General features: G+C 36.9%; 2 protein-coding genes and 2 long non-coding RNA genes across 4 annotated transcripts; 2 read left to right on the forward strand and 2 right to left on the reverse strand.

The window, feature by feature from the left end:
* Positions 1-27,567: 27,567 nt before the first annotated feature.
* Positions 27,568-27,817, forward strand: LOC145813458 (uncharacterized). Its single transcript, XR_014356548.1, has 2 exons — positions 27,568-27,680; positions 27,745-27,817. It is a non-coding gene; the product is annotated as an uncharacterized LOC145813458 (long non-coding RNA).
* Positions 27,818-29,950: 2,133 nt separating this feature from the next.
* Positions 29,951-38,717, reverse strand: GRXC1 (Thioredoxin superfamily protein). Its single transcript, XM_028212359.2, has 4 exons — positions 38,428-38,717; positions 35,953-36,041; positions 30,355-30,453; positions 29,951-30,225 (listed from the first exon to the last, which is right to left on the reverse strand). Exons 1-4 carry the CDS (start codon positions 38,529-38,531, stop codon positions 30,155-30,157), a joined length of 363 nt encoding a protein of 120 aa, XP_028068160.2. The 5' UTR covers positions 38,532-38,717; the 3' UTR covers positions 29,951-30,154.
* Positions 38,718-47,573: 8,856 nt separating this feature from the next.
* On the forward strand, positions 47,574-48,425 carry LOC145813108 (uncharacterized). Its single transcript, XM_082908377.1, has one exon. It carries the CDS (start codon positions 47,574-47,576, stop codon positions 48,423-48,425), a length of 852 nt encoding a protein of 283 aa, XP_082764503.1.
* Positions 48,426-55,689: 7,264 nt separating this feature from the next.
* On the reverse strand, positions 55,690-56,485 carry LOC145813677 (uncharacterized). Its single transcript, XR_014356895.1, has 2 exons — positions 56,064-56,485; positions 55,690-55,975 (listed from the first exon to the last, which is right to left on the reverse strand). It is a non-coding gene; the product is annotated as an uncharacterized LOC145813677 (long non-coding RNA).
* Positions 56,486-72,089: the final 15,604 nt, after the last annotated feature.

Raw genomic sequence — 72,089 nt, forward strand, 5'->3', positions numbered from 1 at the left:
GGAAATAATTCCATTAGAGAGTAGTTGTCTCATGATGTTATGTCGACGATGAATGTGTCGTAACTTACAGTTATACATATGACTCTATGCTCTACCTATTGCTAATTGACTATCACAATGTATGCTTATAGCAGGCATTGGTTTTAGCCACATTAGAATATCTTCAAGGAAGTGATGAAGCCATTTTGCTTCTTTCTAAGCTTTATCTAAAGCTATAAATTCTGATTCCATAGTTGACCTAGCAATGCAAGGCTGTTTTGAAGATTTCCATGTTACAGCTGCACCATCAAGAGTAAAGACATGCCCACTGGTGGATTTTGAGTCTCTAGTATCCGATATCCAGTTTGCATCACAGTATCCTTCAAGTATTACGGAATATCTACTATAATTTAACCCAATGTTATGAGTAAATCAGAGATATCTTAGAACCCTTATAATAGCTTTCCAGTGTTTTACTCCTGGATTACTCGTATATCCACTTAATTTACTTACTGCATAAGCTATATTTGGGCGAGTGCAGTTCATCAAGTATATTAAGCTTCCAATAATTTGGGCATATTCTAATTGAGAAATACTTTCCTGTACATTTTTAGAAAAAAACAAATTCACATCCACAAGTATTCTAGCAAGATGATCATCATCTTTGCTAAATTTGTTAAGTATTTTCTCAATGTAATGTGATTGTGACAAAGCATATCCTTTTGCTGTTTTGGTAATTTTCATACCAAGAATTACATCAGCAATCCTCATGTCTTTCATGTCAAAATGTTCATTTAACATTTTATTGGTAGTTTTAATCATGTCATTATTACTACCTATAATGAGCATATCATCCACATAAAGACATACTATAGTATAACCTTTGTTTGTATTTTTAATATAAGCACACTTGTCACATTCATTAATTTTAAATCTATTTGACATCATTGCCTTGTCAAATTTCTCATGTATTTGCTTTTGCACTTGTTTTAAACCATATAATGATTTAACCAATTTACACACTTTCTTTTCTTTTCCTGGAATAGAAAATCCTTCTGGTTGTTCCATGTAAATTTCTTCGTTTAACTCACCATTTAAGAAGTTGTTTTCACATCCATTTGATGAATTTCTAGATTGTTTAAAGATGCAATGGCAATTAGCATTCTAATGGATGTTATTCTAGTAACTAGTGAGTATGTGTCAAAGTAATCAAGACCTTCTATTTGTTTGTATTCTTTAACCACAAGTCTTGTCTTGTATTTGTCAATTGGTCGCTTTCATTTTTCTCTTGAAAATCCACTTGTGCCCAAGAGGTTTACAACCTCTTGGAAAATCCACCAATTCCCAAGCGTGATTTTGCAGGATGGATTCAACTTCAGTATTTACAGCCTCTTTCCATAAAGGAGCCTTAGAACTGGACATAGCTTCTTTAAAAGTTAAAGGCTCATTTTTTAACAAAAATGTTAGAAAATTTGGACCAAACGATTTTGAGGTTCTAGCACGTTTACTACGCTTAGGTTCCTCTTCCTCATTTTGATCTGTCTCTTGCTCTTGTTCTTGATCTTGTTCATAATCATTACTAGTAATAGCATCATAAGATCTTTTATTAGTGCTAGTCTCTTGTCCAATTTTATTAGGAAACACATGTTCAAAGAATGATGTATTCAGAGATTCAATAATAGTATTTGCATGCATTTCGGAATGTTCTGACTTGACATAACCAATGAATATGCAATCAATAGTTTTAGGACCTATCTTAGTCTTTTTAGGACTAGGAATAACCACTTTAGCAAAACACCCCCACACTTTTAAATATTTGTAGGATGGTACTCTCCTATGCCACATTTCATAAGGTGTTTGATTCACTTTCTTTTAGGGTACTTTATTAAGAATATAATTAGCAAAAAGTATTGCTTCCCTCTATAAGTTATGAGGTAACCAGAACCTATTAACATGGCATTCATCATTTCTTTTAAAATCCTATTTTTCCTTTTAGTAATTTCATTTTGCTGAGGTGAGTAAGGAGCGGTGGTTCGATGAATTATTCCATATTCTTTACAAAACTCTTCAAAAGGTGATTCATATTCACCACCTCTATCACTTCTTAGTTTTTTTATTTTCTTACTAAGTTGATTTTCAACCTCATTCTTATATTGAATGAAATTTTTCAAAACTTCATCCTTGGTTCAAATTAAATAAACATAACTATATTTAGTATAGTCATCTATGAAAGTGATAAAATATTTTTTTTCCACCTCTAGTTTGAATTGATTTAAAATCACAAATGTCACTATGGATTAATTCAAGTGGTTCCGTACTTCTCTCAATTGTATGAAAAGGAGTTTTAGTTAATATTGCCTCAACACAAATTTCACATTTATGATTTAAATCAATATCAAATTTAGGTAAACATTCCATATTAATTAATCTATGTGGAGATCCATAATTAACATGTCCTAGTCTACCATGCCACAAATTTATAGACTAAAGCAAGTAAGAAGAAGATGTACTTTTTTTAATAACAGAGGGTACAACAATCATTACATTTATTTTGAAAAGGCCATCAAACATGTAACATTTCCCTACATACATCCCATTTTTGGTAAATACAAATTTATCACTTTCAAACACAAGCCTAAACCCATTTTTACTCAACTGAGATCTGGAAACAAGATTCTTGCGAATGTCTGGTACATGTAGCACATTGTTGAGAGTGAGTTCTTTTCCAGATGTCATCTTCAGAATAATCTTTCCTTGTTCGTCAACTTTAGAAGTCGAGGAGTTGCCCATGAAAAATTGTTCACCGTTGTCCATCACAGAATAAGATGAGAACATCTTTTGTCAGCACAAATGTAGCAAGTAGCACTAGTGTCCACCCACCATTCTTTCGGATTTCCGACAAGGTTTGCCTCGGAAACAATTACAGAAAGATTTAAGTCATCTACACCATTGGAAATTTTGTCCACTTCGGTCATATTGGCTTGAGCAGGCTTTTTGCTTGATCTCCTTGTCTTTGCGCTTGTTTCTGCAATCTTTGGCTTTGGCCCGATGTTCCTCTTTGTCACAAATGTAACATTTGCCATTGAACTTATACTTCTTAGTTTCCCTTCCTTTTGAGCCTTGTAAGGAACTTTCTCCAGAATACTTCCGTTTCTTTGCTTCTGGTCCATGTTCTACCATATTTGCCTTAGACTCCATTGGATGCTTACCAGGCCGCTTCTCAGAATTACAATTGTCCTCCTTAATCCTCAAATGCACAATCAATTCCTCCAAAGTCATTTCTTTGCACTTATGTTTGAGATAGTTCCTGAATTCCTTCTAGCCTTTTGGTAATTTTTTAATTAAGGTAGCAACTTCGAAGGATTCACTAAGAGACATGCCTTCTGCATGGATGTCATGTAGAACAAGTTAGAGATCTTGAACTTGGCTGATCACAGTCTTAGAATCAACCATCACAAAGTCCAAGAATTTGCCAACCACAAATTTCTTTGAGCCAGCATCTTCTGTTTTGTACTATTTCTCCAATGACTCCCAAAGTTCATTTGCCGTCTTGATAGAACTATAGATATTGTACAATGTGTTATCAAGTCCGTTCAAGATGTAGTTTCGGCAAAGGGAATCAGTATGTTTCCAGGCATCAACCGCAGCAACCACTTGTCAGTCGATTTCATCCTCTTTCAGAGTAAAGGCATTCTCACGGAGAAAACATGCCAGGTTGTAAGATAGAATAGCATTTTCTACTGTCATATTTTAAAATCTGTTCCTAAGAACTTCTTTGGCTTTTCACTGTGATTGACTGGCACAGTCATAACAGGAGGAGGAGTTGGAGCAATTGTAGTCACCATACTAATACTAGTTTGAATATTAGTTTGACTAGTGTCAGTAGCCATGAATTCTAAATTATAAAACAAAATTAGAATTAGAATTTTATACTACACAGAAAAATTAAACCATAAACACAGAATTTAATTCTGTAAAAATCAAATAAACAAGAATTATAACTTTTATTTCTAATTAATTTGAAAATAAAATATTTATTTACACAAATTAATTCCACACAGGAAAAAAAATATTTTTGTAACACTTCAAAAATTAAAATACTGAAAACAAAATTTTAATTAATGAACACTCAGAAATTTATTTCCGAAAACTAAAATTAATTTCTGACTAACTTCACAAATGAATATTCTGAAATTGTTAATGATAACTAATATATTACTATTAGTTGTCGAAGAAAATAAACACTATATTACTACTATTTGTCAAATAATATATTACTACTATTTGTATTTTCCAACCATAATATTATTTTGTATAAGCACAGAAAATAATTGATGTAATAAGAAAAAAGGAAGAAAAGGAAACAAACAAAAAATTCTGTATAAACAGAATAATTTGAATCTGACTTAAGATTGTTGGAACAATCTTCTGTGAAAGAGAAAATAATGTGAAATAAATCAAACAAATAAAAATAATTTGCTTACAGAACTTATTTAACGAAACGAATAAGTGCAAAAATGATCAAGTCAAGTGTGTGACACTCTGTCCTTAAGATAGATTCACGCTGCTTTGGTGCTTACGGATAAATGACATCTATCTTCCAAGATACAATGATCTTACATAGATTGTAGTAGTACTCCAAACAATCTGTACGGCAAACTAGAACCCATGTTCTATACTCTTAGAATTTTTGTCTAAAACCTAGTATGAAGAACAATGCCAACAGAGAGCAAAAAGGGGAAGATAATTTATTTTTTTTGATATCAAAATTTGCTGGAATGATTCTGTATTTATAGGCAAACTGGTGACCCTTTGGAAAGACCAAACAGGTAGGTTTCAAACTGAACAGGTATGGTTTTGTAGCTCGACTTTTTGTGCTCCTTTCGAAAGACGACTAGCCCTACGGTATCGAACTCCCGCGGTTCTAAGCCTGATCTCACAAGTGCAAAGTGAAATAGATAAACACCAAAGAGTCCAAATCCAGCAAATCTTTTGGAAAATCGATTTTGAATCAAAAATGTCAAAAATGGATTGCTTTGCCAGATACAGAGTCACCACCTAAATATTTTTAGAAAATTTAGGAAATTCATGACTCGTGCCAAAGGCCACGTGTCCGTCATCACCAAGATTGTCTCGGCTCGGGAACTTAGGTACGAGAGGGGAAGGTCATGAATTGAGCACCCTCACGCGCCTGATCAAAGATCGACCTCTACTAATCATGATGTAATTCTTATCTACATTATAGGGACTTGTTCCGGTTATTAGGCTAACATTACTATGTGATGCACACACAAATATAGACTAATTTATAAAAATTGGAACATTTTGATTTCATGTTTGTTTTGAAAATTGTTTCGAATATGTATCACTTAAAAAAAGTGATCGCATATGAACGTTACTCAAATTATTCCAATTCAAGCAATTAGCCTTCATCCACACGCATTCAAATAGTTTATCACTCAAGCACTTAGCCTCATGGTGAACATGTTTTGATATGGCAACAACCACATTCATACAATACACTAAAACGAGTAAAAACTCACCTAGTACTTCAAAACATGTTTTTAGCCACTGAAAAAGCTCTGAGATTCAGTATTAAAAAGCTCAAAACAAGTTGACAAAGAGGTGGGAAACACAAGGGCAAAGGCCTAAGAAATGAGGTACAAAGAAAAGTGATCCATCCCTCCACCCCTATTGGCCTTAAATCACAAGTTTCAGCTAAAAAATATAGAGTATAAATAGCCCAAAGAAAGTCTAAAAACAGTATGCAAAATAGCAAATAAAGCAAAGAAACAAGCCAAGACTTATATCTTTTGAAGAGGATAACCTTTTCTAAGTGTTAAACCAACACTTACACACCCTCAAGAGCTCAAAGTAAGCTCAAAAGTGCCTTAGCTCAGATACCACAAGGTTTGATTTAGAGTGTATAGGTAAAAGCTTAAGAATTTGCAAGAGAGAGAGAGAATTTTGCTCCAAAATATTCAACCCTCAGAAATGGAAGGAGATGCTCTCTATATATAGAAAAACATGAAACTCCCTCAGACATATCAATACATGCATGTGTAGGCAAGTGCATGCATATGTGAAAATAGCTGGCACAACTAGCCAAAATATCTACCAAAATACACAAGTGGTCGGCAGCCCATTGGGTTTTTAGGCTTGAAAAATTGTTGTTTTGGTCCAAAACAAGGCAAAAAAATGTGTAGGGTTTGAAGGCTCAAAACTGTGACACTTTGCTGAGGGCTTCGAACACTTGACAAGCATATACAAATTCATCATTGGGTGCGCAAGCGGTGACGTCTAAGTCGTAAGGGTGGTCAAAAATGAGGTGTCTACAGGTTTTAAACTGAATAGGTCTAGGAAAGAAATTAAACATGTTCAGGGCAAACCGTTAAAATAGTTTGAACAATCTGTTTGAACTTGCTGGAAATTAGACTAGACAAGGCACTGTTTGGATAGAAAATTGAATTCAAATTTGGCACAAAATTTAAATTAATTTTGTTCAAAAATTTGAATGATTTTCCCGTAAGAATTTGAAAAAATTCAAATAAATTCTATCCAAAAATTTAATGTTAGGACCCAAGCCGGCCGGACGGACGGCGGTGGCGACGCGCGTGTGTGTGGTGGTTTGAGCCAAAGCCCACTTTGTCCATAACTTCCCTCTTCTTCAAACTTGGGGTGCCCCTTGGGGCCCAACCCAAGTATGTCCACCTAGAGCTTATAAACACATATAAGCTCTCTTGAAGTTTCAATGTGGGACAACCATTTTAAGGTAACCTACATTCGACTCTTTAATTTCCCATTCCAATGAACCCGAAAATGACGTCAAGTTCCCATTTACTCATAAATGGTTTTGACGAACTGTTTGCACTGTGTGAGTTGCTATGTGGCAAGAAACACATCACCTCTTTGGACCAACCCTATAGAGATCCTAAGTTTTGGTAATTACATGGGTAATCCCGAGACTTAGGTTAATAGCATTTTAGCCCCTAGTTTTGTAAAAGTCTGCGAAGTGGCCCAATAAAGGATAATTAAATCATAGAACACAACTTTATAATTAGAAATACCCTAAAACTTAGTTTTTATTTATTTACCTCCTAATTTATAAATTAATTCATACATTTTATTTTTATTTTTATTTTTATTTTTATTTTTGTTTTTGTTTTTGTTTTTGTTTTGTTTTTGTTTTTGTTTTTGTTGTTCTTTCATTTCTTATTTATTTAAATAGAATATTATTATTTATTTGAATATGTACATAGGTGTTATAAATAATATTTTGGTGGAAAATTGGTTGAAAAACAAAATAAAAAAAAATCTAGATATTTATGCCTTCTTTAGTCATTAAGCTAGGACCTAAGCTTCTTTCCTATAAATTGAGAGCCTTGTCTCAATTCCACACACATACACATATCAGTAGCCAAGGAGAGGGTGAGAGAAGGAGAGTGTGATTAGAGGGAAGTAGAGAAGAAGAAGAAAAGAAAATGAAGAAAAGGGTGCCTTCTTGAGTCAAGGTAAGAACACACCCCTTCCATGTCTTCTCCAATTCTTTCACCCATCTCATCTTATTGTCTAGATGCCCTCTTGTGTTGCATATTAGTGGTATATAGGGTTTTTGATGTGTGTGAAAGTGTGGGTTTGATTTAGTGATTTTGCCTTACAAATTTGTGAAATTATGCACTGCTACAACTTCTCTAATTTAAAAGAAATATCAAACCTATTTATTTCTCAAATCTGATTTTAATGTAGGATATTTGGTGTGTTTAGAGATTGTGATAATTTTATTAGCCCCTCCTTGTGTGATTTTAGGGCTTGGATATTGTGTTTAAAAATCTGGTCTTGAGTCTCTGAAAAACAATCCACTTCTTTCAATTTTATAAATTTCCAGACAAATCATCTCATGTTGGTTCTTCTATCAAAATTTAGAATTCGGAGTCCTCTTTCCAATAGAATTTATTTGGGTGAAAATCATCGGGTAGATTGAGAGGAAAGCTAGTTTTCCCAAAGGGTGACAAATCTGGACAGGTTTTCGAATATAGCTTGTAAATGAATTTTTGAAGGTGCTGTGCAAATTCTGAGAATTGGAACTGAAACTAGATAGGTTGATTATTGTTTTTGTGAAATTTCAACCCCTAATTTAGCCCTGCAAAACTGAACACTGTTGAAAATGGTGTTTTATTATGTTATTTGTCTCTAAGTATTTCAAAGCATGCCTAATGTTATTTGCTTGCCTTAGCATACTTATGTATGACTATCATGGGATATATTCCTCTCTTATGTTTGTCTCATACTCTTTTATATTACCGAATTACCGAATGTGACTAACTTGCTTAGCAAAAGATCTAATAAACAGGAAATGAAAAGGGGTTGGTACTCAGTGATGTTCACCCTTGTGTTTCAGAATGATGTATGTAATATACATGTCCATGGGATGAATTATGATGGGATTAAAAACCAAATGAGTTAAGTCTTGTGCAAACGGTCTAAGCGAGCCCCTAGGTTGACACGGATGTATTCAGACTCTATGTAGTGGTTTTAGGGTGTAAGCGAGCCCTTTGGTATGGTATGTGCAGGGTGTAAGCGAGCCCTAGGCACGATTTGGGTGTAAGCGAGCCCACTTGTTTGGTCGTCCCTTTTGAGGTCCATCAATGTCACTGACCGGTAAATAATTGGGAGGTGGGCATAGGTGGTAAGGTCTGCAAAGCAGCAAAAGGGAGAGTTCTGAATAGTCCAGTGTTCAATCCTTGTGGTTGGGTAGAAGGATCTCTTTGGGAGATTCTAGATGTCTAGTTTAACTACTAATTCATAAAACCTTGTTGTAATATTGTTTGTTATGTTACCCAATTTGTTCTGTATATGGTTGATTGGTTGATAGAAGAAATAGGGGTGTGTGTGTGTTTTTACTGAGCATTCCAAGCTCATGGCGTGTCATGCCAGGTGATGAAGCAGTTTACAACAGTGAAGGTAATTGCGAAGGTGAATAAGATGAAGTGTTGGAGCTGTGGTTCATTTGAAGACTTAGACTAATAGTTTTTTTTCCTTTTGACTTTTGGTTTGGCAATGTTTTGGTAATCCTGTAATGGAACATAAACAAATTATCTATGATATTAACTCTGGTTATATATGTATATTAAGATGTTTTCGTTATCTATCCTACTTGTGTTATATTATTGTACGTATTTAACGGCCTGGAAGTTGAGACGTTACGAATCCCAGAAGATGTGTGGGCCCCACTCAAATTTGGGCTCAAAGTTAGCCCAAAATAAGCCTATAAAAATCACAATTTCCAACAGAGAATACCTTCGAGGCTTCAATCGCCGCTCGTCGCTCGCTACTTGCCGCCACTGCCGTCGAACCCCGATCGTCAGTTGTCGCCATTCAAGTGAGCGAAAGAGATAGAGTTGAGAGAGAGATAGACACAGAGACAGAGACAGAGATAGAGATAGAGAACAGTGTGTGTTAGGAAAAACTTAGGGCTCAGGTTGAAAACATGAAATGAAGAAAAGGGGGCGAGAAAAATTGGGGCAAAGAAATTTGGTGCGAGCAGTTCAAGTGAATGAATAAAAGGGGTGGATTACCCATCACCTGACCCGTGCCCACAATGAAAAGTGTTGAAATTGTGAGAAATGAAAATTGGACATTATTGATGTAATTATTTTTCTCTTAGATTAAATTGTTGTCTCAAAAAATACACCTTTTAAGACAAATTTTTTGTGTCCTTGTATTTGTTATTTATATTGTTAAAATTCAGTCTGTAAAAACCATATTTTTTACTTATCAAGATGACTTTTTACTGATTTTATTCAAAAGGATATATAAATTGGTAGGGACCAAAATTTGAACCTTTACGGACCAAACAAATTGGTCCATAAGACTCTTTTATGTTCTTGGGATATGTGGTAATAAGATTTTAGATCTACTAACATTGATTTAAATTCATCATGAGCTTCTTTTTTTTCTTTTTTTTTTCTACATTTTTTTTTTGTTTTTATGTCTCTTTGTTTCTATTTTGTAGATGGAAAAATTAAAATTTGTAGAGGATGAAGGCAAACTCTACCAAGGATGAGGCACTTGCCCTCTACAAATTTTAATTTTTCCATCTCACTTGGAAAATGTAGGCAAACTCTACCAAGGGCAAGTGCCTCTCCCACGTCCCACTGAAGTCTAGGACACAACCCCGAAGCATATCCTCGAGGATCTGAATAGTACGCTCGGACTGCCCGTCAGTCTGAGGATGATAAGTCGTACTAAAGGTCAACTTAGTGCCCAGGGCACTCTGCAAACTCTGCCACAACCTAGCAGTAAAACGAGGATCTCTATCTGAGACGATCGTTACTGGGACCCCGTGCAATCTCACTACGTCCCGAATATACAGGTCGGCAAGATGATCTACCGAATCTCTTACGCGCATAGGAATAAAGTGCGCCGACTTAGTCAACCGGTCTACAACCACCCAAATAGCATCACTACCCCGCTGAGTCTTCGGAAGACCTACAACGAAGTCCATAGTGACATGCTCCCACTTCCACTCGGCAATAGGCAAGGGTCGCAACAAACCCGCTGGCCTCTGATGCTCGACCTTCACTTGCTAGCAAGTAAGGCACTTCGATACGAAAACAGCCACATCTCTCTTCATACCCCGCCACCAAAACTGGCGACCCAAATCCTGATACATCTTAGTACCTCCCGGATGCACCGCAAGGCGCGAATGATGAAACTCTCGGAGTACTTCCTCTCGGCAAGACTCCGGTACAAACAAACGGTCTCGATATCTCACACTCAGGTCGGGATACACCGTCAAACCCTTCTCAACTTTCCCACTGGAGATCTTCTCTCGGAGGGATTCTACCTCAAGGTCACCTCTCTGTGTCTCTAACACTCTAATCATAAGTGTAGGCTGCGCAACAACAGAAAACAAGGCCGCAGCCTCAACAGATTCGCCCAGTAGCAAATCAAACTCGCCAAGTGCTCCCAACATCTCCCATTCCCGGATGGCTATACTAGCTACATCACTAATGGTCTTCCTACTAAGGGCATCGGCCACAACATTGGCCTTTCCCGGATGATAATGCAACTCAAAATCATAATCCTCGATGAACTCCATCCACCTCCTCTGCCTCAAATTCAAGTCTCTCTGTGTAAACAGGTACTTCAAACTCTTATGATCCGAGAATACCTCGAACTTCTCACCATAAAGGTAGTGCCTCCAGATTTTCAAGGCAAAGATCACTGCTGCTAACTCTAGGTCGTGTGTAGGGTAATTCTTCTCGTGTATTTTCAACTGACGTGAGCCATAAGCTACCACTTTTCCCTCTTGCATCAACACACAACCCAAACCCTCTCGTGAGGCATCACAATAAACCGCATAACCCAACCCTCTCTCCGGAATAATCAACACCGGAGCGGTGGTCAATCTAACTTTCAACTCTTGGAACGACTTTTCACAAGTCTCACTCCACACAAACTTGACTCCCTTCCGAGTCAGTCTAGTCAACGGTGACGCTAACCTGGAGAAATCTTTCACAAACCGACGGTAATACCCAGCTAATCCCAGAAAACTACGGATCTCAAACACACTCTTAGGCTGTGCCCAATCCTGCACTGCCTCAACCTTGGATGTATCAACAGACACCCCTTCCCCGGATACCACGTGGCCTAAGAATTTGACTTCCCTCAGCCAGAACTCACACTTCCCAAACTTGGCATACAACCTATGGACTCTAAGTAACTCAAGCACCACTCTCAAGTGTGCCTCGTGCTCCTCTTCAGAAGGCGAATAGATAAGAATGTCGTCCACGAAGACGACCACAAATCGGTCTAAGAACTCCCGGAAAACCCGGTTCATCAAGTCCATAAAGACTGCCGGTGCATTGGTAAGCCCAAATGGCATTACCAGAAACTCATAATGGCCATACCGCGTACGGAATGCCGTTTTCGGAATATCCTCATCCCTGACCCTCAACTGGTGGTAACCCGATCTCAAGTCTATCTTAGAGAAACAACGGGAACCCTTCAATTGGTCAAACAAATCATCTATACGGGGCATAGGATACTTATTCTTAACCGTAGCCCGATTCAACTTCCGATAGTCAATACACAATCTCAAGGCACCATCTTTCTTTTTAACAAAGAGTGCCGGTGCTCCCCACGGTGAAACACTAGGGCGAACAAAACCCTTATCTAGCAATTCCTGGAGCTGAACTTTCAACTCAACCAACTCTGCTGGAGCAAAACGGTAAGGTGCCATAGAAATCGGCGCCGTGCCGGGCACTAAATCAATAGAGAACTCTATCTCTCGGTGAGGTGGCAAACTAACAAGGTCTTCAGGAAAAACATCCGAATACTCACAAACCACCCTTGGCAATACATGCAGGGTCTCACCACTCTCACCACTCCCAAAACTAGCAAGTAGACTACTAAGTTCACTTCGCCCTCGCGAATCATACCCCGGTGGCAAAACACTACCAACCCGGTCTCCCAAGAAATGGAACCACTCCCCGCTCAAGGTACATAACGTGACCCTCTGGCGGTAGCAATCAATAACAGCCCGGTATGACGATAGCCAGTCCATACCCAAAATAACATCAAAACCCTTCATGGGCATGACAACAAACGGAAAAGGAAGCCTATAGTCGGCGACCTCTATATCACATCCTCTAACACCCTGTTTCAGGATCAACTCACCACCCAAAGGCGATACCACACAAATAGGAGATGCTAACTGTGCTAACTCCAATTCCAAAACCGATGCAAATGCAGCAGATACAAAAGAATGAGATGCACCCGTGTCTATCAACACACTAGCAACTGAGTTGCAAAACAGAAAAGTACCTCTCACTACTGATGGAGCCGGTACTAAATCCTGCGCGGTAACAGCATACACGCGCCCCGTAGGCCCCTGGTCTACCTGCTCACCTCTCGGAGCAAAAGACTGCTGCACAGACTGGGATGACGAAACTCCCGGATTGGCCCTCGAGGCCTGCACAGACTGAGCTGGCTGAAAACCCTGCGTCTGCCTAGAACCAGACGCTCCCGAAGTGGCACTCAACTGTGGGCAGAACCTCTTCATGTGCCCAGGTTGTCCACACTGATAACAAGTCAAGAGCTGCCCCCTGCCCAAACTCTGACTCTGCGGTCTAGCTGAAGAAGAAGCAGCTTTCTGACCCCCACCCTTCTGCGGGCAAACCGAAACCTTGTGACCCAGCTGACCACACTTGTAACAAGTGAATTCCCCTTGACTGCCTCTCCCCGAGCCTACACTCGGCACTGGAAAGGTCGATCTAGAGACTGCACCCTGAGACTGCTGAGGGTTATAACCCTTCTGTCTCCTGCCATCACTCTGACTATCCTGGCTCCTCTTGGAGCCCCTCTGTTCTTCCTCCTCCTCCTGCATCATAATCTCCATATGAGCAGCAGCATCAACCAGGTGTCTATACTCTCGAATGTAAGACCCACCAACTCTCAACTTGAGGCCCCGCCTCAACTTCCGCTCAAACTCATAGCAACGGCGTTCCTCAGACGCCACCAGTTCCGGTGCAAACCTGGACAGACTGGTAAAAGTAGCCTCAAACTCGGCCACTGACAAGCCCTGCTGTTTAAGCCGGCTAAACTGATCCCTCAGCTTCTCCCTAGCTGCTGCAGACAAAAACCTCTCCTGAAAAGCATTTATAAACGCCTCCCAAGTACTGCCCACACGAACCTTCTCGTACTTCCACCATTGACCCGCATCTCCCTTCAGCTGGAAGGATGCCAAGGTCACTTTCAGTGCTCCGTCCTCAATGCCAAGCATCTCGAACGTCTTACTCATCTGTTCTAACCACTCATCAGCCTTCAGTGGCTCCTTCAGATCCCCGATAAACTCATCCGGATTAGACCGGAAGAACTCCCTCTTCAAGAAAGAAGGCCCTGTTTCAGCTGCCTGATTCCCAGCTCTAAGAATACCCAAAGCTCCTGCTATCTCTCTGGCCAAGGCACCCATAGCCTGCTGACCTACTGGCTCGGCCACAGTGGCCTGACCAACTCCCTCTTGCACTGCCGGAATCTCGCCCGGTAACGGTGCTTCCTGCCTCGCAGGTCTACCACGCCTAGCACCTCTTCCTCGTCCTGACATCCTAATAAAGGTAACACAGAACATTAGCACATTCACAAATGTGCCGAAACTAAACACTCACGTCCTAATACATGGACAACTGTAATTCACTCCACAAAAGCACATAAACACATAAGCACTTACGAATTTCATTTCCGGATAATGATAGTCCCGAGACGTTACTAGAGTTCCGGTTAGAAACAGCATTGATCAAGTGCTTTTCCAACAAGACTCCCAGAAACTCAAGGATCCAATCAACATCCTAGAAATTAAATCCCATACCCACATAGTCACATAAGCATGTTAGCATTTAAGCACATAGCATATGATACTACATCTAAGTCTCTATCAAGCGAGACAAACCCATTGTGATCCTAATCACTTCCCACGTACCCAAAGTATTCGAACCCGGTACGCTCTGATACCAAGTTGTAACGCCCTCAAAATAACAATAATAAACCCCTCAGATAAGACATGCATTTACATATAAACTAACCACACTCTTTTATTCATTAGAGTTTCATTACATAAGTATTACATGTTAATATCAAAAACAAAATGCCCTACGGGCTTACAGCTTTCCAAGTTAACACTTGATTACAACAAAAGAGTACTAACTCGTTTACACATTAAGCCCTAGGCTTGAAGTTACATGTAATACATCAAAAGTTAAGCGACAAAAGTATGTCCGCCACTAGTCTCCCAGCTATGTCCTTGGAGGTGGCATGCTTCCTGCACCTGAAAATGATATTCCCATATAGGGTGAGCCACAGCCCAGTAGAAATACACTAAACCAACCATGGACAATGACTAAAATATTAGCAATTGATAGATGGTCAACACTGATACAATCACATAAATCATATATTTATGTCAAACGACTTACAAGTCCCAATTACTATTCATTTTCCATTTTTCAACAGATAAGCATGCTAGCTCTATCATCATTTCCACAGATACGTATAAAAACTATATCTCACATTCAGATAAGCATAAAAGCTATATCCACATTCTCAACAGATATGTAAAACAACAATATCCACAGATAAGCATACAAGCTGTATCCACGTTCTACAACAGATATGTATATCAACAATATCCACAGATAAGCATACAAGCTGTATCCACACTTCACAAAGATAAGCATATAAGCTCTATCTTCACTTCTCTAGACAAGCATATGAGCTGTGTCTACGGAGTTCATCCCCTATCTCCTCCCAATACCTATCCGGTTTAGAGGTACATCCCCTATCTTCCCCTAAACCGCGGAGTACATCCCCTATCTCCTCCTCTACACACAACGTATATAAACACATTGGTTCTATATACAATCACACAATACATACAATTAATGTATTCAATTAACCGTCAAGTTCCATGACACATTTCATTGATTAGTTTCAGTTTACCTAATCATCATGCATTGTCTACAACAATCACGACTATCCTCCACCGATAGCCCAAAGCAGTTATTTCTAAACAGAAAATAAATGCACAAATGGATATTCAATCAACATTTCTTTTCCTCACCATTAATTATCCCAATCAATCAATCAATGTAATTAGGCCATTTTCCATAATTACCATTTCAACCCTTAGGTCCCATTTTCATCAATGATTCAACAATCATTCCATTTTTCTATGCCAAACATGCAATCTAGGTTTATTATGAATAAAACCCTAACTTTTGTAAAATTACACAAAAGCCCCAAACTTTCACAAAATTACCAAACCAAGCCCAACATCTCAAAATACCAAAATTTAAAGACAAAACCCATAGAGAGGAGTAGGATATCCCTACCTCAAATTCGGAGTCCCAAAGGAGAAGACGACAAAACCCAACGTGCTCCAAAACCCGAGATTTTCAGATTAAAATGAAGCCCTCGACGATCAACAACTTTTTTGTAAAGGCCAAAGGTGAGTAAATCACTCCTACTAGATCAAAACCTAGAGAGAAGGTAGAGTCTAGAGTGAGAGGCTCAACAATGGTGATTTTGGAAAAGTAAGAGAGAGAAGAGAAAGTGAAAAAGTGATTTGAAGAGTCACAAATTCGGGACTTTAACCCAGGTCTCCGCTCGAGCGTAAAACACCCAGCTCGAGCGGCCACTCACAGACTTCCGCTCGAGCGGCCAACCACCCGCTCGAGCGCAGAATGCACTCGCCCAGCACTTTTGCAGAACCAGGCCTCCGCTCGAGCTCCCAACCCTACGCTCAAGCGGCACTCACTCAACCCCGCTCGAGCGGCCAATTCCACGCTCGAGCGTACAACACTGCACAAGAATTACTGGATGGGTGTATTACCCGCTCGAGCTCCAACACCTCCGCTCGAGCGTACAGGCCAAAAATCTGGGCAACTAGTTTTGGTTTCTAAACTCAACCAACCTGAAACAAATCCGCCCAACACATCCTATAACTCAAATACGTAGTAAAAAGGATGTAAACAAAATAATAATCAACTACCAACATCCACGGACACATGTCCGGATCACTGTACAACAAGGGTAAACCCGGGATTGTTATACGCATTTTTTGTGAAATCAAATATTTATCCAACTAGTAGGATATATTTTTCTTCACTTATGCATTTTTGTGAAATCTGTAGCGATTCCAGTTTTGCCACTTCGTTGAGTATGTCGGGGATCGAGCTGCTCAGTCAGCTTGCGAGGTCCAGAGGGCAGCGCCCCTTGGCGGGTCCAAGGGTAGCGCCCTGGTGGGGATCGAGCTGCCCAGTCAGCTCGCAGGGGTCCAGGGGGTAGCGCCCTGGCGGGGTTGAGGGGCAGCACCCCCGAAGGAAAAATGCAAAATGCATTAGAAGTTGCTTGTCCGCTCGAGCGGAGAATGTTTGATTCGAGAAGTTTGACTTGTCTGCAAAAGTATTGGAAAAGTGTATTTGACGCTCGAGCGGACCATGTTATATCAGTTCATGAATCTGATATTTCAAATCACTTTTGTATATCTCTCTCTTTAAAAACCCTTTCCTCTCCCTTCTCTCTACATTTCACTACGCCAAATTGGATCAAAACCTTGATTTCTCAAGATCCGTTAGAGTTCTGTCATAAGTTCTTCATCAAAATGGTTAACTTATCGAGGGCTTCGTTGTATGCGGTGAAGATCGAGTTTCGACACCATTGATTTTGGGGGTTTCATCTCATTTCTTCTTCAAAACTTGAGGTAGAGATTTTCTTGGAGTTATATATATATTTTTTCAAGATTTATATGATTTTCAAAATCATCTTTTGATAGCTTTGAAAATTGATTGTTGATTCAAGAAGTTAAGTGATTTTGAAAGTGGGTTTGTCTCTTGTTCTTTTAAAATGATCTTATGGGTTTTGATCTTCGTTGATTGAAGAAAATATGATTTTGGAAAGTTTTCTTTCAAAAGATTTGAGTTGTATAGTTTTGGTGAGAAAACCTAGAATTTGGAGATTTTTTTTTAGGAGACTGAAAATCCATGAATGATATTGTTATATTTATTTTGTGTGTCAAAATAAATAGATGTTTGGAAAATTTCTTATTTATATTTATATAAATGATGAATTTCAGGGAATATGAGAATGATTGTTTATTTTAGAAATTATTGTTCAAAACGTTGAAATAATCTTGAAATAACTAATTGTTGAGGATATTTGAGAAGATAGAATTGTGTTATTCCTTGGATGATGAATTAAAATAAAAGTATTTATATTCATCTTGTGAAATTGGCATATCAATTCATTTGATTACATTAAACTTTGAAAGTTGATTTGAAAACTTGCATTGAGAAAAGAATGTTGAGAAACAAGTTTTCATGGAATGGTTTTGAGGTAAATACGTTGATAAGTCTTGGTAGGTAGGGTAGATGATATTGAATAAGTTGGCCTGAGAGTCCGGGGTAAAAGACCGAAAACCCGCGCGGATAGGTGTCGAGCCTTCCGGTTAATACTGGTAAAAATGACAATTTGGTAGTACTTGTATAGTCTACTCATAGACACCTACCTAGGGATTACCAGAGTCGTATTTACCGCCCTTGAAATAAATTGTTAAGTTTTGAACAATTGAAATTGCATGATATCATTGAGCATGATGGTTTTCAAAAGATGAAAATGTGATTTATCTTCAAAAAGGGCATAACATGGCATGTGCATTTCATCTCTTGAGATTTGTATAAAATGTGATCCCACCCAACTAGGGGCGTGGAAGTATGTATGTTGGGAGTACAATGCTCTCATTTTGCTGTAACTCTGTGTGTAAGCCAAGGGCTGTATTTGTGTGGGTTTGAATAACCGTTTTGTGTAACTAGACTCAAACCTTGGAAACTTGTAAACCCTTGGGGGTATTTATTTGTTTATTTACTAGTTGTTGGATTAATGTATTATTGCATGAAGAACTATTGTATCATGTAATGTAAGTTTGGAGATTTATATTCGATTTTCCTTAAAAGAGCCATTATTGTTGTCTTATCATCTGGGCTATAAATTTGGGGCGTTACAAAATCACTTACGTCAATTGTGAAAACTTATGCATTTTTGTGTTGTTGAAAATTTTTAGGAATAAACTTACGCAGATTTTTTGTTAATTACCCTGAGTTTTGTGACACAATTTACGTGATTTTGTGAAAACTTACGTAAATTTGTGAAATAAAAGTGTTCTCCAAAGACTTACTCATATTTGTGATCACTTACGCGTTTTTTGGGAAATCATTTACGTTAGTTGTGAGAACTTATGCATTTTTGTATTGTTGAAAATTTGGTTCGATTTATCTTACGCGTCATTTTGTATTAACTACCCTAAGTTTTTTGACGCAACTTACCTGATTTTGTGAAAACTTGGGCAATTTTGTGAAATAAAAGTGTTCTCCAAAGAGTTACTCGTATTTGTAATCACTTATATATTTTTTGAGAAATTACTTGCGTAGGTTATACAATTTTGTCAAATAAAAGTGTTTTCCAAGGATTTACTCGTATTTGTGATCACTTACGCATTTATTTGGGAAATCACTTACGTCAGATGTGAAAACTTATGCTTTTTTGTATTGTTAAAAATTTTTAGGAAGAATCTTACATGTTATTTTGTGTTAACCACCCTGAGTTTTGTAACATAACTTACATGACTTTGTAAAAATTCACGCAATTTTGTAAAATAAAAGTGTTCTCAAAAGATTTACTTGTATTTGTGATTACTTACACATTTTTTGGGAAATCACTTACGTAATTTGTGTAAACTTACACAATTTTGTGAAATAAAAGTGTTCTCAATGGACTTACTCGTATTCGTGATTACTTATGCATTTTTTGGGAAATCATTTATGTAAGTTGTGAAAACTTATGCAATTTTGTGAAATAAAAGGCTTCTCCAAGGACTTATTCGTATTTGTGATCACTTACGCATTTTTTTGAAAATCACTTACATCAGTTGTAAAAACTTATGTGTTTTTGTATTGTTGAAAATTTTTACGAAGAAACTTATGCGTTATTTTGTGTTAACCACATTGAGTTTTGTGATACAACTTACGTGACTTAGTAAAAACTTACGCAATTTTGTAGAATAAAAGTGTTTTCCAAAGACTTACTCGTATTTATGATCACTTACACATTTTTTGGAAAATCACTGACATAAGTTATGAAAGCTTACCCAATTTTGTGAAATAAAAGTATTCTCCAAGGATTTACTCCTATTTGTGATCACTTACGCATATTTTAAGAAATCACTTATGTAGGTTATGAAAGCTTAAACATTTCTGTGTTGTTGAAAATTTTTAATAACAAACTACACGTCATTTGGTGTTAAACATCCTGAGTTTTGTGACAACTTATGTGATTTTGTAAAAACTTACTCAATTTTGGAAAATAAAAGTATTTTCCAAAGACGTACTCATATTTGTGATTGCTTACGCACTTTTTGAAAAATTATTTATGTAAGTTGTGAAAAATTACGCAATTTTGTGAAATAAAAATGTTTTTGAAGGATTTACTCGCACTTGTCATCATTTACGTATTTTTTGGAAAATCACTTACTTCAATTGTGAAAACTTATCCATTTTTGTGTTGTTGAAATTTTTTAGGAAAAAACTTACAAGTTATTTTGTGTTAATCACCCTAAGTTTTGTGGCACAAATTATGTGACTTTGTGAAAACTTACGCAATTTTGTGAAATAAAAGTGTTCTTCAATGACTTCCTCTTATTTGTGATCACTTACGCATTTTTTGAAAAATCACTTACGTAAGTTGTGAGAACTTATGCAATTTTGAGAAATAAAAATCTTCTCCAAGGATCTACTCGTATTTGTGATTACTTATGCATTTTTTGAGAAATCACTTACATTAGTTGCAAAAACTTATGCATTTTTGTATTGTTGAAAATTTTTAAGAACAAACTTACGTGTCATTTTGTATAAAATGCCTTGAGTTTTGTAACACAACTTACGTAACTTTGTGAAAACTTACACAATTTTGTGAAATAAAAGGGTTCTCCTAGGGCTTATTCGTATATATGATCACTTACGCATTTTTTGAGAAATCACTTACGTTAGTTGTGAAAACTTACGCTTTTTTGTGTTGTTGAAAATTTTTACGCAAATTTTTGTGTTTACTACCTTGGGTTTTGTGACATAACTTATGTGACTTTGTGAAAGCTTACTTAATTTTTTGAAATAAAAGTGTTCTCCAAAGATATTCTTGTATTTGTGATCAATTACGCATTTTTTGGAAAATCACTTATGTAAGTTTATAAACTTAGATAATTTGTGAAATAAAAGTGTTCTCCAAGGACTTAGTCGTATTTGTGATCACTTAAACATTTTTGGAAAATCACTTACATAAATTGCGAAAACTTACAAAATTTTGTGAAAGAAAAGTGTTCTCTAAGGACTTACTCGTATTTGTGATCACTTACGCATTTTTTGGGAAATCACTTACGTTTGTTGTGAAAACTTACGCATTTTTGTGTTGTTGAAAATGTACAGATCCGAGTCTTCACGTTCATTTCTTTTGAGTTAACATTGGTAGTGGGTTGTTTTTTGGATCTCTTTTGCGGTCGAGGGCCTTAGTTCTGCAACCTAGAACCAGTGAGCAACCTACCTTGTTACACAGGTTGAGGTCGTGGTGGTCCTGATCGCCCTCGCGATGGATATATTTGGTGGTCGCACTCGCAGATGGGCTACGACCAAAATGGAACCTCAGGTCTGATGTATAGAAGTAGGGGTGCGTGGGCCGCGAAGGGGGGCTGCGACCAGCATAGTTGCACCCACTATTAGGGTGGTCGCCCTACCTTTTGTGCCACCTAGGCAGGTTGGGACCGTGGTCATGAGTTCGTGCCCGCGATGGGTTTATTCTATAAATATTCGAGAAAGCTGAAAATATCTATTTTTGATTCCATCTTCCCCTCTCTTTCATATTTCACCATTTTTGGGCTTTTTGAGCTCTAAACCTTTATTTCATCTTCTTTTAATCATTTCTTACCCCTAGTAACTTAGACTTTAGTGTAGAGGAGGTTGAGGAATTCATTTTAATCTGGACGAATCGTGTTTTTGTCACTGTCAATTTTGGGGCTTTTGGGCTTTCTCTTCTTCTGGAGTTGAGGTACGGATTTACATGCTTCCTAGCTTCATTATTCACTATTTTTTATAGTTATGGGTTTGTGAAAAGTTAGGTTTTGGTTATATTGTATAAATGCATTAATTTGGGAGAAAAAGCTTTATTCTCGATTGTGGGTTAAAGTTGGTAAGCACTAAGTTGTTGTCTAATGAGATTTTGTAGAAAATTGTGTTTTAGAGAAGAAATCCGCAAAGTTTGACAAAACTAGGGTTGTCGATGTTTTGAAAAAGTGGAGTGGGATTGTGTGTGTTGCGAGATTTTTAAGAAAACAAGTTTCGCCGGTAAATGTTTTCGGAACCTTTGGAAATAACTGAGTATGAATTACTCTTTTTGAGAGAAGAAAATGATTGAAAATTGTTAATTGGATGTTATGGGAAAATTGTATATTTTCGGTTGAGATTTATAAGGCTTGTAAAGTGTGTGAATGTTGTTTGGGAATCAAGAGATTTTGTATAAATCATTGAGATTCCAATTTTGATATCATTTTTGAATATTGTTGTTATTGTTATCATTATTGCTCTTTTAATAATGGCATTAGAAATAATTGTTTTGGCAACAGATGGAGGATTGTATTGAGTGCTGTAGAAATTGCAAGTGGACTAGAGAATAAAAATGATTTACAAATCATACATCGCATTGACCATGTCACGGATTTGTAAACTAGAGATTTTATGTTTTGAAAATGTATTATTGTTTTAAAACACATATATTGTGTTATTGGAAAGGGTAAATAAAATGATGAATCCGTAAGGGGGTGTGTGAATTAATTTGGCCTGTGTGTCCTTGGTGTAAGACCAAAAACCTGCGTGGTAGGTGCTGATTCCATCTGGATAATCTTGGAGGAATGGCATAGATAGCTTGTATAGCTTTCTATTATGATCACTAGCCTTGGAAATTTATTCATTATACTTACCATTTTATCGTTTTGAAAGGAATACTGGGAAAGATGTTTTAGAAATCTTGTATTGCATTGTTTCAAAGAGAAAAATGCAAATTTTACTAACGATTCCGGTCTAGACCCAGTTCTTGCTTTTGAATCCGAGAATCCATATCCTTAACTATTGTTCATTTCATTTTCATCTTGTTGCTAGTTACGTTTGGTTGTTTAGGTGTTATTGTTGCATTTGGAACAGATTGGGAGTTAGTTTTTTGAAAGAGTTGTTGTCCAGATTTTTGCTTGTTCGCTTGAGCGGTCTTTCTTGCACTCGAACGGTCTTTTATGGTCTGCAAAACTTCTGGGAGTAGAGTATCTTCGCTTGAGCGGTATTTATTGCGCTCAAACTATCTTTTTCAGGACTGAGTTTCTGGGAGAAGTCATTGCGCGCTCAAGTCATGTTTTTGGTCGCTCAAGCACTGTCATTTTTGTGTCTGACGCTTGAGTGGTGTTTTGGTTGCTTTGAGTGGTCTACGAGTATATCAGTTCAGGAAAAGGTTTTCTAAATCACTTTTCACTCTTTGTATCTCTCTAAAACATTCCAAAACCCTAGTTTTTCACTCTCTCCCTCTCTAGTTCTTGCATTCAAGCCACATATACTCCCAATCTATTGATTTCTTCACCCTAGTCCTTTGAAGAAAAAGGTAGAGCACATCGAGAGCTTCAATCTAATCGGAGAGGATATCGTTTTTGGCCCTGCCTAACTTCAACCCTTGCTCTCTGTTGTCTTCTATTATTGAGGTAGGGATTTCTTCAATCTTTGGTATAATTTTTACCTTAATTATTTGTTCATTAAAAAAATCAGTGATTTGGGAATTTTGGGTTAAACCTAGGGTTTGATTTTAAAATGTAAAAGAGGGGTTTTCAAATAGGTTTTTGAGGAAGATTGTGGGGATGTATTTTTGGTTGAGATATGTTAAAATGGTAGATTTCTTTACTTAACATTTATTTTGAAAGTAAATGAGGTTTTGTTCTAAAATCATGGATATTTGGTTTGTGTAATGACTCCAAAATGCATATCATGATTATATTAATTTAATTATGTGTTTAATTTTAATTGCGATATATGTTATGTGTGATTTGAATTGTGTTACTGTTAACAATGTGTATAGGATATGAATTGAACCTGTCTGAATTAGTAATTTATACAAGATTAAAATTTAATATTTGGAAAGGTAATTAGAGTCTAATTCACATTAGTATGATTAAATTTAGTTTAATTCGAATTAGATTATGATGAGAATTGATTTAATCAAGGTGAATTTGATATAATTTAATTTAACCTTATAGCTAAATCAAGGCTTAGGAAAATTAGAAATTAATTACAAGTCCTAAACCTACTCATCAATACAACAGGAGAAGAAGAGAGACAATGAGTGCATTTTGTTGGAGAGAAATACAACTCAAGGAGGAGTTCTAGAAAACTTAAGAAGAGGAAGAAGAAGAAGAAGAAGAAGAAGAACAAGGAAGAAGAAAGCAAATCTTCAACAATTCAACCATCTAAGGTAGGAATTCTTCTTTAATTTCTTGAATTTTGAGATGTTACACTCATGAATCTATGAAATTTAAGTTTAATTAAGAAGAAATCAAGCTTGATTGGTAATTTTATGGAGTAAAATATATGAATGAACAAGATAAGGAAGAAATTCTAAGAATTGAGCTCATATCATGACATGCATGGCTAGATTTGAAGAATTTAGCTCAAGATTTTGACATTCATGACTTCATTTCATGCAATTCTTGTTCACATATTTGATTTCTTGCATGATTTGCCAAATTTAAGGAGAAAACTCCATGGATTTTGAAATTAGAACTCAAAGTATGCATGTTTTGTAATTTTCCAATTTATTGAAGTTTTAATCTTTCAATTGACAAATTGAGTTTTGTTGGAAATTTATGTCCATATTTTTATGAATTCTTGCATGGTTCATAAAAAGCGAAGAGAAGACTTCAAAGATTTTGAATTAGAACTCATGTATGCATATTTTGGTGATCTTATACTTCAATTCAAGAATTTGAAGTTTTGCATGGCAATTGAGTTTTGATTTGAAGTTATGATTTGTGTTTAAAGTTAGATATGCTAAATTCAAAACGTTTTTGAAGAGTTTTGGGTCTTCAAATGCATGAAATTGAAATTTAAATTACAAACATTGAGTTCCAAAAATTGAGCTGAAATTCGGATTCTTTCAAAACCCAAACCGCACGTGCGGCCTAAGGCCCCACACATGCGGCCAACCTCCCATGTTCCAGTTTGCATTCTGTTTTTATTGCACATGTGGAGCGCATGTGCAATGGTGGTTCCGCACGTGCGACTAGGCCCTCCATACGTGTCAATTTTCAAGCCAGCATCCGTTTCGTTTTCTCTCCATTTTTTCGATTTCTGGGCTTCTATTTGCATGGTTTTCATGTGTATTTCAAATTCATATACATATCCTGAACACAAAATAAATTAAAGAATAAATAGAAATAACTGAACGAACAAGTAACGAATGAACAGAATAGGTTTAAGAACTGACAGGATGAATTGAACGTGTTATGAGATGTTGTGCTTGAATGTGTTTGTGTGGGTCAGACGCTGCATTCTAATCACGTGATTCAGGGAGCCAACTATGAGTAACAACCTTGTAAAGATTTGTTTGAATTCTAAGTATTTTTGAATTATAAAATGCTCTATTTCTGAAATGATGCTTTCTGACTAATTGAATGATTGTCCTATTTATGAAATGTATTCGTGGCATCCATAGCATCTGTTACTGTTACTGTTACTACTACTGTTACAGAGATCTCTGTCAGTTCCAATTTTTGGAACTACTGTTTACTAAATTGATGGCCATTATATATGACTATTTCGGTCTTCTAAGACCTATTGTACTGTTCTGCTAATGGATATACCACGTATGACTGCTATAACTTCAATATGATTTGACATGCTATGAGATACTGATTTGATAAATTAATTCATTAATGAAATTGAATGTTTTAAATTACGAAAAGGGCATCATTCATTACCCCTTTACATCGTTGTTATTCACTGGGTTCTAACTCACTGTTTTATATATGTATGTAGGTGATCAAGTGCAAGATCGGACTTAGTGGTGTTGACCTGAACTCTGCTTTTTGTCAAGCCAACTTATGTGCCTCACTGCGAGGTTCCAACCGGGTTAAGCTTCAAGACTTCATGGGTGGTCTAGAGTTCACCATTTTGTCTTTATAATTAAGTGTTTTGAAATGTTACTGATATTTGTTCTGAATGTTATTTTGACAGTTCGTTTGTTATTAGGATTCAATCCCTAGATTGTATTGTGTTGTACATAAGCTTGATCTTGGACTTGTGTGTACATATATATGTATATCAAGGTTTATCTTGTTCCATTTAACTCTACACAGCTCATTGGATGTTATATTTTATTATTTATAGGCTTTCGCCAGCCATTATTATTGTATTACTATTAAGCAGGCCTTTGGTAATCTCGAATTACTGGCCGGTTACTTCTATAATCCCTTGGGGTGGAGGTTGGGTCGTGACAGTTTGTGAAAGAAAATGGAATGAATATGAATGTTGATAATGATGGTGGAGTTATATATGTAATATCACTCCCATTTTGAAAAAGATGAGATTGTATCTTTTGTTGGAAATTATCTGTTGAATAGAAATATCTGTTTTGGGCTATCGGTGGAGTATAACTTTGATTGTTGTAGTTTTTGCATGAGAATTAGGTGAATTGAAACTAATTACTCATACATTGGGCATTGAGCATTATTGCATACTTAAACATTGAAAATGTATTATTTTGAGAAAAATTGGTGAATACCTTGGGGAATCTAGTTAGGAGGTATAGTTGTGGTTACTATGTTGGCCTGTGTGCCCTTAGTAAAAGTTTAGAAAATCGTGTGGTTTGGTGCCAATCCTTCCGGTTAGTACCGGTAAAATGGCTTTGATAATGCTTGTATAGCCTACTGGCAGATACATACCAAGAGATTCCCAGTGTTTGTATCTACTGCCCTATTTTCTAATATAAAAAGGTTATTTTCATGAATTGATATAATCTGGTATTATATTGTTTTGAGATGGAAATGTGAAATGTTTGACAAATAGCATGTATATGCATTTACTTAATGACTTTGTTAAGATTCATATATTGTGTTAAAGTATCTCTACTAGGTTTTAGCTCACCCTATATGAAAAATAACTTTCAGGTGCTGATGATATACCTCTACCAAGGATATAGATTGAGAGGACTTGGAGCCAAGGACTTCATTTTGTTTATTTTGATGAAATTGTTAAAGTACAAGCATGAGCTTTAATTGTATTGAGATGAACTCATTTTGATGTACCATCGACTTGGAAAGACGTAGCCACTAGGGCATATAATTATTCAATTTTATTTTTATTTTAATTCATGTATTCATGTCATATGTTATAAATTCAGGATCTAGGATTTATGAATGTATACACACGTATGTCATCCTTTGTATGATAAATGATTATAAATGGAATATAAAATATGATGTTATTGATCAATTGTAAGGAATATTATGAGATGGGTTATTGTTAATGTTTCGGGACGTTACATTTACCATTGCGTTTCATAGTCATATAGCCAAGTTTGGCATCTTCCCAAAAAAATCAAAAAGTTACTCAAAAAGTTAAAAAATTATCACTATTCACAAAAAAAAATTAAAAAATTAATTTTTCACACAGTTATCACAACTCAGCAATCATGTTAAGACTGCGCTGTGCAGAGCTTGTTAACTTTTGTAGCACAATTTGGGTGTAATTTCCACACTGTTGTTCGGCCCGTGAGGGTCCATCACGGGCCCCGTTTTGATCATCTGAACCGTTTAATATGTAAAACTCGTCGAGTACTATATGCCTGTAAAAAATCACGTTGATCGGATATCGATAACTACATGATCAAAATCCCTCATCAAATCCTCCAATCAAACACGGCGTAACAAAATCAAAAGATGGGATAAGGATTAACCTTACAAATGCTAACAATTCACACTAGACAAATCGAAGCCCATTCACCAGGAACGGCCGCAAATCAGTCAAAAAGTTTTGCTACGTAGATGCCGATCCACACACCATTGAAGAGCAGCCAAGCAGGTAGATGCCGATGCACACACCATCGAAAAGCAGATCCACACACCATTGAAGAGCAGCCAAGCAGGTAGATGCCGATGCACACACCATTGAAAACCAGCCAAGCAGGCACGGGCATGGTAACAGAAGCAGCTCGGAAATAGAAAGTGACTCGGCACCATTGAAATCGTGAACTACCAAAGCAGCACTAGATTATGAAAACCATGTTTCTTGTTCTTTTTTAATTTTTGGTTCTGTTATTTTACTTTTTCATTAAAAATAAATAAATAAAAAATAAACTTGTATGGTTCTGTTTTTCATTTTTTATTTTTATTTTTATTTTTATTTTTATATAACCCACACTTTCTAAGAAACATATATAAGTTATTTTTCAATTTTTAAAAATTATTTTTTCACTAAAATTAATTGTGTTTCAAACATTTATTAAGCATTTACAAAATATATAACACTAATTTATATAATATTTTTCATATATATTACACAAACTAATTTTACATTATATTTTTTCATATATATAACTACTAATTTGTAATAAATTTTACATCTTAAATCTCTCACTCATTTTTACTTTGATATTTTATTAGAGGTTAAATATATATATATATATATATATTAACTATAATAGAACAGAGCGATTTCGAAAGCAAATTATAAATTTTAAAATTTAATCCACGACTAACGAATAAAGCGTTACAAATTGATACGGATTGATACGATTTTAACAAATTTGACAATATTTTACATAGTCATAATAATTATTATCATCATCATCATCATTTTTTTTCTTTCTGAAAACAACACAATCAACCAGACTCCCTATCTAAAAAAAAGACAAAACAAACGAGCTCATTACAATTTCTCCTCAGTTTTTGGATGCATTGATAAAAACAAAAACTATTTTTCACTGTCCTCTTTCTTTTTATTTTTCTCTTCTAATCTCTTCACAAACTCAAAATTCAAACATAGCATTAGGGTTGCGTTTCGTAGGAGAGGAAAAGAGTAGAGAGATTTGCCAAGACCCTTGCTGTTTGGTTCACTATAAATCATGAAGTTATGTTTGATTCATGAATTTTGGAATAGATTTGGAAAGAGAAAAACAAAAAGTATTTGAAATGTAATTATATTTTATTCGCATTTCACCTACTTTTTTCTTTTTCCTTTTCAAATCATTTTCTAAACGCTAAACCTTAAAATCATTCGGCGAGAGGATAGAACAAGGCATCTACTGATCTACTAATGGTCTTTCTTTCCCTCCTAGGGCCAAATGGGTGCCTAATGTAAAGTAATCAACTTTCAATGGATGAAGTGTTCTATCAGTTTTTTTTTTTTTTCTTTATCAATTGATGAGATATAAATCATAAATATTATGAGACAACGAACATTTAATTGTGAATGAAAATCCACCGAATAGCTATAATCTTACAACAAACTCAATAAACAGCAAAAGAAAAAAAAATAAAAATAAAAATAAAAAATATACAGATTAAGCAGAAAGAATTGAACTTCATAGTGAGTTACAAGGGCTATTGGACAACAGTTCTAATAGGACATGTTTGATTAGTAAGATTATAGCATAAGATTGGAATTATTAGTCCATGGAGTCACAATCTTATGTTTGATTGCAAATTTTATTAACTGGGTTACATAATCAATCCCACAAAATTGGCAAATTTTTACTATTGAGAGGGACTAGATATATCATAATTTCAAGTATGAAAGAAAAATAAAATAAAATAAATACATAATGAATTATTATCTCACTAATTTAATCGGATAACTAATTCTACTATAATTCATGGGATTATTAATCCTTTCACTATTAATCATGTTAATCAAACAAGGCCATATGGTATTATATTGGTTACACTTTTGTATCAACTTACACAGCAGCTTGCAAGGGCTAGTTCTATCCAGCAAGTCTAGGAAAAAAATTTCCAAAAAGTTCCCCAAATGCAGTTCGCAACATAGCATTTATCTTGGATGGATCCAAACTGCACCATGACTCAACACAAGAAAATTTATGGCTTTGTAGCATTACTGAGTTTTATCTAGCAGATTATCATGTAACAGGTTCGCTGTAACACAACGAGTTTTCACTACACTTTCGAAAACAATTAACAAGTTTTCACTCTAAATAAGCACGGTGGCAACTCAGTTGCCAAATTACCAATTATGTACAAGTTGGGCAGGTTCCAAGTTTTGTATCTGCTTAACTTCATAACATAGCATGACTATCAATTGAATGGGGTAGCAGCTAAGACCTCTGAGAGTCATACATGCAAAAACAGAATTCAATAAAATAGTTGAAGTCAAATTTGTAAACTACACATAAAGCACACCAAATTTAATTGACATCACCTTCATCAAATTCTTACAACAACATATTAAACAATTCATATCTTCCGAACTCGCTTTATTTCAGAACTTACATGCACATGAGTTTCTTTCTTGTGCCAAATTTTGCAGCTGAGAGGAATTTATTTGCTGATAGCTCCAGCATCAGTGAGAACGGGAACAAGTTCACCCTTTTGGTGTTTTTGCAAAACCACTGCAATGCCAAGAGAAAGATGAGTATCCCAAGATTGAAGTTAAACCGTCTTATTGCCCTCTAATTTAGCAGTCACAAACTATATTACTAGAAATCTGAACATAAGAACGATTGAATAATCAGCCTTACTGTCACAGCCGCCAACATGTTTTCCACCAATGAACACATTTGGAACAGTCGTCTGCCCAGTCCACTCTGCTAGGGCTGATTGCGTCACACTTCCATCATCTTTGAAGAATGATTAACAAATTCATCAGATTTTTAATCATATATAGCAAAGATTATTAGTTGTTAAAGAATTTAAAGCATAACACAATTAGCAGTTCCTCTAGGCTGTGTTTGGATCAAAGATTTTGTGAAAGATTTCTGAAGAGAAAAGAAAAAATGATGGGATGAGTGTATGAAATAGAAGATAAATTTTTTCCATTTTTCCCTTCTCAATTCCACACTCAAATCCTTAATTCACATACAACCTTACATAATTTGTCATGTGGGCAGAAACAAATGATCAGTGTGATCCGCACAAAATTCTGCACATCAAATACACGTAATAATTTATAAGGCAGTTCATGTCTAAAACCAAACCAAACCAAACCAAACCAAACCAAGCCAAGCCTTAAGTTCCATCAAATAGGGTCGGCTATATAAATTCTTCTTCTCGATTCGGCTCTATCAAGGGCTATTTGATTAGTCAAATTAAGGAGGTTCATTTCTCTATTTACTACACTATTCCATGTCAATCTAGTTTTGTCCCTTCCCCTAGAATTTCCATCTACCGCAACTATATCGCATCTCCTCACTATTGACTCTGTTAGTCTCCATTGTATATGACCAAATCATCTCAATCTATTCTCTCTGAACTTGTTTTCTACCGGTGCTACTCTTATCCATTCATAAATATATTCATTCCTAACTCTCTTCTAATCTTGCCACACATCCACCTTAGCATCTTTATTTCAGCAACTCTCATCTTATCTACATGTTATTTCTTAGTTGCCCAACATTCTGTCCTATACAATATCGCTAGTCTAATAGCTGTTAATGCAGGACAATTAGGGACAACATTGGATTTTGAAAACAAAGATTATTTGATGACCTAAACAATGAGTAATTTAGAGTTTCAAGGGTTAAATTGAAGACTAATAGATAGGGGAAGGGATTAGGGTTGATTTGGGGTTGATAGGCTGGAGTTTTGAGATTGAAAAGTGCACTTTTAGAGGGTTGTGAATAGTAATTTAAGAATAGTAAATTGAAACAGAAAAGGAGAAAGAAGAGAAGAAGATAGGTCTAGCCATCGCACCTAGATTCCATAGGCATCATATTTAGGGTTTGATTGCATCACACAATTCATAAAGAAGTTTCAAAACTTTTTTATTTTTTATTTTTTATAAAATATCAACTCTATTGAATTACAAGCATTACATGACTTTATATAAATTTTTGAGACTTCCTAAACCAACTAGAACAAAAAAAAGAAAAAACTACTATAATATCTTAGACTCCCAAACATTAATTTAAGACCAAATAAGAAATATAAATAAAACTCAATTAAATAACTTTACCCCCAACATGACCCACGAGTGACCCCTACAACCTATGACAACAATAATGAAAATTACCAAAACACCTTTGGCCTAAAAATTCTAGAAAACATAAGAATAATCATAAAATAAGACTAATAATACTAAAAACATTATTATATAAAATTCCTATTAGGATCTCTTTGAAATCATTTTGAATTTAGCCTTCCTGGAGCTTTTTTATATTCTGCATCATTCTCCCTTGGTTGGAAAAAACTTGACCACGAGTTTTGAACTTTTGAAATATAAGCATCCACAAGCTTTGAAATTGCACCCACAGCTTCATGCTAAAATCTTTAAGCTGTCGCCGCATTTTGTTTGTTGGAGATAGGAACAAAAATATTGAGAAATTGATCTTGTCCTTCATGTTACTAATGATCTTGTCCTTCATGACACTAAATACGCCAGGAATGACAAAATCAAAAGAACTAAAACATCCTTGAATTGATCCAAATCTTGGGCTGCAAAATTTATTATGTGCAATCTGTTCTCATTTGGCTCTGCAAGGCAGTGTGCGTAATCAATTTGAATACTTCCACCCACATTATTAATTGTGGATTCCAAACTTTCATCCTCTTTTTCAACCAATGTTTCATCATGCAGTTCAACATTACCATCCCATTGGAAAATATCAGAATCTATCGTAGAGAATTGAGGCTGCAAATTGTTGGCTTGTAAAGCCATATCAGGATCAGTATCAACAACTGGTTCATGTAATCTTCAGTCTCTACAGGTTGAGTGGCCCCTGAATCTTCTATTCGGACAATATGCATAATTGTAGGATCCGAAAACAACACTCTTGGTTCTAAATTAGACTCAACCAATAATTTATGCAGATCTAAAAATAAATCTGGTTTGGACCAGCAGCTTGCTCCTTTGACTCTGCAATCACGGGTGCTATAACACATGAAATATTGGATTCATTGCCTTGTTCGTAGGCCCCTTCAACAACAATTACAGGATATTGCTGGATTTCTTCTGAATCATCAATTAGAGTCTCATTATCCTTCAAAATATGGTCATCTTTCACCTTAGAAAAATTCTGAACATATTTATCGACTTGCAACTTCAATTGTGTAGGATTTTCATTCCCAAGAATAATATTTGGCTTTAGTGCATCTTGTTGTAGCTTTTCAGCATCTTTTTCTAGCACTTTAACTCTTTGTTTTGGAGTTTCTATTGGTTTGTCTTGCTAGACAGTCTTTGCATTATGCGTAGGCTTCAAAACTGTGGATTTCTCCTTAAATTTTACAAAAACTTCAAATTGTATAGTTGTTTCAATAGCATCTTAGAAATCTTCCAAATATGCATGAGACATCTCTTTTTTAATTCCAAATCTCAATCCACTTTTGAAACGAGCAATAGTCATCAGTTCCCTCTCAACAACTCCAAACTTGATAAATAACTCCTTATATTAATCGCACGCATATTACATTGCTCAAGAGTATACAATTGATCAAGAAGATCATATTAAGGATCCCTTAGACGAAATTTTTCTCTAAGAAGCACTTTACCCTCTTCCTAAGGCAATCCACTTGTATAGGATCTCCCACAATGTGAAAACATCATCGTGAAACCTTAAGCTCTGTTGCCAAACTGATGCAGGATGATTAGGGACAGCGCTGGATCTTGAAAACATAGGTTATTTGATGGCCTAAACAGTGAGTAACTTAAGATTTCAAGGATTAAATTGAAGGCTAATACGTAGGGGAAGGAATTAGGGTTGATTTGGGGTTGATAGGATGGAGTTTTGAGGTTGAAAAGTGCACTTTTAGAAGGCTGTGAATAGTAATCCGAGAATAGTAAATTGAAACAAAAAAGAAAAAGAAAGAAGATATAAGCCTAGACCTATTCTTTTTTGTTTCTAATGCCTAGAACGGCTGATGAGAGCTTTGAAGCACATATCTTCTATTTTGTTTTTCAAAGCTCATATTTTATATTTTATTTTTACATAAAATATCGACTCTATTGAATTAGAAACATTACATGACTTTATATAGACTTTAAAAACTTCATAAACCAACTAGAACCAAAAAAAGAAATCACTATAATATCTTAGACTTCCAATAAGACCAAATAATAAGAAACATAAATAAAACTCAATTAAATAACTTGACCCCCAAGATGACCAATGGGCAACGCCTACAACCCATGACAACAATAATGAAAATTACCAAAATACCCTAGGCATAAAAATTCTAAAAAACATAAAAATAATCATAAAATAAGACTCTAATAATACTAGAAATATTATTATATAAAATTCTTATCAGAATCTCTTTAAAATCATGCCAATGTCTAAATATCATCTCTTTTTTGAATTCAACCTTGCTTGAGTTTCTTATATTTTGCATCAGCCGTTCTATAGAACTTTTCTTTTAATCTAAATAGGTATTCGCTTATCACACCGTACTCCAAACGCACTACTCCACTTGAGCCAACCCGCCTTAATTCTATAGACCACATCTTCTCTAATCTCCCCATCTATTGTAATAATCGAGCCTAAATAGTGAAAATATTCACTCTTAGGTAGTTCTTGATTCTCAATTTTCACTTCTTCTTTGTTTTCATTTCTAAAATTACACTCTATGTACACGGTCTTAATTTTGCTTATCCTAAAACCTTTAGATTCAAGTGCTTCTCTCCAAACCTCCAACTTAGTGTTTGCTCCTTCTCGTCTCATCTACTAACAAGTTATCATCTACAAAAAGCATATACCATGGCACATCATCTTGAATATTTCTCGGCAACTTATCCATAACTAAAACAAAAAGATAAGAACTTACGGCTGATCCTTGGCGTAATCCTACAGCAATTGAAAATTCAAATGTTTGTCCAGCCGACGATCTAATAGTGGTCACCACACCTTCATACATATCCCTAATCACATCAATATAGCCTTTTGTCACCCATTTCTTCTCTAACACCCACCGAATTATATCTCGAGGCACTTTATCATACGTTTTCTCAAGATCGATAAAAACTATATGAATACCTCTTTTCTTCTCTCTATACTTTTCTATTACTCTCCTCAAAAGATAGATTTCTTCCATTGTTAACCTACCTGGTATAAATCAAATTGATTCTCTAACATCTCTGTTATATCTCGCAATCAACATTCCATCACTCTCTTGCACGCTTTCATTATATGACACATTAGCTTGATTCCTCAATAGTTGTTGCAATTTTAGATATCTCCTTTATTCTTATAGATTGGCGCTAAAATACGCTTCCTTCACTCCTCTGTTTTTTTCCTAGCCAACAAAAGCTTGCTAAATAGCCTAGTCAACCAAGCAATCCTCTTCTTACTCAAGCATTTCCAAGCTTCAATAGGGATATTATCGGCTCCTAAAGCCTTATTTGATTTCATCTTCTTGAGTACAATCTTTACTTCAAAGTTTCTTATCCTGCGATAGAACCTGTAGTCTTGGTCTTCCTTATTACCGGTAACTTCCTTCCCTTTTGAGCTTCCTACATATTCCTCATTTAATAGCTTCTCAAAATAATTCTTCTATATCTCCTTAATCTCTTCATGTTTCACTAACACATTAGAATTCTCACTCTTGATGCACTTAACTTGATTAAAATCTCTTGTTTTCTTCTCCCTTATCTTAGCAAGTTTATAGATTCTCTTCCCTCCCTCCTTACTATCTAGTATAGTGTATAGGTCGTCATAGCCTTTCAACTTAACATCTCTCACTACTTTTTTGACCTCCTTGTCTGCTAATCTATAACTCTTAATGTTTTTCTCATATCTAAAAATTGAAAAATTATTCCATGCCACAAATCAATCTCTAGACCATCCATTTGTGTGGGTCTGACATAAATGGACGGCAAATCGATTTGTGGCAAGGCCAAGTCAATGCCACATGTGGCAGTGAATAATTGCTCCCAAAAGCTCTAAGTTGATGATAATGAGTTCAAAAGTCAGGAATGATAACAGGTACCAAACGGATGTATGAAATTATCAAAAGAGGGAAAGAAAGTAGTTAGGACTTCTCTCACTTTCTTCTACTCAAGACACACAAACAACTGTGTCCATAAGGAAACTCCATAATCAAGACTGAAAATAGAGTTGCAGGACGTGAAAATGAAACAAGATAGTATCAATTGTTGTAATAACAGAAATTAATAAGCATATACTCACTTTCCACATTCAATTCAATGACCTTGTAACTTGCACCTAGCTGGGAGAGCAGTTTCTTGACCTGGTTGCAATATCCACAGTAAGTTTTACTGCAAAAAGAAGAATATCAGCTGAAGTCAATCATCTGAAACTTCCACAGGAACACAGAATTAGACATAACAACATCGAAGTAGCACAATGCAGATTAATTAAAAAGAAAGAAATTGATTAGTAAGGAAGGAGTATAGAATTGAGGGTTATAAGCCATGTTCGAGATTTCTGTGGAAATTAAAACCAACTAGGTCAAGGAATCACATATAAAAAGCACTGCACCAATGCTAGGGACCCCAAAAAAATTACTAAATATTCTACACAATACTCACATGGGTGAGGGACCCACAGCTATGTGAGTATTGTGTAGAACAATATTTGGTAATTTTTGTGAGGTCTCTAGCATTTTTGCAGCACCAAAAGGACCATAAAGCAAAACAAAAATTGATTGGCTGTGTTACAGAAACTAACTCATAAACTTGAGAACAGTTCTGACAACCATCAATAACTACCAACCTCTATGCACTTTTTGAAGGACACAGGATCCTTTATCCAACAATCTGTCCCTTTGTCCTTGATGCACTTTCAACTACACGATCATGCCTCCAGATTCTCGTTTCAAGATTTTCACCACACCGTGTGGTTGAGAGTGCACGGGAACAAGAGTGTTAAGATAGTGGCTCTCTAACCCTTTTAATGTTTATTAGTAGGGTTATGCTAATGACAGCCCAATGGGCTAGCAACAAGGGAAAGAAAATGCCAAAAGAATTACAATATCAATGTATTTTTTGTACATATCTCAAAGCATTTTCATACATTTCAATACACTCCTTACACATCTACTGAGGGTATAGGAACCCAAAAGGCTGTCATTAACATTTTCCTTAAGAATATGCACTGCAACTGCAAGCATGGCCTTTTACTAGTATAGGAGAAAACACAGCACTTAAGAGATAATAGAACTGGTAGACAAGGAGACAAATTTGACCTAAACAAGTCCAGTTTGCAGATTTGATCTCTGAAACCTATGGCAGAGCAAACATATAAACAAAATTAACATTTTCTACAATCCTAAGGAAATTGTTATCCAGTGATCCATAATAATGAATACTAAGAAATATTCAGGAGATAGAACATAAATTGCTGCAGAGTAAGGAGATCATAATTTCCCAAGGAACCATACCAAAATATATGACTACGATGAGATGTGAAAATATGATCTAATACTTGGATCTATGTTTGAGAAGGAAAGAAAAAGAGAAGGGAAAAGTAACAAAATTTTAACTTGTGTTCCATTCATATCTCGCTTTACTTTTTCCTTTCCCTTTACAAATCCCTCCCTAAATCCATAAGATCCAAACGCAACCTAAAAGACCAAAAATAAATAAATTACAAATCAACAGGTCATAGTCCATGCACAATAAAAATTGTATTCACAAGTAGGTACACCACTTAAGTCCATACATAGAAAAAGGGAAATTTTGAAAACCTAGAAATTTACTATCAAAATGTCATAAAAATGGCATAAAATGTTATAAATTTAACATGTTCCGATTGTCACCAAATGAGAAGGAAAACGGCTTTATACCTTTCGTAACTATGATTCATAACAAATAATCACAATGATTCCTATTTTTTTCCATTACAATTATTCATAACATTTTCCGGTTCATAACAAAAACACAACCATCATTCATAACTAAATTTTTTTATTATAGTGCACTTTTTCATAACATAATTATAACAATAATGATACGCAATTAAAACTTTTCTTATGGCGCACACTTTTGTAACACAATCATAATTGTTTGTAATTAAAACCACAAAAAGCTTGTAATTTTTTTTTTCCCTTCGAATATTTATTCAAACACGAGGCAATACGAGCATGGAGAAGAAAGAGTTGATTCTATCGATAAACAAAGGTAACAGCTAGCAAAGTGGCAAAATAAAAGTAAGGAGAAGTAGTTAAGATTATTTGGTGAAGTGTTTAAATGTAATATATAAGGGGTTCATTTAAAAGGTTATTTACACGGAACATATCGCTTCGATTCCTAAATTTTAAATTATAAAAACGTACAAATAGATCCTGAACTAAACTAGATCCTAAACTATTGGCTCTTAAACTATAAAATCGTACAAATATATCCTAAATTATAAAAGTATATAAATGGAGCCTAAACTATTGACAAATATCATTTTACCCCTTCCGTTATGGTCCAATTTGTTTTATAGTTTAGGGGTAGAGTTATACTTTTCAAATAGTTAGGAAAGAAGTCCATTTATACACTTTATGGAGTCGAATGATATTTTGTTTAGGGGTCTAAATAACCCTAATTTAAATGAATTGATGGATATTAATACTGAATTGAACCGCAAAAAAAAAAAAAAAATTGGTTTCAAAATTGTTGAATACTGAATTGAAGTAAAGAATGAGAGAGAGAGAACCTGAAGACGACGACAGGGGAAGAGGTAACGATCTCCTTGACCTTGGAAAGAGCCGTTTCTTTTTCTTCTTTGCTCTTTGAACTCGAACCGAACGCTGATCCCATTGCTCTCCGCTATTTCTTCTACCAGACTATTGTAGAGAGAGAGAGCCAAATGAATATCAAGGGAACAATTGTTGAAGGAAGACGACGCATTGTTATTATCTATTAAGGTCGTCAACTCTCGATTGATAACGCTAAGTTGGTCTAACCTGTCAAAAAGTGAAAAAGTTTATTGAAAATTTAAAAGTTAAAATGTTATTACTCCTATTTATTAAAAATTAAAAATTATGAATATATAATTTTTAATTTTAATTTTTTTTTACACATTAATTTATATAATTTTTTAATATATATTTTTTTATAAAAAGTTAAAAAATTAACACAAATATTCATATTTTTTTTTAATTTTTTAATTTAAAAAAATAAAAAGTACTCTTATTAGGACACTTCAAATAAATAATGCAAAAATTAATTTTAAATTAAAATAATAATATAAAATTTATGGAGAATTTACAACCACGTCATATCTTATTTTGATAAATAATGGTAGTTTAGAACCTATTTACACCTTAAAAAAAAAAAAACCTATTTACAAAATTTTAAATTCACGGGTCTTCGGTTAATGTTATATAACCAAGCTATCCTCATAAATTCAAAAATACAAAGCACTCCTTGATTTCTTTATTTTTTTCATTCCACTATCTCTCTTCACAAATGTTAGATTTCTTTACTATTTTTGTTCCTCTCCCTCTTTACAAATTCTAGAGCAACAAAGTTAGAAGGCCATCTACTATCATCAAAAATTGATTTAGTTGGAATATTCTTAGATTCGAAGAAGCGAAATGGTAAAAACAAGTAAGAGCTCTCATTGTATGTGGTCTTTGACGAGCTCTTGAAGATTACTTCAATTCCCAATACCCAGAGGATTGCAAAACTGTGATCGACGACGATGTAGATCGACTCCACGATTCGACCTATTCTATAGATACAAACCTAAGAGAAAAGATCTTAACGGTTTCAAATATCGACAGTTTGAAAACTTTTCGCAGCGCTGCTATTACAGATCAAAAGACCTGTTTCGATGCTGTGATGGAAGTGAATTCAACTTTTCATATTTGAAGAAGTGAAATAGTGAAAACACATAAGATTCAAATATCTTAAGGAATCTTTTCAGTTTTGAAACTCTTATTTTTTATTTTGATTTCAATTTCAACATTAATTTTGGTATCCTTGTCGCGAATCTTTTCAAATTTAGAGTTCATGAGAATAAAATCCCCTATTTAATCTCATGTTCTGTTGTTGTTGTTTTTTTTTTTTTTTTTTACCCTCAGTTAGCAAAACAACTATCTAGAATATTGTTGTGCAAAACTGATAATGTTTTTAATTTTAAAACTAGAAAAAAAACTAATCTGTGTGTTTGGTTTGAGTTTTCTGGATTAAGTTTTTTGAAAATTGAGTTTTTTAGTTTTCGTATTTTTTCGTTTTTAGTGAATATTTTTAAAATTTTAAACATTTTTTTTACTTTTTTAGATGCACCTTGCTTAGATGTATCTAAAAAGTAAAAATTTGTAAAAAAATATTTTAAAAAATTAATAAATACATAAAAATATAAAAAATATACTGAATTCTTGTATTTTTTTGTATTTTTGGTATTTAGTGAATTTTTAAAAGTTTTTTTTACAATTTTTTTACTTTTTAGATGTATTTATGTTAGGTGTATCTAAAAAGTAAAAAAAAAAATTGCTTAAATTATTAAAAAAATTCAGTAAAAACAAAAAAAAATACGGAAAATAAGAAAGTAGAATTTTCTGAAAAGTATTTTTTGAAAAATGGAAACAAACAATAATGTTCTCAATTTTACTAAATAGTTGAATCAAACCAAAAGATAGAAGGGTAAACAAGTCATTGTATATCAAAATAGGATTTATTGGTTCAAAAAATCTTAGGCAAGACCTGAGCTACCACAGTATTTGTGAATAGGATTTTTATTCTGATGTCATTAATTGTGTGTTATAAGTTCTTAACAAAAAAAATTGCATGTCATAATTTAATTGATAAAAATTGAAGAAAAAATTACAAAAATTATATTTACAATAAAATATAAATACATTTCGTTTTATAAATTTTGTAATTTTAATTTAGCATATGATAGTAGTAAATTACATTTGTTAATATATTAATTTTTTCTTATTTAGTAAAACCTAAAAATTTGTCTACTCAAAATTATAAATTATTTTATGTCATAACTTTTTTGTAAAAATGAATTAGGATTTACTTATGGTATTCGACTAAATATTAGAAGTGAATTAGATGTCAGTCGACTCAATATTTATGCTAAGATGGCATTCACATAATTATTAAAAATTGTCCTAATCATTAAAATTTTCTTTATCAATTCGTGATTGGTATGAGCTAGTTTGGGGTTTTAATATTGGATTAAATATTAAAAATGAGCCTAGAAAATCTAATTCGAGTTGATTTTTTTTCAACAATTCTTGGTTTAAGCCTATGATACATCATATTTTAATAACTCAATATCATTAAAAAAAAAAAAGATATCTTAATGTTTATGGTGCTTTTTATTAATCAATAAAAAATATTTATAAATATTAAAAGAATTACATTTGAACAAATTCTAATATAAAATTGTTACTTTAAGACTTTAAAACCTACACATTTTCTTTCACTCTCACTAATATTGAAGAAAGCAATTTGTGGAAGGTAAAATTCTTCTCCATAGGGAAAGTGAGAGGATGTGTCCCTTCCTTTACTCTACCAAGAGAAACCAAAAGCGTCAATAATCACCCCCTCCAAGAGTGGTTAGGAGGACCCTCCAATGGTCAAGTCAGAATACTGTTTGGCCTTAGTGAATTTATATTTAAATGAAGATTCTTGGATTACCTTTGCTCTACCTTTCTTACTTTACCTACATCACCTTTTATAGTATTCTTGACTTAAATCCCATCTGTTGGATTCAATGTTTGATCCAAGGGTTTTGCCCGTTTCTAGGTCTGGTTGGGCAAGTGGCCATGTTGCTTTTATCTTTAATCGTTGGATCATCCTCTCTTGGACGACCTAGATTGTGTCAGATGTTAGTAAGCAACTTGCCAAGTGCTATGTTTGTCAAATCAAGTTGATCGGACGGTTGTGTCATTTAGTAGGCCTATCATATGTCTCTGTATTTGTTATTTGATGTCTTCAATGTTAGATGAAGTTGAATCCGACGATCCTCCAACCTTTTGCTGATCTCCATGTAGAAAGAGATCTTGCTTCTCATGTGCTCAATCACGTGCCATTGTCCCGCCAGTTGTCTCTAATAGGCACCTTAGTAATCCGTCTGGGCCTTTTCCTTTGGGCCGTTTTGCCTGATTACTTTTGGACTTGAGCTAACTCTATCCCATGGGGAGGTGAGGGATAGAAATGGACGGATTACACCAACCTACTAATTAGCTAATTAAATGACGAAATTGACCCCTCAAGTATATGACATTTCTTTCTTTTATTTTTTGAACTTGTTGGTTTTTTAAACATGTATAAATTAATCTTGTGATATATAATTGTTTTCTTTTATTTTTTTGGTATTAGCAAAATAATGAAAGGAAATATACTTTCAATATTTAAAAGGAAAATAATTTATAACATATTTTTTCTTCATTTAAAAAAAATTAAATATGTTGATTTGTTTTTTAAACATATATAAATTAATCTCGTGATATATAATAGTCTTTTCTTTCTTCTTCTTCTTTTTTTTTTTTTTGTATTAACAAAATTATAAATAGAAATATACATCTAATATCGCATTTAAATAAAATTAATAGTGGTCTTACTAAAATAAAATTAAATATACTTTAAATTTAGCATTGCCATTGTAAACAATTCAAAAAGACAAAATGTTCTTTTGAGAAGTTATCATTTTTCATAATTTTTTAATTAAACATGAGATTCACTAAAATAGTCATTTTTAAACATTTAATTCCATGACAAAATAAACATGGGATACACATCATTTTCAGTCAAATAATCCCAGGGCTATTTATTCTGGACTAATAGTTTGTTGTATTTCAATCCTCCCTTATCCAATCCGCTCAAACAAACATGACCTTAATAGCTTTGAAAAATTATTATGTGCTTTTGATGTAATGCTCTACACCAATTATCAATTAACACATAACACGATGTCACAAAATATTAATTTTTTTTAAAAGTAATGATATACAAACATAAAATCAATACAAAAAACTTATAAATAATGATTTGGTTTGGATTTTGATCTATTACTTTATAATAAATGATATGCTTTTTTTTATACAAATGACACTATCACGTAATTTTAGTGTAAATTTTTGTATAAAAATTCTAGTGAAATAATATTAACCAACAAAAAATAGTTATAAACAAACAACAGGTAATGGTTGATAGAGAGGAGGGATAAATGATATAGAAAATCTGTAATGCAAAAACAAAAAAAAATGATTAGAGATAATACAAAAAAGAAAATAAAAATGGTGTACCTAAAGGATAAAGGTGTTCGTTTAAAGAATGCAAGAGATTAAATATAAAATAATCACCAAATTGTCTCACAAAGAAAATGTGAAAATAATAAGTTTCATCATTGCATAAATGCAATATTTATAGGTTAAGCAAGACATGAATGGCTTGGAGAAGATGTAATGTATGACGGTTAGAGTTTTTGAGAAAGGTTCTAAATGCACCCCCAAAATTATAAGTTGGGCACCCTATTGAACACCCCAATATAAATTTATAGAAGGTTGTTATTAGCACCTACCTAATCTTTTTGAATCTTCTATTTCTTTGAACCCCCATCCAACTAAATGAGTCCCCTCTATTTTATCTTTGAATCCCCACCTTAATTACACCTATACCTTTTTTCTTTTAGACCAAACTTTTTTTCACTCTTTTTTTTTTGCCAGCAGCCCTTGCCGCTGACACCTTCCACTCATCGACACCACCGCCTCGCCGCCGAACCCACCTCCCCCTACATCCCATCTCCTTCATCTTTTTCTTCCTTTCAATGTTGCACTGCCATCACCATCTGGGTTTTATCTCCCTCTCTCTCTCTCTCTCTCTCTTCTTCTTTTTATTCTTCTTTTGGGTTTCTTGTGTATATGTGTCTCTTTTTCTAGCAAGTGGTAAAAGAAAACAAAGGGGCTTGGTCACTGCCCACGCCGTTCGGCTACTATCTTTACGGCCGTCCTGCTATATTGATCGCCATCTTACAGCCCTAGATCTAAAACCCTCTATCTTTCTAAGCAATATTGTTGGGCAGTCCTCTGTACAGTTTATCACTCTATTCTTTGAATTTTCTTTTTGTGCAGAGGGAAAAAAGAGAATGTAAATGGTTTGATTGATTGGTGAATCTGTACCTGAAGTGACCTCATCGGATTCTTCAAACCAAAATTAATCATGGCCTTGGTTTTGTGTTTGCTCTTTCTGGTTTTCACTTGTATAATTTGTGACTGTGTATGAACTATATATATGATTTTGATTTGCAAGAAGATGGGTGGCCTCTTGGGTAGCAACCACTAAATACAAGAGTTGGGTTAGCGGCGAAGGTTGGTGGTGGTGCTGCTGCAATGATGGCGGTGGGTTTAAATCTAGAGTTTCAGAAGAAGAGGAGGAGAATGGTGAATTGACGGTGGTGCTGTGATGATGGCGATAGTTGGACGGCCAACGTTGGGGGTGGAGTCAGATATGATAGAATTAGGGTTAGGGTTTAGGGAATTAGGTTAGAGGGTTAGAGATGATGGTAGAAATGGAATTTTATCTTTGGACAAAATCAGAATTAAAAAAAAAAAAAAAAAAAAAAGGGAAATTCTACTTACACCACAATTTTACCTCTTCATACTTATTTTCTCATTACACCATTAATAAATAATTGAAATTCTCATTACATCTTTGATAATACCAAAACTAATCCTAAATTAAACCCTTTTTAAAATCCATACAAAATTTTCTCATTACACCTATCCATTTTGAATTACTTCAATGTTATGTTACTGAACAATTTATATTTGTCCAACCATCTGTTACTGCACATTTACAGATTCACTTTCCTTAAAATATCATTTTTTTTCTCTCTAAATTTATGATAAGCATGTTCGGTTATACATTGCCAAACAATTTGAATTATTTCGGTGTCATGTTGCTGAAAAAATGGATGTGTCTAGTCATCTATTACCGCACGTTTACATATTCACTTTCCTTAAAACATCAAGTATCAATAAAAACATGAAGTGTACAGACATTCATAAAAAATTCATAAAATTTTTCGATACAAATATCAATAAAAACATATTGAGATGTTATCACAATCCATCTATATTGATAATTATGGTAGTTAGTACATTAGGGCTAACAAAGCGTATAGAATTGATCAATATGGGTAGTATATGCTTTGATGAAAACAAATATAATTACTTGCTTTCAGAGGTACTGGATGACCATGAAGCAGATAAATTTAGCAAACCATTAACAATGCACCACTAGCCTTATTACAATGCATAGAGGCATAATCCTTCAAAGCAAAAAACAAAAACAAAAACAAAAAAAAAACAAAATTATCAGAAAAATGAAACTGGAAATGTTTAGCAATGAGTTATCAGACATGTCCTTTTTGTTTGGCAATAAGTTACTAAACAAGTATTTGTTGTTCGATAGTGGGTTACTAGATATGTATTTTTTGTTCTACAGTTTGATTTCAGGCTATTTAAGTTTGTTCGATTCTGGTACACCGAACAAAGTCAAACAATCCTTTTAAAAAACTAAACAAAAACATAAAAAAATTAAAGAAAAACACACCATTTCACTTTCTTGCTGGTCTTTCATCACCATTTTTTCGTCCATTACTTTCTTTTATGATCAAAACACTATGATTCTCACTTTTTAAAAATAGATATATAGTAGAGAATGAGAAATGAGAAACAAAGAAAAGAAGTAGGGATTGAAGTGTAATGGGCATAAAGAGATAATCAAATCTATTTAATTTTTATCTTTTGTCCTTAAAGGTAATTTCACACATGGGTAAAATTAGAAAAAATATACATGTCAAAGAGAAATTCTACTTACACCACACTTTTATCTCTTTACACTTATTTTCTCATTACACCATTAAGAGAAATATACACGTCAAGGAGAAAATTTTATCTTTTGAAATTCTCATTACATATTTTATAATACCAAACCTAACCCTAAATTAAACTCTTTTAAAAATCCCTACACATTTTTCTCATTACATCTATTCCTTTTGAATTATTTCGATGTTATGTTACCGAATAAACTATATTTGTCTAGCCATCTGTCGTCGCACGTTTACAGATTCATTCCTTAAAACATTTTTTTTTCTAAATTTATGATGGGCTTGTTTGGTTATACATTGCCAAACAATTTAAATTATTCCGGTGTCATGTTGCCGAACAAACTAGATTTGTCCAACCATCTGTTGCCGCACGTTTATAGATTCACGTTCCTTAAAACATCAAGCATCCATAAAAACATTCATAACATTTTTTCAATAAAAATATCTTCAAATTTATCAATACAAACATCTATTAAAAAAATACACCGAGATGTTATCACAATCTATCTATATTGATAGTTTCGATAGTTACTACATCACGACTAACAACCGTGTGGAATTGATCAATATGGGTAGTATATGTTTTCTCCTATCCATTAGCACACGGGTGATGAAAACGAATCAAATTACTTGTTTTCAGAGGTATTGGATGACCAGGAAGCATATAAATCTAACAAAACATTATTAATGCACTATTAGCCTTACTATAATGAATAGAAACATAGAAGCAAAAAAATAAAAATAAAAATAAAGATGTCAGAAAAATAAAATTGAAAATGTTTAGCAATGAGTTATTGGACATATACTTTTTGTTTGGTAGTAGGTTACTGAACAAAATAGTGGGTTATCGAATATGCTTTTTTTGTTCGGCAGTGTGATTCTAGGCTATTTGATTTTGTTCGGTTCTGGTACACCGAACAAAAGTCAAACAACTCGCTTTAAAAACGAATCAAAAACATCAACAAAAAAGAAAAAAGAAAAAAAGTCACCATTTCACTTTTTTGCTGGTCCTTCATCAACATTTCTTCGTTCATTACTTCTTTTTTATTTTTTTTATGTTCAAAACATATGATTCTCACTTTTTGAAAATAGATATATAGTAGAGAAGAAGAAATGAGAAAAGAAGTAGGGATTGAAGTATAAGGGGTGTAAAGAGATAATCAAATCTATTTAATTTTTATCTTTTGTCCTTAAAGGTAATTTCACATATGGGTAAAATTGAAAAAAAATATATATATCTCAAATGGAGGGTGTAAATAGTTAAATATGTTGTGTAAGTAAAATTTTCCTATGTCAAATGGAGGATGTAAAGAGGTAAATGTATTGTGTAAGTAGAATTTCCCAAGAGAAGGGGGTCCAAGAACATAAGGTAGGTACTAATAGCAATCCTCAATTTAAATTTTTATTTATTTATTTGAACACCCCAAATAATGCCTATTATCTACTACTATTTTAAAAGTCTAAAAGAACCTTGGTGTTTTCTACTTTTTACATATTCCAAAAATACACTCCCAAACTTATTAAACATCACAGCAAGACCAACCGTTGCTTGTTTGGCCACATCAATCTACTATCTACTATTTATTTACTACCAAAGTCCTCATTAGAAAGACCTTTTTACTTTATATATATAGATAGATAGATTTATACCTAAAAAATTATAAGCAAAAACTATATATATCTATTGGAAATTAAGTCAAAGATATGCCATGATTCTTGAAAGATATTGTTATCAGTTATCCCATAATTAGGAGATATACCATAACTAGGAGATTGGATCAATATCCAATATACCATGTGTAGATTACACAATGTATATATTGTACATCAACGATTGAATAATTAATTATGAGAGAATCATTCTCAAACGTGTGTTCTTTGTCATGGTATCAAAGCCAGGTTCAATCTCCTAGGTTTTTCACTAGGAATTGAAGGTCAATCTGTACTCACGTTTGGTTGTTCTCTTCGGTTCATACTCTTTCTGCTGCAAATCAAGTGTTGTTATCACCATGACTGAGTTGATTGAGAGTGGTAAAGATCCTCTTAAAGCAAGTGAATCCTCCTCTGTGCATACCATATTCCATATACAGGAATCTACTTATACTGGTCCTATTGCTCCAAAACAACTCGATGGCACCAATTATTTGGAGTGGTCTTTGAACGCTGAGATTAAGATCCGAGGGCGAAAACGATGGGGTTATATCTCAGGTGTTAAGGCTGCACCAGCGGATACTATGTCCGAAGAATATGAAGCATGGGACGATGAAAATAACTTGGTCAAGTCTTGGCTTCTTGATGCAATGACGAAGGAAATCCGATCTCTGTTTCTGCGGCTGCCCATGGCCAAGGAAATATGGAAGGCTGTCCACAGTACATATGCGGTTGAACAAGATGCTTCCAAGGCTTACCAATTACACTGCGAGGTATTTTTTGTCCAGCAAAATGGAGGTTCAATTATCTCTTATTTTGGCAAGTTACAGAAATTATGGCAAGAACTTGATGCTATTAAGGGATGCTCTATGGACTACTCCGCTGATATTTTGAAATATACCATGAAAGTTAATTCTCAGCGTGTGTATATTTTCTTGGCTGGACTTGATCCTCAATTAGATGGGGTCCGAGGCCGTATTCTTGCTACCAAACCACTTCCAAACATACATACAGTTTATGCGACTGTGTGTGCAGAGGCTAATCGTCAAGGAGCTATGCTTGGAGAAAAGATTGGGGACAAGTCAGGAGAAACAACTGTCATGGTGGCTTGCAAAACTCCCCCTTCCAAGAAAGATCTGTGGTGCACTCACTATAACAGTACAGGGCATGCCGTGGACTCATGCTTCAAACTCCATGGCTATCCAAATTGACATCCTAGAAGTAAGAAAGCATCTCAGACGAAAGGAAATCTCACTACTGCTTCGGCATTTACTACTCAGTCAGGTATGACATTTACTAGTAATAGTAATTGGATAATTGACTCTAGTGCAACAGAACATATGACATGTGATCGCTATTGGTTTAGTTAGTTTTCCTCCAAATGTCTTAAATCTATCATTATTAATGCTAATGGGGTATCATCTCCAGTTTTGGGGGTTGGTACAGTCCAACTATCCCCTACCTTATCCATATCAAATGTCTTATTTGTGCCATCATTAAATTGTCATCTTCTCTCTGTTGCTCAACTAACCAAATCTCATCATTGTGATGTTCTATTTTCCCCTACTCACTGTCTGTTTCAGAACATCCATACCAAGGAGAGGATTGGCAGTGGTAAACAAGACAGAGGATTGCACTATCTGGACAATGTTTTTTTATCTATTAACAAGGCTGGAAAAGCTCATGTCATCAACTTGGATTTGGTGAATAAGCACAAAACGGAGATTTGGCTATGGCATAGACGATTAGGACACCCTTCATTTTACTATCTTCAGCGATTATTTCCCTTATTGTTTAGTGGCTGTAAGGCTTCTGATTTTCTATGCGAAACTTGTGTATTGGCCAAAAGCCACCGTACTTTTTTAGTGATGTCTCTTCCGTTTTTCAACAGTTTTATCAAATCGTATCTACTCAGTACGGCATCAAAATCAAAGTCCTTCATACCAATAATGGGACAAAATATGTAAAACGGGATCTCCAAGAATTCATGGCCTTCGTAGGGATTCTTCACCAAACTTCTTGCATTGACACCCCCCAATAGAATGGGGTAGCCGAGCAGAAAAATTGACACTTATTGACAGTCACTCGGTCTTTTTTAATTGATGGACACGTACCTATTAACTTGTGGGGTGAAGCTCTGAATTCTGCAGTCTATCTAATCAACCGTACCCCATCAAGTGTTCTCTCATTTAGACGACCCTTGGATGCACTTTCAGATCACTGTTCTCTTCCTCCCATCATTCTCTTAGCTCCTTGCATCTTTGGTTGTGTGGCGTATGTTCATCTCCATCCTCGCCAATGGACTAAGCTTGAACCTTGTGCAAAAAAGTGTGTGTTTACGGGATATGGAATTCATCAAAAGGGCTACCGGTGTTATGACCCGTCTTCTCGAAAAATATATATTTCCATGGATATTGTTATCCATGAAACGGAATTTTTCTATGCATCCACTATTGCTGATTTATCACTTCAGGGGGAGAATCATGAAGTAGTGCCAAATCCTGCAAATGTACATGCTTTCCTTCTTCGTGATAGGCCAATGATGACTGGAGAAAAGGAAAATGCAAAAACTCAAGCCATTCCGATTTCTCGGTCCTCAGCTGATGATCCCGAATTTGCTGAAGAAGTTCCTGTCATTTCTGATGAGATGGCTCGAGATCTAATTGACGAAGAAGATCCTGATCAAGACATCACCCAGTATAGTATAACACCTCCAGACAGTCCTATACAACCACTGGATCAATCCTCTCTTGAGACATCTTCAGAGGTATCTACTAATCCTACTTCTATCATAAACCTTGATTTTCAAGTGTCTCAATATCGTCTTCCAGACCGTTCTAATCGTGGAGTACCTCTTATCAAGTATGAACCAGATCCTAAGTCCAAAGTTAAATATCCCATCAGTAATCACGTGTCATCTAAAAGATGAGTCATATGCTTCTTATGTACTACAATTATCATCTGTCTCTATTCCTAGTAAATTGCAGGAAGCGGTAGCAGATGTCAGGTGGGCTCAAGCCATGGAAGAAGAAATGGCAGCACTTAAGAAAAATGGGACTTGGGAACTCGTTCCTCTACCGAAGGGGAAGAAGACTGTAGGATGTCGATGGGTATTTGCAGTCAAACACAAGGCAGATGGAACCATTGAAAGATACAAAGCTCGGTTAGTTGCGAAAGGATATACTCAATTGTATGGGATTGACTACTCAGATACTTTTGCACCAGTGGCCAAGCTTAACACGGTTAGAGTACTATTATCCTTGGTGGTTAATCAGAATTGGAAACTTCTTCAATTTGATGTTAAAAATGCATTCTTGCATGGAGACCTCAAAAAAGAAGTGTTTATGGACCCTCCACCGGGTATAGAGGAATATGCAAATGTGAGCATGGTTTGTAAACTCAAGAAGGCATTGTACATATTAAAGCAATCTCCCCGAGCCTGGTTTGGGATATTCACCAAGTCTATGAAAAAGTTTGGCTATAAACAGAGCAATTCAGATCATACTTTGTTTCTAAAACATAGAAAAGGTAAAATCACAGCTTTAATTATCTATGTTGATGATATGGTGATGACAGGTGATGATCAAGAAGAAATGGAGAATCTACAACGACACTTAGCCTCGGAGTTTGAGATAAAACAGCTTAGTGACTTGAAATACTTCCTTGGTATTGAAGTAGCCCGATCAAAGAATGGTATTTTCTTGTCCCAATGAAAATACATCCTTGATATATTAACAGAAACATGGATGCTTGGATGTAAACCCGCAAGTACTCCTATTGAACAAAACCATAACTTGTTTCGATGCTTGGACGCAGCCCCTACGAATCAAGCAAGGTACCAGAGACTTATGGGAAAATTGATCTACTTGTCCCATACTAGATCCGATAGTGCATATGCAGTAGGTGTAACTAGTCAGTTCATGCATGATCCCCATAAACCCCACATGGATGCTGTGGAACGTATATTGCGATACCTAAAGTCTACTCCAGGGAAAGGATTACTTTTTACCAAAAATGACAGATTGAAAGTAGAAGGCTACACTGATGCAGATTGGGCTGGTTCAGCAGATGATCGAAGGTCTACTTCTGGATACTTTACCTTTGTTGAGGGAAATCTGGTGACTTGGAAAAGTAAGAAGCAACCAGTGGTAGCAAGGTCGAGTGCAGAAACTGAATATAAAGGCATGGCTCTTGGAGTATGTGAACTGTTATGGTTGAGGAATCTCCTATGAGATTTAGGTATCAAGCCCCAAGAAACAATGAAATTATATTGTGATAATACTTTAGCCATAGCAATTGCTCACAATCCAATTCAACATGATCGAACGAAACATGTGGAAGTTGACAGGCATTTCATTAAGGAGAAACTTGATGCTGGAATCATTACGTTTCCATTTGTAAAATCTGAAGATCAATTAGCAGATGTCTTAACCAAGGCCTTAGCCAGCAATGCCTTTGATGACTCGTTAAGCAAGTTAGGCATGTGTGATATACATGCTCCAACTTGAGAGGGAGTATTGGAAATTAAGTCAAAGATATGCCATGATTCTTGGAAGATATTGTTATCAGTTATCCCATAATTAGGAGATGTACCATAACTAGGAGATTAGATCAATATCCAATATTGAATATACCATGTGTAGATTACACAGTGTATATATTGTACATCAACGATTGAATAATTAATTATGAGAGAATCATTCTCAAACGTGTGTTCTTTGTCAATATCACAAACAAATGTCTTATTGATTGAATGAATTTCAACTACAATGGCATTTTTTTGGCAAAACACACAAACAAATAGGATATGTCAAGCTCAAAAACACACAAACAAATAGGATATGTTAAGCTCAAAAACACACAAACACACAAACAAACCTGAATGAATTTTAACTACTAATCAGCATGATATATTAAAAGTTATTTTTCATGCATAACTGGAAATTAGCTACAGACCTTACTATAATGCATTTTAAATTCAAATATTAAAATACCCAAATACTTATAGCCAAAATACCAGCAAAATTCAACATCTCCAAACCCATAAACAACAACATAAAAACCTCAATCACCACCACTACCATTTGCACCACTGTTAGTTTCAAGCTTGAAATCCACTGCCTCCACCTTCACATTGATGACATGAATCTCCTTCAAGATAACATAAACATCTTCTCTCTACTCTTTATTGTCTTTGTCGATTGCTGTTTTTCATAGAATCAATGCTACATCCTCCAGTTTCTTCTTGTGAACCGAAGCAATAGTCGATGAACCCTTAACCACTGTGTCCACCAAGCCTTGGATCACCAAAAAAGTAGACATCATTTCCTTGCATTTGGAGTTATTTAATTAACAATTACGTTTGGAATTATTTCATTAGAAAACTTATATTATTCCGATAATAGTCCAAAAAGCATTAAAATCATATAAAAGTAAGCTAATCAAACACCTCCACCATTTCCACCACCATTGTCAAGTGGTGGTAGTGGTAGTGAGGTAGAAAGTGGTGGGGGTGGGGTAGAAGGTGTTGATGGGGGCTGGTGGAGGTGAGGCAAATGGTGCTGGTGAGAGTGGAATAGAGGGTGTGGATGGGATTGGAATTTCCAGTTTGGACAGCACCGCATCAACATTCACATTCGGCACTGCAACCCTACCATTGATTCCACAAACTTCGGTCGCAATATCAAAAACGCCAATTTTTAGTTCTCTTCCGTTAGCACTATTAGCATTTTTCTAGAGAGTCATGGTTGCGTCACTAGAGAGAGTTTGATACCCACCTGGTTTGTACTTAAGTTAGCTTTATTAGAAGAGAGCTACCAGAGTTTCACACACACAAGAGGAAATTCTAGAAAGAGAAATTCTTGGAGAATGCTTTACTTTCTACTCACTTGGATGATTTGGACAAATGAGACCCTCTCTTTTTTATAACAAGGAACATTTTAGAAATGTAAAGATGAAGAGAATTCTAAATCCTTCCTACATCTTCTCAAATGTCCTACTCTAAAATATACAAGAACAGTATACACACTTCTAGAATTATGTACAATGTTCTATCAATCTCTTGATTGTTCTAGGGAATTCTAAAGTCTTCCATTAGCCTCAAATTTGTAGCCTTTCCCTAAGAACTTTTGATGAGACGTGACATTCAGGTTACATAAATGAACACGGTTTTTACTAAATCAAATGTAAAAGATAGATATAAACAAATTCAATACACCCACCATTTGGAGAAATTTCTCTAAGCATGAATATGAACCTCTCACAGAGAACTTTCACGGCGGAAGCGACCTGGTACACAAGTTCATATGCCATAGTATGAAGTATGCTATGAGATAAGAGAGAGAGAGAGAGAGAGAGAGAGAGAGAGAGAGAGAGAGAGAGAGAATGAGAGAGTGAGAATAGGCGATTCATATAGATAGCTATATAAGGATGGTTATAGAGAGATATAGAGAGAGACTGACTGTATTTATATATAATGATATAAATATAATTATATTTATTTTATTTTATTTTATATTGTAACTCAAAATTACAAATAAATCCCTTTACCCTAAACCTTAAGGAACCAAAATAACTTCCTTTACCACCAGTGACACTATCATTGTTGCCGACAATGGTTATCAACTAAAATGGAAGGATGTGATGAGATTTGGGAGGCCGGAGGTGAGGTGGGGTGGGTTTTGTACGTTTACACGTGGTGGAACAATCAATTGATGCACATAACATCAGAAAAACAACCACAGTACTGTTGACATGTAGGGATGGTCATTTTAGCCCGATTCGCAGCGATTCACCCATACCCGATCCGAACGGGCAGATATTACCTGACCCGACACTTGTGCGGGGCAGGTTTAGATTACATTTTGATCTCCCGCAACAGGAGTGAGGCGAGGTCGGGGATCGCCTCTCCCGATCCAAACCCAACCAAATATAATTAATAATATATATAATTAGACATAAAAAAATCTGAAGAATAGAAAAACCTAAAAAGTGGTGTATGATTTTGTACATATTGTTGTTTGGAATATGAAATGTGTATAAGGAATTGCAATTTGAAATGTGATCGGGTATCTGCAAGGACATGGTGGGGTTGAAAAATTCCACTCGTAGCGGAATTGGGACAGGGGTGTGGTTTTATTCGTGAGCGGGGGTGGGGACAGGGATAGGGACAGGGACAGGTATAGGGACATGGACAGGAGAGGACAAATCCACCCCAAATCCATCCCGTGGCCATCCCTATTGACACATGTCTTTTCAATACTTTCAAAACTTTTAAGGGAACAAACTGCACAGTGGTGCAGTAAAAAAAAAAATTAACAGAATAATTTATATATTTTTATAATTAAAATACTATATTTTTTCATGTTTATATATATATTTACTGCACTACTATGCAGTTATTTAAGGAGGTGGCAAGAGGGAAATAAGGCTAATATGTGGAGGCTAAAATTTTGGTTGTATATCCACTAACAAATTTTAATATGGAGCTAGGGGTGCAATGAATTAATGATTTGCAATAAATGTTTTTTTTTTTTTGTTTTTTGGTAAATTCTCCAAATTTATTTGATTTGAATTTATCCAATTGGATCATGACAAACATATTCATTATGTAATACTTAAAACATCTATATAATTTGGCAAAACGGTTTTTGAAAATGTGTATATTTTGATCCTACATGATATCATCAATGGTTTAGATCATTTCATCTACAAAATTGATGGTCAGATTTGTTTGGCCCAAAATTTGTTTCTTGCCCATCTCTCCTCTCTCTTTATCTCTCACTCCTCTCCCTTCTACCATAACAGAAGCCCTTCATCATCCCTACAAATGTAGCCTCTCTATCTTTCTCTCCCTGTGTTTTTGTTTCAGTCCCATACTTTTTCATTCCATCGGAGCCTAACACACTCGGCGATGGTTTCTCGACATCCAGATCTCGCGTTCTTGGCAGCTTACCCCATCAGTTGGTGTTCATAGTGGTCTCTACTCCCAATGACGGCACGTGATGATGACGATGATGAGAGGATGATTATGAGAGCGGTGAGTGTGAAAGTGTTGGAGAGAGGTGAAGTGGTTGCCATTGTTGTCAAGCTTTGAAGAATAAGCTATTCTCTTACTTTCTCTCTCTACCCAACCCCGAACCTCATTTTCCTCTCTTTTCTTTCTTTGAATTTTTTTGGTCTAATGTTTAGTTTGGTATATTTTGATTCACTTTTGTTAGTGTATTTTTTGTGTGGGTCTTCGTATGCATACACCCATCCAACCCACGACGTCGTTTTGTTTTGTTTTTTTTATCCTTTCTTTTTTTTTTCATTTTCTCCTATTTTCTTCTCCCATTTGAAAAGACTGCTATGATTTTGACTAGTGTAAAAGCCTGAACTCACTTTCCTTTCACTTTTCTCACAGAACAAAACAAACAAACAAACACTTTAAACCTAGTCATCTATATACACACACACATATATACATATGTATATATATATATAGGATCATCAATTCAGTTAAAAACTTTGTTGTCCCAAATAGAGCTAGAAGATTCAATAGAGTTTATATATATAGGATCTTGAGAAGAAGAAGAGAATAGAACAATGGAGTAATGGGGACCGTCTGATTCACAGCCACTTCAGATCTCCGCCGCGTCAAATCTCCGATATCTGATCTCCGTTTGTATCGACATTGTCTCTCAGATCGGTTTGTCGTCTCACAGATCTATAATTTATAGATCGGTTTGTCATTGTGTCTCGTGGTGGTAATCAAGCTTCGCTAGAACCAGAGCAATTGATGATTAAAGCAATGTTTTGAAAAGGGAAGAACAAAGCTTAAAAATTCACACAAATAAACCAGAACTTACCAGCAACCATATAGGAAATAGCAGAATCAATCATAATTACGACAGAGCAGCATAGCATAGAGAACATCTATTTCAAGGGTTAAGCATTCAGCTCCCAAACTACTTAAGACAAAATTCCTCTATTCTTTGAAATTGATTAGGCTTTGAAGCTGATGAGAGAGAAAGGAAACGAAGGGGAAAGAATCAAACCACTTAAACATCAAACCCATAAACTCCTAAAAATCAAACCTCTTAAACCACACCCATTTAAGAAATCAACAAGAAATTAACTCAAGAAATTATATATATATATATATATATATATATAAGATCATAAGAAAAAGACCCATGAGGCCATGAATCTGGATCAAGAGCTACAGCCTCGAACCTCAAATTTTCAAAGCAAAGAAAAAAACTCAAATTTTTGTTTTGGTCTTTCGTTTGGCTAGGTTGTGTGAGTCCAGATCCTCGCTACTGTTGTGACCTTGATCTTTGTCTTTGGTCGCTTGTGTTTCAACTCTGAGACATTTGAGAGCTCACGCCCCGTTTGTTTTCAGACGTAGAATGGAGGGGTTTGATAGTGAGGGGATTGATAGTGAAGGGATTGAGTAAAATTGTGTTTGTTTTGATGATAGTTGTTAGTGTAGGAATTGTTAAATTATTTTTACATAAAATAATAAAAAAAGAAAAAAATATAAAAAAATTAAACATTAATATTTTTAAAAAAATTCTCAATATATAAAAATAAAAAAAATAAAAAAATTTCTAATCCCCTCACTATTTTTCTAATACCATCTCCACCTCCTCTATCTCAATCCCCCTTCCAACCTCTATTTATATCACCTCCTCCATCATAATCTCCTTCCCAACTCTATAAACAAACACAACAGTAAATAACCCCACCTCCATCCTAATCCCCTCTCATCTATTTAACCCCAAAACAAACGGGGCCTTAGAGAGAAGAAAATAGGAGAAAAGGAAATGAAAATAGTGAAGAAAAAAAAAACCAAAACAACGTCGTTTTAGCACCACGGTAGGGAGCATTGCAAGATTGCACGACAGAAGATCCGGACTCATCCCACCCCACCCCACATACAATTGAGTATAAAATAGTATATTTGTGTTTAACTAAAATAGTATTTTTGTGACTGGAAGTGTCTTTGTGGCTATTAATGATATACAATATATTTGGGTTTTTATATATTGTTTACAGCTTTTTTAAATCTATAGAAATAACCAAACACCATAGAGAAAGGCTGATCATCACAGAGAGAGAGAGAGAGAGAGAGAGAGAGAGAGAGGAAGGTGGGTATATTTTTTGAATACCACTTAAATTGCAGAGACATACATACATCTGTATGTATGTTTTTTGAATATATTTGGTGTTTAGTTACTTCTATTGAATATTTGGGTTTTGAATTCTATTGAATATATTGTTACAATTAGATTTCTTTTTATGATTTATTTTTTTGGAAATTAGAGAGCTTGAAATATTTGATTAGGAAAAACCATTTGACTGCCATATATAGTTAATTTTTTTAAGGTTGTATGAAAATTCTCAAGAATGTACAAATGACGAATATTACTTGGTATATGTGAAATACATACATCTCAAAATTAGTTAGGACGCAATTTCGAATGCGTTGATAAGTTAAAAAAAATAAAAAAAATCGTAATGTTACCTTTAATTAATCATTTCATGTGCCATGTATTTTTATATCTTAACAAGTATTCTTAAACACATAGTAACAAAATTTATTTATATATCAATTCATTCTATTCTATATAAAGTGAGTGGGGGTAGATGGAGGAGTGTCTTGAGAAGGGGACTTCTTAAAGAAATGGTGCATGGCCTGATGGTTTTTTAAGTATGAAATTGGTCCCTATTTTTTATGAGTTTTATAGGACTTCTTAAAGTGAAGAGCATGCCCTAGATTATTAAGAAGCTTGATTATTAAGAGCATGAACTCAAAATTTAAATAAATAAAAAAATATGAAAAAAATCAAGTTGCTTGATTATTAAGAGACGCAACATCATTAAAAATATTTATGCTTATTAAGAAACGTAAAGTCATTTAAAAAAAAATAGTGACGTGGAATTTTTTTTTTTTTAGGTGGACAAATTTGAACTCAAAATTTAAATTAGGTTCTGTTAAATTTTTTTTTTTTATGGTGATCTAGGTAGTTTATGTTTTACTATTAAAATGTAATATTTTCACAAGGCTAGTGAGAAAGAGAGAAAAGAGAGATAATAAGGGTGGTGTTATTTGTTTAAAGATAGAAAATGTGTTTTTTTTTTTTTAACAAACTTTGTTATCCACCTCGGTGATAAAGCCCTCGTGACATATTCTTACAATAAATTACATTTTTCAGTTTTTACTTTAATTTTATTGGGGTGCCTTTATGCCCAAGTAATTTTACAAAATTCATTTGAAAGTCGAAATCAACCAGATCTATATTTATATTTATATTTTGACCTCAAATTTTTAACAACGAATTTGATAATTAATTGTACTGTGCCTTTAGACACTGGCATACACTAGTAATATTAATAGGAACATAATACAAATACCTCAAGTGTAATTCAAATAAAAAAAAAGTTAAAATGTATTTAATTCTAGTATATTTTTCTACAAATTTATAATGTTTTTTTAAGTTTAATTTGAATATATATATTTTTAGTTCTTTTTCAAAATTATGCATGACACAGATTTTATGTTGACTTGCTTCAATCAAGTCAAGTTTTAGAATTTATCAAAAAAATAAAGGGTAAATTACAAATATACCTCATGAGATTTATTTAAAATATGAATCGCCCCCTGTGATTCTGAAAATTACATCCCATCTCAGGAGATTTATAATTTCATAACAAATGACCCATTTTATTAATAAATTATCAAGTCAATTCATAGTTTTTAATTATGTTAGAAACATATTTCAATTAATAATTCAAGTAATTTAATTATTGTATGGGAGATAAGTTAGAAATTTTATTTTTTAGTTAACTCTGCTTAAAAATAATAATTATGAAAAGGGGGCATTTGTAATTTTCCAAATCACATAGGGCAATTTGTATTTTAAGCAAACCTCAAGAGGTGTATTTGTAATTTACCAAAAAAATATCAAATCAAAATCAAACATACAAAGTGTAGTTGTGCCTATGCATAGGATGATATGTAATGTACTGTGTGGACGGAAAAAATATGAACCCAGGCCCAAATCCAATTACGTTAGCCCAAGACAAAAAGTGATGAGTCCAAATCCATCCCTTAGAGGCTATGAGGGTAAGCTGGCAACAACTTGGCATCCAATCAAGGCGCGTCAAGGGACAAACAAATATAAAAGATAGTCTTTGTCACAATCCGAACCCGCCCCTAGAGGTTAGAATCATAACCGTCAGTAATCATAAGATTACCTATGATCTCAGACAGAATTCTAACATATTTAATAATAAGGGGTCATAAGCAGAAGTAGACTAACAAATTTTGTCCAATAAGCTGTGTATATATGGCATACCCTCAACTGGTGATAACCCTATCTTAAGTTAGTTTCAGAAAAACAACGAGACCCCTTCAATTGGTCAAATAGATCATTTATACGTGGTAATGGGTACTTGTTCTTAACAGTTACCTGGTTCAACTTCTAGTAATTGATACACAGTCGCAATATGTCATCTTTTTTCTTAGCAAAGAGAGTCGATGCTCCCTAAGGTGATGTACTAGGGCAAATGAAGCTCTTATCTAGCAGTTCTTGGAGTTGAATCTTCAACTCATACAACTCAGCAGGTGCAAATCTATACAGTGCCATGGAAATTAGTGCCGTGCCGGGCATTAAGTCAATGAAGAACTCAAACTCCTGGTGGCGTGGCAAACTAGTAAGATCTTTTGGAAAGATGTTCGGGTATTCACAAACTACTCTTGGCAAATCAACTTGGACCACATCACTCTCATTACCCAAGAAAGTTGCAATAAGGCAATTAAACTCACCCCAACCACGTAAGTCACACACTGGTGATAGGACTCTATCAGCTCAGTCCCTCAGAAAATAAAAACAGCTACCACTCGAGGTGCACACCGTAACTCTCTGGTGGTAACAATCTATAATGGCACGGTATGAGGACAATCAAACCATGCTTAAGATGACATCGAAACTCGACATATCTAATAATACAAAAGCAAAAGAAAGTCGGTGACCAACAACCTCTACTATCTCACAACCGCGACATCCTCAGTCCTAGACAACCTTACCCCGAACTGGTGACTCTACCTTGAGTGGAGACGCTAGCCACTTCTAATTCCAAAATTAATGCGAATGCAGACGAAATGAAAGAATGAGATGCACCAATATCAATCAACACATTGGCAATAGAGTTGAACAACAAAAAGTTACCTCTTACAACAGAAGGTGCTGACAATTGATCTAGCGTGGTAACAACATACACACGCCCTATGGGTCTCTATTGTACCTGCTCACTCCTTGGAGCATAGGTCTGATACACTGTAGACACCCCATTTTTGACCGACCTTAAGATTCAGACATCATCGATTGAGCGCTTGGTGATAGTGCATGTTGTGCTCGTTTCGAGTTTCTGGAGTTTTGGTTGAGAGCCTTGCCTCCGGGCCTTTGAACTCTTTGTGCTTTGGCTCGGTTTGTGGACCGAACCTTGTTTTCTCTCCCCTGGAGGGAGGGAGAGGTCTTGTAGACCATCTTTTCGTGGTCGTAGACCACTTTTCCTGCTTGGAGACTAGTTTTCGATTTTCGAAGCCTTCGGCCATGCGCCTTGTCTCGGGACCGCTTAACGTTCTCCATTTGGCTTGGTTTTCGAACCATGCCTTGTTGACTTGGCTTAGAGGGCCACTATGGTCTGGGTGACCACTTTTGTGGTCGTAAACCACTTTTGGTGCCCGTAGACTAGTTTTTGAGGCTCCCGGCTACGCGCCTTGCCTCCCGGACTTTCATCTTGCATCCCTTTTGGTTTGTTTTTGGCACTGTAGACACCCCATTTTTGACCGTCCTCAAGGCTTGGACGTCACCGTTTGAACACTCGGTGATTATCCATGTTTGTGTTCGTTCGGAGTTCTCGGAGGTCTCGGCTCGCGTGCCTTGCCTCAGGATCTCCGAACTCGACTGTTTAGTGTCTAGTTTTGCACCAAACACTTGTGTTTTGCCTTGGAGGGGCAGGGAATGCCTTGTGAGGCATCCCCACTCACCACCGGCAGTGGCTAGAGGCCACCGGCTGGTTTTTGCTGCCATCGGCACTATTTGTTGCCGGTCGGCACATTTTGTTGCAGGTCGGCACTATTTTCTGCCGGTCGGCACTCTTTTTTGCCAAAATGGCATTTTTGGCCGGCCGACTACTGTGCATCTGCTTTTGCAAATATTTTAAGACAGCTGTCTTGCTTTTGGCTCCCCTCCATACACGTGTATGGAGGGATCTCTCTCTTGGAAGTTTGTCTTGTAAGCTTTACAAAACAATAAGCTTTTATAAAGAGAAGCCTTGTCTCTTGGCCTTAGGGTTAGAGACTTTAGACATTTTAGAGACAAAAAACACAGAGAGAAGCTCTAGTTTTTAGGGTTAGGGTTTGATACACATTATCTCTCTCTTTTTTCCCTCTTTGTGCTCTAGGTGTTTTGTGTCTTACTATTGCACACAAACACCCAGTGTTTCACCTTCCTCTAGCTACTGAGGTTCTAAGGGGCTGATTTTAGTGTTTTGGTGTTGGATTCAAGCCAAGGAAGGCCATTGGAGCATCATTGTTGAAGAGGTCTTCAAGGGTAAGAATCTCACCCCTTTATTCCCCATTTTTGCACCTTATTTCTACCTATCTTAGAACTATTTTTGTGCTTAGTGTATAATACAAAAAAGTTCTGTTTTTAGACCCTCTTGATTGTTTATTAAGGGTGTTTTGTGGTTTGAGGGTGTTTGACCCCTCTTAGGCCTTGAAAAGCCTCATTTTGTGCTATTTTGTGCTAGTTTCGGGACTTTGGTGTTTGGGCCTCTTCACCACTGAAATCTTGAGGGATTTCAGTGGTGGAGATGGTGCCTTGAAGTCTCCAAAAGGAGAGGGCCACCCCCTCTCCTTGTTGTCCTTAAAATGGACCATTTTTTGCCTCTTGAGGGAGCACCATGTTAGAGTGTGTATTGATCATGTCTTGGCTGTTTTCCATGCTTAGTATGTCATAATATACCTCTGTTTATTGATGGTTTTGGTACACCATGCATGCTTAGCATACCTACCATGTAATGCCTTGTTTATGCCTTAATATGCCTTAGGTTGTTAGCCTTTGTTCGAGCATGTTTTAGGCTTAGTCTTGTGAAGATTTTGTGCATATTTTGCCATGTCTTAGGTCTGTCCATGGTTGTTTGGGTTGGATTTGGCATGCTTAGTATAGCCTCTTTGCATTCCGGCTTGTTGGCCTTAAGTATGTGCATGTATAGCATGACATCTTTGCATTGATTTGGTGATTTGGGGCCACCCTACGTGTTATTTCAGTCCCATTTTCATGCCTATGTGTTTGCCTTGAATGCTTCTTTAATGCTTCGAAAGCATGTGTGGTATGTTCCATGTTTTGGCCATAGTGCATGCTTTGAAATTGAGCCCCTTAGATGCCATCTAGGGAGTCCCTTTTGCATGGTCTAGGTCTGTCTTGAACCTATTTTAAGCCCTCTTAGCCTTGTGAGGCTTGGTTGGCTTAACCATGGTTCAAGTCCCCTTGACCGGCTTCAAGTACTTGGATCATTTTGCATGTTAATGTTAGCCTATCTTGTTACTTGGTTTGACACCATCCTCATGCATTTTCAGAGCTTATGTTGCATGTTAATTGTCCATGATATGCCTCTTCCAAGTGTGCTTGAGAGTTGTCCAATTTGTGCCTAAGTGTTGGTCCTTGTGTGCATGTGTGTTTGCATGCCATTTAGCCCTCATTTTATAGCACTTTGGCCACTGTTTTGGGCCTTTTTTAGAGCTTCCCAAATCATGTTTAAGTCCATCTTTTCATCCATTTGCATTGCCTCATGTTTGCTTGTATGCTTGCATAAGTGCCTTGCCATGCCATGTTGCATCCTTAGCTTGCATGCCTAGGTTGCATTGCATCTTGCATGCATGCCTTGTTCCTTGACTTGATGATAGGAATTGGGCCTTGATTTGTGTGTTTGGTTTGCATTTCATTTGACATGAAAGTTGCATACTTGACTCCTTGGGCCATCATGCATGGAAATGCGTGATTGGTGGTCCGAGAATCGAGACACATGCCCTTTTGAGTCACAAACATGATAAGGGACATGAATGGTGCATATATGCCTTGAATTGTGCTGTCATGCTTTGCCTTGCCCTCTGTTGCTGTCAATTGCAGGTTCTGCAGGCATTCCTTGCCGACCGGCATTATATATTGCCGACCGACAGTAAACGAGCAGCCGATGGATTCATCTTGTGCGGGTGACTCCACCACATTGCTGGTGGCAATTCTATTCAGCGGGTGGCACTCCTCAACATCCAGAGAAGCAGTCCTGAGGTTTTGACAACCTCCAGAGGAGTGAAGGAAGGAAAACAGTGGCAGCCTATGCATGGCGGTGCATTTCCGAGCAAGATCCGGGCATGCGCTGTATTTGGCCCTCCCTCTGAGGCGGTTTACTGCTTTTCTTAGATTAATTAATTTGCTTAAGTTGATTAGGCAATTTATAATTTTTAATTATCTTGCGTAGTTAATTAATTTGTAATATTTATTCGGTCCCTCCGAGTGAGGGCAAATCTGTAATAAGTGTGTGTGAGTGGAGTGTATGTCTTCCAATCCCCACTTCTTTCTTTCCTTTTACTTACCTGCTTTGATGGTTAGTATTAGGGCACGTTTAATTTAGCATACCTTATGCTATGCATGCGTGCATCCATACATTTGTCTCGCATGCACCGGGCTCGGTACATCACGCTAACTGCATCTGTATTTCAAATTCCAAACTGAATACATGTTAGTTGTGCATTTTCATATGTCATTCATAGACTAGCCGGGCCTACTCTAGTGACATTTTGTATGCGAAGCATTAATCAAATTGACATGAACTAGGACATGCATGTTTGCTAACTAGTTTATTGTTTTGGCACGGAGTACGATGTAAGTATTTTCCTGCTTTAGCATCTCGCATGCGTGTGAATGCTATCATGACAGCATGTTTACCATGTGGCTAGATGCTTATGTGATAAACTGTTTTAATGCCTATGGGTGAAGGTTGGGTTGTTTGAGTTGGGAAAACTCGTTGAAATCCGTGTTTTAGCCTACTTGCGAGTAGCAAATTCTAAAGCACTTTTCGAAACAAACGGATATGCAATGCTTATTTCCAAATTAGGCAATCTAGTCTATACTTGTTTGCTGCGCGCACAACGTAGTAATGCTAGGCTAATAATTGGTATAAGAACACATAACGTCTTCAAAATCGGATATCATGGTTAGTAGAGGCCGGTCTTCGGACCGGGCGAAAGGGGGTGCTCATAGCTGACCTTCCCCGATCGTACCCAAGCTCCCGAGCCGAGACAACTCCGATGATGATGGACATGTGGCCTTCGGCACTGAGTCAGGGTTTCCTAAATTTTCCCATAAAAAATATTTAGGTGGCGACTCTGTATCTGGCAAAACAGTCCATGTTTGGCACTACTTTTTCAAAAATCTGTTTCTCAAAACGATTTGCCAGATTTGGACTCTTTGGTTCAGATTAAGAACCGTGACAACAAAATCGCGAGTCCGAACTGTAGTAGCGAAGGCCCCCTCCGCGGGCGCGTCTACAGTTTCTGGCGACTCTGCTGGGGAAATTTAGAGAGCTTGACTCGAACTCGTGATATCCTATTTTGATTTCGCTTATGTGTTTCTTTGCATTGCATGTGCATTGGTGTGCCTAGGAACACAGTGTTTGCCATCTGCCATTCCTGAACGGTTTGCCGGAGGCTTGTCTTGTCCAGGCATGACCATAAGGCTGACTGGCTATGGGCTCTGACAGTATGGGAACACAAACCCCGGTTTTACCGGGGCACCCTTTTTGACCACTCGACCTAGTACATTTTCGGATCCATAGTGACCATTCCAAATTAGGACAGGCTGCTTACCTGATGTTAGGTTGTTTGAGAACTGCTGCGTGCATAGTGAAACCCTAGCTCCTGACAAAATTGGACAGGGAAACCCTACCCCAACGTAGGGGTGTTTTGGTTCTCTTTACTTGCTATGTGCTTTTAGAGTGTATTTCTACAGGGAAAGTATATATCAGTTTGCATGTTTGAGTATCAAACCTGAGGGCGCCAGTATCAGTATCAGTTATGAGAATCAGTTATCTGCGGGTATCGGGTTCAGTTTCTGGGAACAGTGATTTTTGGGAACAGTGATCAGCAGTAGAGTACAGTTGTTCAGCTATACCCGTGTTTGATCTGTTTGGGCTGAAATGCTGTTTGTTTCTCCTTTCAATTCAGAGTGTCCAGAGCCGGTACAGAATAGCCAGTGTTCTCCCTCGCCAAGGCAGGGCTTATGATAACGCAGAATTCAGAAGAGATCGTAGTTATGACGGCTGCATTGGAGCAGGGGATCACTCTGCAAAGTGAGGCCAACACTGATGTGTCACATCCACCCAGGTCGCCTGTTGTGCACCCGGTCTGGGCACCCCAGTTATATCAGGCTCGCGAGCCTACTACATTCGAACTGATGGGGATGATAGGTGATCTCCAGAGGTCTGTGGCGGATCTCGCCTACGGAATGTCAGCTTCACCCCCAGCGGCACCATATACCGGGAATTTCATACCACAAGAGCCCCCGCTGCTGGGGCGGATTGTGATAGAGCTCAGCCAGCCAGAGGTGGCTTCCAGCTACAGCCACGACATGTCAGCAACAACCGGGCTTCGCTCTGAAGTAGCAACCCAAACCCTTGACCAGGCTGAGGCTGGAGGAAAAGACAAAATGACGGCAGATGCCGATCCTATTGAACAACTGCTGTGGGCAGTCGAGGCTTTGAAAACCGGGAGGATGAACAAGCAACAGATATCCGCAGTTGTGGCAAAAATTGTGGAAGATGCTTTCCCCACTCCACCTGAGGGTAGTTCAGGTCAGTCGGAAAATCGGGATAGGCCCCATCATGCCAAGATAGTTCCTCCTATTCCCGCCCCTGCACCCGGGAAAGATCAGAAAGCTAAGGTGACGCCTGCCGACCCTTTCGCCTGTGCAGCTAGTAAGGGCGCTCAAAAGTACCTACCCCGGGGGCGCAGGACCTTTCATGCTCTCTACATGCCTTTGTCCAAGGCACTTCAGATCCTTGCTGAGAAGGGGCACCTTAAACCCTTGGAGCCTCGGCCTCTCCCGAAAAATCTCCCTGCAACGCATGATGCTGCTCAGTATTGCGCGTACCACCAGCAGATAGGCCATGCTACCGACAATTGCTTCCGCCTCCGTCATGAGGTGCAAGATTTGATTGATAACGAGGTTATCCTCCCGCCCACCTCAGCCAAGTCCGTTACCACTCAGCTATTGGATTTTGAGGACACAGATACTGCAAGTATGTAATTAGAAGGTGAACCACCTGCGGGCGGCGTCCGGTGTATTTTGAATATGGCGTCTGGCACGCATTTTTGAGTGGCTGTGAACGCTAACTTTGTAAATCCTGGCTTGGGTATCGAGTCAGTCTTTTGTTTTGAGTCTGTCTCTTTGTCTTGAGTCAGTCTTTTTACTTAAGGGTCTGTCTTGTTGTATCGAGTCAGTCCCCTTTGTATATAATACCAGGTGATTCTGGGGTTGTTGTCTCGAACACCGTTTTGTCTTGTAATTACCTGTTTTTGTTTTTTGAGTCTGTTTCTGCCGAGGGGCCAGCTACACCAACAAATCCGAATGAAACAGCTGTTACTATCTCACTTTCATGCTTGCCTTCAGCATAAGTGCCAGAGAATTTGATTGGGCTAATAGTACATCTCGCCTGCTCTCCTGCGCGCCAAACTCATTGCATTAACCTAAGTTTTTCAAAAAAAAAAAAAAACCTTTTGAACACTGCGGTGATGAAAACGAAGAGGAAGGAATTCCTCGGGTTTTGCAAAATTTTGATCATTTTGAGAGAAAGAGAAGCATGCTAAGCCTTTTTATGAATGAAACCATGCTTGTCGGCGTGAGTACTGAGAAGGATCCTGGCCTGATCCAGATTGGTTCCACACTATCTTCGGCACGAGCGATTTGTCACTTTCTTAAAAACTTTCGAAAACAAATGTTTTACGCGGCCCTGTGAAGACCTGTGTGGAATCGCTCTTGAGATTGCGCAGCCTAGGATCGCTCTCAGCCTCAAGATTCAACCCGTTCGCTTTCAAACCTTAAACCCGTTCAGAACATCCAACAATCAACTGTCAGAGGAGGCCCGTGTGGCCAGTCTTGAAACAGCCCTCGACCAAGAGGCGCCGAAATTGAATCAAGAAGATGAAAGAGCTCGTGGAACAGCCATGACGGAGTCTCCTACAAATCATTGCAACAGCCGTTCTCCTAGACACAGAGAGGCTTCAACTTCAAAAACCATTTGGCATGGACTTGTTACACTTTTACCCTTGAGAGGCTCGCTGGGCTGAAAACCCGGAAGGGCGACCCAGGCAAAAATTAGAGCAAGAGAAAAATACAAAAAAGCAAAAAGCGAAAATACAAAAAAAAAAACAAAAAAAGAAAGGAAAAGAAAAATGCAAAAAAAGAAAAAGAAGAAAAATTCAAAAATGAATAAAAAGAAGCTCGCAAGGTCGAAAACCCGCATCGGGCACCTGGCAAAAGTTAGAGCCTGAAAAAGTGAAGGTTAAAATACCCGAGTGTACCTTAACCGGAACTACGTGAGGCTTGATTCCCATGTTTGGGATACGTAGGCAACTTCATCATGAAGTCCAGCCCCCAACGCTTTCATAGCGTCTCAATCCATGCAATGATTTCGATTTCATCCCAAGGTCCAGTTGCCAACACCTTCCAAGGTGACTGTGTCCATATATTTGTTGTGATCGTCTTCGTCATCTCTGTGTCCAAGAGTTCGACCACCACCAATGAAGACTGTTTGCGGATTGCTGTGGCACCATCCAAACAAGGGGCAACTTTCCGTTGCCACCAGCCGTCGCGAGACGCCGTTCAAACCAGGGGCAACTTTCCGTTGCCTCCCACCCCCCTTCAAACCAGGGGCAATTTTCCATTGCCTCCGATCCGAGGTTGCGCATCTCAAAGAGTAAGTTCCATGCCCGTTGAACATTGACTGTTTGAAAAATAGTTTTTGAAAATTTTTACTGAGGTTGACTATTTTCTCAAAAACTATTTCATTTTCCAAAACTGGACCATTGCCTTGGGCCCAAAAAGGAAAATTTTCAGTGCTTGCAGCCTGACTTGCATGCTTTTCAAATCAAAAATCGAACAAGTACGTTAATCCGACTCTCATTTTGATCAAACTTGTTTTAGTAGAAAACCAAAACAAAAAGAATGGTTAAAATGATGAACTAGGGGCGCAGTTGAGTCAGGTGTCCTGTCTTCCCCGTCATCAACGTACTTGCCAGAAGGGCACTCTACCCACCAGAAGAAATAGCTGTGAGCTAACGGTGTTGAGCATGAACCCACACATTTCTATTTATCCATCAATCACCCCGGGGAGGGATGAAAAATGAGAGAATGAAGAATAGAAAGGTGTAAGTTGAGAGAAAAGTGAGGAAAAGGGTTTTGAGAGAAAATCCGAGCTCGAGAGTCGAGTGATGTGAGAATCACAAATCAGAAGGAGGTGGGAAACAATACCCAGATTGAACTGGCTCCTCGTGATCTGAGGTCCCCCATCTTCGCTAACGCGTCTATGTGTCGTGTCTTTTGTGTTGTTTATCTCAACCTTTGTTTTAGGTCTTTTTCGAACGTGTCTCGTTGTGTTTAGGTCGTGTACCTTTTTGTTCGAGTCCTCCCCGCTGTGTTCAGTTGTAGGCTCGATACCCTGGTTTGAAAAACCCTCGTTTGATTTCAGAATTGTTTACACTCGGAGTGCTGTGTCATTCTCTACATTGGAGCATGCTTCAACTCCAACCGGTTCCATCTTTGAGCTCCGTCTTGTTAGATTGGGCCGTTCACTCAAGTTTACTGTGTGCAGAATAAACCAAATGCTGTGTTATGGGCTGTATGCAGATTAATCCCCAGTAGAGCAAGGGCTGTGTATCCAGAATCAGGCAGTGGATTGCTTGAGTTGTTTTGCTGTTGGCTATTTAGTTATCCGATTATTACAGTGCAAGTGTTCAATTTTCAGACAACCAATCAATTTGATTTACATTGAGGTGTAACATGATGGATTGTGATGCAATGCATGAGATATGTAAATGTAACACTTTTTAAGCAAAAATCTGTTCATTTCATAATCTTTTTCAAGTACAAAGTTTTGAGGAGAACAAAATCTGCCTGCGGCAGTACAAAGTATCCTGACTATAAAAAAAAAGTACGAGAAAGAAGAAAAATAACAAAAATCTGTATCCATGACGAGCACTCCAAGGGCCATCAGTCTGTCCTGGTCCTCTTCCTGGACGAGGGTCCAGGAGCATCATCAGCATCGCCGTCAGAGCCCGAGCTAGAACCGCCTCCGGTCTCCTCCTCCGATGACTCGGACTCCGCCTCTGCCTCCGCCTCTGACTCCTCGTCATCATCATCATCCGGGACTGGAGCTCGCGAGCTGCTCCCGACATGAGTGCGTCCCGCCTTGGAGCGGGCGAATACTCGGCCCTCCTCATCTCTCCCTTGGGCAGGGACGGGAGGTCCAGCTGGAGCACCTCCTGCCATAGGAATTTGGAAAGGAGGCTGAAAAGGTACACAAAAGAGAAATGCATCAGTATACTGTGGACAGTTTAACGGTGCAGAATGCAGTGTATGAGTACAGTGTGTGTATGCCGTGGGCAGTTTAACAGTGCAAAATGCAGTGTATGAGTACAGTGTATGAATGCCGTGAGTAGTTTGTCAGTCCAGAATGCAGAGTACAGTGCAGAATGCAGTGTATGCAGTGTGTCAGATGCTGTGAGATCAGTGTATCAGGTGTTGTGCAGTGCATCAGATTATGTGAAGCAGTGTATGAATGGTTTGAGGCCAGTATCAGAAGAACATACTGGAATGCTGTAGAGGGCCAGAAGATCAAAGGTCCGCTGAAGCATCCCCATCATGGAGGCGTTCATCTCCAATGACTGCCGGGTATACCCAGAAGAAGCCTGCAAAAGTATCAGATGCATCAATATTCTGTGGAATATCAAATAAACCGAAATGAAATGACTGTACAGAAATGAAGTAATACATACCGGAGGTAAGTCGGGGACACCGACGAACTCGTGATCAGCTGGCGGAGGGGCGAAGGGGATCTGATAGGTCGTCCCACCCTGCCCCCGGAAAGTCAGTACAGCAGGCAGGGCGGGCCAACCAGCCCCCCGTCCTCCCTGAGCTCCGCCCCTGCCACGGACTCGGGCCCTCCTCGAAGCTCCCGCTCCAGCTCCTACTTCTGCCCCAACCGCTGGCGCCGTAGGCCTGGCCCCCTCCGCTCGACAGCTGCCGCTCAGAGGTCGCATCAGGTACGTCTGCACGTACTCCCGGTAGTCGCTGGTGCCTCTGAAGCGGGCCTCCTCCCAGCCAATAGTGAAATCGTCCATCTGCTCGGTCGTGAGCCCCTCGGTCTCCCTCATGTCCGCAGGAGGATGAACCGGGACTGTCTGCTCAGGTAACCCTAGGGTCTGGCATAGGAAACGCTCCCCCAGGTACCAAGCCCGACAGACCGGGCCCTCTAGTAGGATCCGGAAACGCGAGGTCTCCTCAGCACCAGCAAACCGATCCCGCGTCGCCGCCGGCAACGAATCCCACGGCCGCCAAGTGATCTGAAAATGCAATACAGTTTGTTATCTACTGTCTTTGAAATATGCAGTGGAAATGCGAAGCTTGAATAAACTGTAAGTAAAACATACCTCCGCGGGAGTGATGGTGTCGAAGTATCGGCGGAAAAAGCCGAATGTCTCTCGTGGTCTCCGGGTGCATCTCCCTTCAAAACGACGTGAAAAGGGGACGACCAGAGGAGTCTCTGTGACTGGTACAGGAGCGAGCCTAGGAAAGTAAGCATAAACCCACAACTGCAAGGTAAATACCAGTGCATTTATCAGATAAAGCAGAATACAGAATAAAGCAAAAATGGCAAAGCCGCGTGTTGTGCAGTGTATTGTGTACAGTGTACAGTGTGAGCAGTGTACAGTCAGTGTAAAGCAGAATGTATGTGTGTGCCGTGTGTACAGTATACAGCAAGTATGAAGCAGACTACAGTGTGTGCAGTGTACAGACTACAGAAAATATACAGCAGAAATGAAAAGCGGAGAAGAAATATACCTCCCAAGCCCGCCAATAGCCTCCGAGCAACTGGCCGCTGCCGCGGGAAGCCGAGCTCATGTACCCATAGAGGGTGGCCAGAGCGGCGCCACCCCAGTCGTAGTGCAAAATGTCCCGGACATCCACCAGTGCGCTGAGAAGGCAAAGAGGCACGGTGTTCGCCCGGTCGGCGAAGATGGTCGTCCCGAATAAGAACATGAGGAAGCCACCGGCGTACCTCTCCTCGGCCTCTGGAGTCATCGGATCTGCATCACCGAGAGTGGGCTGGACCCTAAACTGCACCTCAAACCAGGAGTACCGCACAAAACCTAGGCGAGCGAGAGGTGGGGCCTCCCCCAGCAGATGGACCTGAGCGGCGGTCCACTCGTCCATATCAATATCAAAGGAGATCGGATCACCCCCTACCCCGATGCCTGTGAGCATCGAGAAGTCGTAAGGGGTCATCGTCATGTCCCCTGCTGTGGAAAAGTGAAATGAATCGGTGGTGTCCCACCACCTCTCCGCCAGAGCGGCGAGTAGAGGTCTGCAAGTAGTGAGTCGCGAGAGCCCTCGGCAGAAGGCGCCGAAGCCCGTCCGGTCCACTATGCGACGGACCGCGTCAGGGAGCTCGTCGTACCACTCCCGAGCGCCAGTGTTCCCATACCCGCGGATGGTATGGGAACCCTCCTGTAAACAGAAAATAACAATGGCAAGACAACATTCAAAATA

The sequence above is a fragment of the Camellia sinensis genome, chromosome 15, assembly GCF_055761805.1.
Source record: "Camellia sinensis isolate YWXY chromosome 15, ASM5576180v1, whole genome shotgun sequence".
In the NCBI taxonomy this organism is placed as follows: Eukaryota; Viridiplantae; Streptophyta; class Magnoliopsida; order Ericales; family Theaceae; genus Camellia; species Camellia sinensis.

Bases quoted from the DNA above. Each gene is read 5' to 3' on its own strand.
- LOC145813108 (XM_082908377.1), top strand. From the start codon at position 47,574: ATGACTGAGTTGATTGAGAGTGGTAAAGATCCTCTTAAAGCAAGTGAA.
- GRXC1 (XM_028212359.2), bottom strand. From the start codon at position 38,531: ATGGGATCAGCGTTCGGTTCGAGTTCAAAGAGCAAAGAAGAAAAAGAA. The intron at 30,454-35,952 runs GTGAGTATATGC...CATTCTTCAAAG, and splicing joins CATTGAATTGAATGTGGAAA to ATGATGGAAGTGTGACGCAA. The intron at 30,226-30,354 runs GTAAGGCTGATT...TTGGCATTGCAG, and splicing joins ACATGTTGGCGGCTGTGACA to TGGTTTTGCAAAAACACCAA.